The 71,771-nt window shown below is 40.0% G+C and overlaps 3 protein-coding genes across 4 annotated transcripts in view; 1 reads left to right on the forward strand and 2 right to left on the reverse strand.

The window, feature by feature from the left end:
• Positions 1-25,711: 25,711 nt before the first annotated feature.
• CCN6 (cellular communication network factor 6) lies at positions 25,712-31,588 on the forward strand. The gene is made up of 5 exons (XM_042895254.1): positions 25,712-25,752; positions 27,052-27,332; positions 27,699-27,938; positions 30,177-30,370; positions 31,265-31,588. The coding sequence occupies exons 1-5, from the start codon at positions 25,712-25,714 to the stop codon at positions 31,544-31,546; spliced, it is 1,038 nt and encodes a 345-aa protein (XP_042751188.1). The 3' UTR covers positions 31,547-31,588.
• A 605-nt stretch (positions 31,589-32,193) lies between these two features.
• Positions 32,194-45,248, reverse strand: TUBE1 (tubulin epsilon 1). Its single transcript, XM_042895252.1, has 12 exons — positions 45,162-45,248; positions 45,015-45,088; positions 43,515-43,567; positions 40,380-40,437; positions 39,722-39,837; positions 38,575-38,696; positions 37,150-37,337; positions 36,358-36,533; positions 35,471-35,611; positions 34,863-35,003; positions 33,905-34,079; positions 32,194-33,402 (listed from the first exon to the last, which is right to left on the reverse strand). Exons 1-12 carry the CDS (start codon positions 45,184-45,186, stop codon positions 33,244-33,246), a joined length of 1,428 nt encoding a protein of 475 aa, XP_042751186.1. The 5' UTR covers positions 45,187-45,248; the 3' UTR covers positions 32,194-33,243.
• Positions 45,249-49,896: 4,648 nt separating this feature from the next.
• Positions 49,897-71,771, reverse strand: part of LAMA4 (laminin subunit alpha 4) — a 95,784-nt gene continuing 73,909 nt past the window's right edge. For both annotated transcript variants that reach the window (XM_042877712.1, XM_042877701.1), the window contains exons 24-38: positions 70,857-70,988; positions 69,642-69,784; positions 65,613-65,748; positions 64,313-64,450; positions 62,734-62,867; positions 61,248-61,412; positions 60,394-60,547; positions 59,488-59,681; positions 57,839-58,028; positions 56,873-57,028; positions 56,112-56,271; positions 55,011-55,141; positions 53,459-53,552; positions 52,365-52,484; positions 49,897-50,474 (exon numbers count right to left, since the gene is read on the reverse strand). In XM_042877712.1, the coding sequence (XP_042733646.1) occupies positions 50,329-50,474; positions 52,365-52,484; positions 53,459-53,552; positions 55,011-55,141; positions 56,112-56,271; positions 56,873-57,028; positions 57,839-58,028; positions 59,488-59,681; positions 60,394-60,547; positions 61,248-61,412; positions 62,734-62,867; positions 64,313-64,450; positions 65,613-65,748; positions 69,642-69,784; positions 70,857-70,988 (2,193 nt within the window). In that variant the 3' untranslated portion in view covers positions 49,897-50,328. The remainder of the gene's footprint in view (positions 50,475-52,364; positions 52,485-53,458; positions 53,553-55,010; positions 55,142-56,111; positions 56,272-56,872; positions 57,029-57,838; positions 58,029-59,487; positions 59,682-60,393; positions 60,548-61,247; positions 61,413-62,733; positions 62,868-64,312; positions 64,451-65,612; positions 65,749-69,641; positions 69,785-70,856; positions 70,989-71,771) is intronic.

Below are 71,771 nucleotides of genomic sequence, written 5' to 3' on the forward strand. Positions count from 1 at the left end.
ACAGACATCAAATGTTTTAGTTATGTAGCCTGGTTTGAGTTTTTAAATACAGGCAAGGATTAACACTGTCCACCCAAAGTCAAAATGTCAGCCTAATGAGGTTTGCTAAAGTTTATGCTTTGGAAGATTAATGAAAGATTATTGGAAGTAGAAATCTTGACTAAGTAGAGTAAGTAGAAAGTAAAAGAACTTTTTAAGTTGTTATTGGTATCTTGATGTTTCAATGCATTTTTCTAAGTTTTATTATGAGTCAATAATATATTTGGAAAGGAGGTATATGACCTGTGAGATAGTGTTCAATGGGAAACGTTGCATAAGCAGTGGGGAACTGGCTCCATCTCTTCCTCTCTGTGTAGGGTAAATCCAATAACATTTTATTGATCTGGCTCTCTAACTCACTTTGGTTTCCACCGCCCAGCACACATTTGCAGAGCAGCCATGAGGTTGCAGATTTGTGCACTTTCTCTGAAGGGAGAATGAATACTTTTTAAAAATCACACACAAATTCATCCTTCTTTTACATGGAAGTTTGGGAATGAAATCACTGAGGCTGTTGCCAAGCAAGATCATTAAGCCAGATAACCATTTTAACCTCTGAGCTTGAATCGTTTTTCTGAATTTGGGCAACATACTCGTCCTTGCAGAAGCCTCTTCCTCCTGAGGAGCATGCTTCTTGGCTGCAGCCCTATGCTTGCTTTTCTCCATGGAGGTGAGGCCCACTAGGAGAATGATTAGTGCTCTCCTCCCACAGTGCAGCATCTCAGGCAGTGTTAGACTACCAGGGCTGATGATCTGACTATTCTTCTGTTATGGTATATACATTTTTCTGGAGAATGTTCTTTTGGGATGGTCTTTCAAGCTAAGCTGGAAAATGGTCATCTGGCAACTCTGATTTGCAGCAGCATGTACAGTAATACAGTGCAGTTGCTGGGGAAAACTTTGTGAGCTCTGTGCTTCTCTGGACTTGTCACTAGAGACCTGTGGTCTGTGATGAATTTCTTTGCCTTTTTACCAGAACATTTTTGAAAATGAATTTGGTTTTAGATTGCAGGCTATCTGTCTACTTCAGATGCTGTAAAGATCAGCTCTGTTAGCTCCTTCTGTTAGCTCATTTCTCTGCAATGCTTTTCCTGGAAAATCTGTACGTAACATTTCTTGCACTGTTCTGCATGAAATAATTCTTTTTCTTCTGATATGAAAAAATGTTGATTTAGAGTTCACAGGAATGTGAATTCACGCAGAGCAGGTTTATTGGGTGGATTTTCATTAGCAAACTTCTGAACAATTTTCCCTCAACATCTCATCTAAGGTAGAAACATACCTTATTAGTCACCACAACATAATACCTTCTGCCTTGTGTGTCTCTTAAACAACACGTTTAGTTGTCTAGTTGGACATGAATCAAATAAAGAGTGGATACTAATACAGTTAGATTAGATACTGACTGCTACATAGAGCCATAGAACCATAGAATAGTTTAAGTTGGAAGGGACCTTTAAAGGTCACGTGGTCCAACTGTCCTGCAATGGACGGGGACACCTACAGTTACATCAGGGTGCTCAGAGCCTGGTGCCAGCAGGTGTCAGCACCCTGACCTTAGCAGTTACTATCCTAGGAAACACAGGTGCACCATTAACCCTAATTGTGTTTCCTCTGCACTAATTAGAGCACTTGACAATTCCTTATTGCCTCTCTTCTTGTGTATTTGCAATATCTGCTCATAGGCAGGGGCCATGCTGTCAGGCATTCACTCCATTTTGGTGGCAATAGGAGGCCACACAAAGCTCTGTGCTTGCTCATCTCATGCTTACACCAAATGTTGAGGTGGGGGCTGTACTCCCCCTGCCCTTTCCTCTGCAAGTGGAGGCTTCATGCTGATGTACATTATCACCATATATAGCCATGTATCACTGTATATTACAGCCCTTCTTTCTTGACAGGAGGTGGCTTTTTATATCTGATGTGACAACAGGTGTTAGCTCCAGTTGGATGTATATTCAAAATGCATTTGCATTTAATTGCTTCGCACTGCAATAAAGATTTGCTTACCAATTATTCCCCTCCCCACTCTTTCTAAAGATTAACTCTAGTTGTTGGTGCCAGCAGTGTTGTAACATTGGAAGGAGGAGGACACATCTGACCACAGGCCCAGATGTGATCTGAGGTCTAGCCTGTGTTGTAATAGTGGCCAGTGGTCACCCGTCAAGAAAGTGTTGGCAGCCCTGTTCCTCACACATCATGTAATGTGGGTATGTGAAGTAAGCTGGCAGTGGTCACTTTGTGCCATCTCCATAAGTCCTATATCCCTGGGGCCACAGAGACACAGTTCATCAAACTCATCATCTGGACTAGGAAGTGAGCATTCATCTGGGCATCAAAAGCATCAGAAAAAAGAGTCAGCTCTGTTTGCATCAGATCACCTATTAACAGAAGGCTCCCTTGCATGTTTTCTTTAAACTGAGTGCCATTTCCCTTATATTTTGTATTCTACTAAGAGTGAAGGCGTTGTTGATGCAGAAGTAGAAGATAATTACAGGATCATTACTGCAGTCAGAATGTCTTGCAAATAAATTAACGAACTTCACCATTTTCTGAGGCAGAGAGGCTTTGTTATTACCACCCTTTGCAGACAGCTTGCTATTGTTTTGACATGTTTTTCCACATGCAAAAGACAGCAATATGCTTATAATCAGTACACTTTCAATCAGGGAGGGATGGAATAGGAAAAGGAGAATAGCAGGTGAGAGCTAAAGCAAAGTTTTCCTGAGGATACACACAGTTTCCTCTGGGGTACCCCCATCACTTTGCCAAAGGGCAGCAGGCCTGCATGCAGCAGATCCTTAGCAAACGATGGGGAAACCTCCCACTGCAGGAATAGATCAAGGGTGTTCACAGGCTAAGCCTATGCTAACCACCAGCCAGTGAACACAAAATAAAAAGGGTTGTAGAAGTAAGAAAAATTACTGCTCAAAGGATCTCTCTGGTTATTTAAGATCTTTGCAAGGGCTCCATGAAAGCATAACCGCAGTTTCCCTGGAAGATGCCTTGTAAGGCATCTGTCCAGTTAGGACGATGTTAGGCCAGCACATGTGCTCAAATGGGCAGCAATCAGGGGCCATACTAACCCTCCTCACTGTTTTCATACAATAGGGACATACTGGTGTCCTCAGTGGCCCCAAATTATGGAGGGTATAGAAGGAGTTTAGTGCAGGATTATCTGACTGAGAATTAGCTCTATGGTTCCTGGGTCTCCCCATGCATTCCAGTATTAGTGTCTTCATGAACTTTTCAAAATCATGTTTGCAAAAAACAAGTAGAGACCTATGAGTAGGCTGGTGTCAGGCCTTTAGCATTCTCAAAAGTCCACTGGAAATAAACAAGAGCCAAAATCATTCAAACACTTGTGTGGAAGTCTCCACAACCCAGCAGTGCATCACACTAAGTGTTAACAGTGATTCATTTAGCATCCAAAAATTCATCATACACTTCCATCCCAGCACTAAGGAACATTCAGCCAAATGACACAATGAAATTGAGCATACAGTTGTAGTCCTGCTCTTTAACGTCACTTGAAAACAATGACAACCTCTATCCATACAAATACCATGAGAGAGCATGACCTCTCTCAGGGAGAAGTGCAGAGCGTTCAGGCTTACACTGGGGAGGTGGGATAAGGCAGATGTGGAAACCCTGGCCTGGAAAGGACCTCAGGAATTGCAAAGGTCAGAGCCTGTGCTTGCAGGAAGCTGTGACACGAATCTGATTCCAGCTTCATCCTAAAGCCAACCCCACTATTGTTTCAGAGAATTTTAAATCTCACATTAGATTGTTTCCGTTTTTAACTGAGTATCTTCATGATATCCATGTTAATTCTTGATGAGCAATGCACATTGTAATCCATTTCTTCTTTTCTTTTGACATTATTAGTGCAAGTAGGATGCCCAGCAGAGTATTATATAATATATTGAGCTGAAATGTAATGTATCTGGCTTTCAGCCTTATTAGAGTCTTCCAGACCATTCCTGAGCAGGATGAAGTTGCATGAACTTGAAGAATGAATAAAGTTACTGTGCTCTTAGCCTGCTTTTGCTTGATAACTAACTTCAGAAGTACACCTCTTGTGATCTGATGATAAATACTTTCCCCAGATGTCTTGTGCACATTACCAAAAACCTTTCCAGAGGAAAATACAGTGATGCTCATGTGCAAAACATGGCTCAGAGCTTGGGACCCAAGTGCTTGCAAACAGAACAGTAGCAGGGACATAATTTGTGTGTGCATTGAAGTTTGGATCTGTGGGGAAAAACAAAGTCCACACGCTGATTCAGAGTGTGCACAGCAGCCCAGCTTAGGAAAGGAGGCTTCTGGATTTATTTTGTACAACAACATCAAAATACACCTAAGCTTAATGCCTCTACTACTTCTTTTGGCATGTGAGAAAGATCAGTGAGAGCAATCCTTTAAAAAAATAATTTACAATTGCCTAACACACTGATATTAGAACTATTCTTTTCATGAACTTGTTCTTTTCTGGCCTCAAGTGATAGTGTCACTGATATTAATGCATCTGAGCTCATGGCTCCAAGAGAAGGACTGAGGTTGATGGGGCTTGTCTTCATATATAGCAGGGCAGGAAGCATTTGTGTATTTGCTAGAAAAACTATGCAATAATAGGAGAGCTGTGCTAAACATGAACTTCTCCAAATGACAAATGTATTACAGTCTATTTCTTACTTTTTGCAAGGTCTGGAAAATAATTGGTTTTCTTTTCTTTTTAGCCTCTCTGCATTCCAACAGTATCATAGCAAGGTTTGTTTTCAATTACAAATAGGTGTCAGGAAGGCAATGGTCATGAGCAGAAACATTTTGGCAGGAAGCAACATTATGCTATGCAGAAAACACTCCTCATACCCATAGGCCCAGATTGCTCCTTCCCCACGTTTTCTCTAGCACACTGTATGTCTTATATAGAAAATACTACTTGAAATGAAAATTGCTAGACTGAAATAAAATGCAGAGTTTTTTTCTTTTTCTTTTTTTTTTTCCCTCCAGAATTAATTATTGCTTGGATAGGGAGAGAGCCATAACAATGAGATTGATATTGGAAGCAATCCAGCCTTATAGTATCTGGGGTATACTAATTTGAAGTGGATATTCAGAGGTAGAAAGGAAATGATTGTGCTTTAAAAAGACATAGGAGAAATGACACAGGCAAAGAATAAACTAAACCTGAAACTATAATGTGAAGTAGCTTTAGAAAGCCGAACATTAAGTTTCAGGTGCAGATGTAAAGCCTAAAAGGCCTAAAAATATATGAAATGTCAGAAGGAAGAAAATAATTTGCAAATATCTGAACAGCGTCACCACTGGAGATGAAGAAATATTGAAATGTTCTTTGGCTACCTCCAGGTGGGTAAAACAGGCACACACACAGGAAAACTGAGTGTGTCAGAAAGATTCGGGGAGAGGATAGCAAAAGATAGATAGGGGTGCGTAGGGATAGCGAAGATGGTAGCTACAAGAGAAATCTATAGAACTGAGTGTCATGGAGAGTGCTTTGGCAGAAGGCTGTGTAGGGCTGGGGTAACCTGTGCAGGAAGTGGTCAGATCTTAGTTTCTGTTGTGATGGGTTAATCTCTTGGCATGTGACATCTGACCAAGATGAAATGTGACAGAATACACAAGAGGTTAGCATGGAGGTGGGCTGGGACTGTGAGATGAACCGGTCTTGCAGTATCAGGGCTGCCTACCATGAAAATCCCTTCACCTCTCATGTTTCTGCCTCACGTGCCATCTGGCACAAGGAAAGAACACATTTGTGAAAATGAAGTGAATGGGATAAAATAACGCCAGGGATGTGAAATACTGGAACTGAGACTGAATAAGGAGAAACAGCTGACAAAATACATTGTTTACCACTGCGATAAGAAATCCCCTGGACAGGATGTGCCATGTGAAGATGTGCAAAATCATCAGGAACCACAATTCCTATGAAGGAAACAAAACAGGAAGCTTGTCATGAATCATCAGTAAGCAGGCCCTTGACAGGTTACAGGACTCAGTCTGCAATGAAATTAATAGCCTGCCAGGGGGTGGGGAGAAGATATTTAAATAGCATCCTAACAGTATGACAGAAGCTTCCAAAAGGCAGACTGAAAATTCAGACTGGTTGTGTCTGCTTGGCAACAGCATGTGACAGAGAGAAGTTACCACTGCCTGAGTGTGGGAAGCCTTGTTAAATAAACAGTCCCAGGCACTAATTAAGAGCATACATAAACAAAAAGATGTAAAAATGTAAGCATTCCTGGAGATTTAAGAAGCCTTGGGATAAGTTAAGTGGCACACTGTTGGCAGTGACAACCTCTCTACAGGCATCGATTTCATTAGCATCCCACCTGTAAGCCTCAGCTCATCACCCACTGGTTTGCATCTGTGATTTATAACAAAGTGCCCTATGACCATTTATTAGCAGCACTGTTTAGCACTGCTTATCGAGTGGAACTGATGAAAACAAACTGATATTTCAAATTAAATTGTTCCATTCCTCTGTCTTTATCCCTTTCCCAAACATCGGAAGATCTCTTAGTTTTCTTCTGTAACTGAGTAATTCATATTCAGTGATACTTTACATATGATCAAGTACAGTATAACTGAATTAGCTGTTGCTTTTTGTTAAGAGTCACCTTGCAATAAGGTGGGGAACAAAACCCTGCCTTACCTGCCAGCTAGCTCTTTCTGTTATAATAGCAGTGACCTCTAGTGTACAGCTCTCAGTATCCAAGTCTGGCATTTCCAGCGTACAGAGCAAGGCCATTTTCTTCCTCATGGGAAGAAAGCAGCAGTACAAAGTGACTTTTCTGTTTATTTTGGATTCCACTCAAAGAAAATAAAAAGTGGTCCCTTGAGACTTCGATGATTAATAGAAAAGTACCAGCAGTGTTACGTCTGCCATCGCCTAGCCCTCATGTCCACAGCATCCTCTTTTAGGTGTTGCTCTGTGGGAAATTTTGTAGCCTGTAGCACTGACTGCGCTGTTATTTTCTGTTTTGATAATCTAGATTACCTGCAGTGCAGGACAGTAATCTAGTGTCTAGTAGGTGAAATCAACTGGGATTTCTTGAAATGAAAAGTGCTAATTACTTGTAAGAGAGTTATGCTTAAATTGTTTCAGCTGTAGAAATTCCAGGGGAATCACTAGGAGACACAGTAATAATCTTTCTATAGCTGTGAGCTCTGCCTTTGATGTAGGCCAACATTGGATGTTTCCCCACTTGTATTCCTGCAGGAAAATCAAGCACTTCATCATGTAGCGGTTCTTGACATTATCTCCCCAGTCAGTGGGGATGGAAGTTGTCCTGACCAACTGCAGCTGCCCAAAGGGAGGCCTTTCATACAGGCCGGTTATCTGTCCAATGCAGATGGGTGGGATGGCTTGGGAAGGACCGAGATGTGGCCCTGGGTTGCCCATATCACTTTCCATGGACGACTGAGACAGCAAGGATGTCTCCAGGCCCCTCTCATAGCAATAGGGAGGTCCGTATATGGGAAGCAAGCTACGGGGATGGGCATCTGGACATGGGAATTTAATGACTACAAAGCTGGTCTGGGATTTGCCTCTACCACAGAGGCTCATCGTCTGAGATTTTATACTGGATCACCAGATGACTGGTAGGGGAGCTCTTCCAACCACCCTTGAGCCAGTTTACCTGGTTCCATTTTCATGTTCAATGGCTCTTGATAATCTCAGATATTAATTTATCTGTAGGGACATCAGTGATCAATGGAGGATAACAACTTTTCCTAAAAATATGTGATTGTGTTTCAATTTGTCCGTCTTGACAACTATTTCTATTCGGTAGTCACTGATGTTTTAGCATAATTGATAAAAAGAAAACATATTTCAGGTAATGAGGAGGTGAGTGATGGCTACATAAATAAACTGACATCATCAGCAAATTGATCTGTAGTTGGTGAAGTTACAGAAATTCTGTGGGGAAAGGGTCAAGAGCTGGTTGCAAAGGGAAGAAAACATGTTTCAGTATGGTTGGCTTCCTGCTGCAAAACATCCAGTCTTATTGCTGAAGTGTTCCAAAAATAGACAAGCTGGCTCATTAGCCTTGTGAGCACTTAAATAGAAGAAAGATCGTTACCCAAATTACATCCCTTAAAAGGGACTTTCACACTGGGGTAAACTTAAAAGAGAACATTTACGCAAAAAGCAATTTTCTTTGCCTGCAATCTTCTGTATTCCCCTAACTCTCGTTGGAATAAAAAACTTTTTCCCTCTCCAGCCTGATTCTCTTTTTTTTTTTTTTTCTTAATCCAGCTGTGAAATCATAAAGCTCAGTGTTTATGACAATAGTTTGCTGCCATGGCAACAGTTATGTCGTCATAAATTTAGCCATATGATATAACCTCCCTGGCTGCAGGAGCAAGTAGAGAAGGAAGGTATGCTGGAAATGAGGCTTTGTTTAACCAGAAATGTCTATTTGAGAGCCTTTTGCATAGCACACACAGCAGCCCTTTAATAAGAGGACATTTGATGCAAACTGTGTACCTAATTGCATACTGCTTTATTATGCCATCTGAATTGCTTTTGAATGTCACCTTTGAATGCAAGCTCTCTTTATTGCTGAACATTCTGAATTCCCAGCATCCTAGCACAGTGCTGAGATGATTTCTACAACCTCAAATCATCATCCTCCTGGGCAGTTCACTGTGCCCTGTAGCTTTGCTTGTTTTCTTCTTTTTGAGCTGAACAATATTTTGAAAAAGGAAAAGGAAAATCTATTATTGTGCAGATTTTGGAGGCAATCTGCTAGGATTCTGGGACACCTCCTGCCGCCAGACTGTACCTGCAGTCCTCTCATTATCTTTGTACAGACAAAAGGTCTTTTGTGCACTGTGTGGCTAGATGTTTTAAATACGCATGTATGAACATAGCTGTCATGCCCTGCTGCAGCGCCCTCTGCCTCCAAGTGAGATAACCTATATGTATACGTACACACATGCAGTTTCTCATGTGGAAGGTGCTGTCTAGATATAAAAACTAAACAGCAGAGGGCCTGATGAAAGACAAGAGCAGCATGACCTTCTCTATGCAGAAGCAGACATGAGGTTTAGCAGCTAAGTCATACACAGTTAGGTCCTCCTCTGTCCTTGTCACCAAGCCTGTGTGATGTTTCCCTGCTGATCTTCGGCCTTCTGGTGCATGAGCTATCTTTGTCACAGCTCGGGGAGTTGAGGCATGTGGGGTCTGGTGCCTCCTGCTCCCCAGCCTGAGTTGGGTCCCCAGGAATGGGCTGCTGTGTTACATCAGCTTCCCTACTGATAATTAAAAAAAACGGTCAGAAAGCCTGCATTGCAACATTTGGGTGCAGAAAAAGGCCGTGTAGTTAGGAAAAGGATTAAAAATTGACCCTCAGCATTTCTAAATAGCAGTCTGCTGTTTCCACAAGAGATGATGCTCAGCTCAGATGTGGGGCAGAGTGGGCCTGCTGAAGCTGTCAGTGGCAGGAAGGTCCCTGGGCATGTCTCTGAGCTGGTTGGTGTGCTGCTTTAGATTTCCACTCAGAGGGAACTCACAGCATTTTCACATGTAATTCTACCTTCATTTTCTCTACTTGTATCCCCCTATTCTTACTCTCGATAAAAACATAGTAATCTGTGCAGTTGATAGAAATACTCTTCTACACCTCCCTGATCCTCCCTTGGACCCCTGCATGAATATTCTCAGTTTTATGAACTTTCTCAGATGTTTAAATCTTTTTGTCTTTTCATCTCTCTCTTGAACTTCTTCCGAAAGTTCTCTTGTCAGTTCTGAAAAGATGTCCCCACGTGAAAGCTGTGTCTGTACAAAGACCAACCTGTAGCTAGGGAAAAGCTTCCACCTGTTTTACATATAAGCAGTATTTTTGCTTGTGATCCACCTGCCTGTGTCATGGTGCAGCCCAGGAATCATCATGCAAGCTGGAATCCATTAGTCAGCCCAGGATCCATTCTAGGCTGGAATGTGCAGTACAAGCAACATCATACAATCTGTATACATCTGATGTTTCCTATAGACAGCAAGCATTTCACAATATCATTTTAAATCTCAGCTTGACTGCAGTCTATTACTTCAATTTATCTAGCTCATGGTATATTTTAAGTCTCCCCACCAAATCACTCCTCAATTTTCTATCTTCCACAATGCCTACTGTATACATTTCCATATGGTACTTTCATAACATATGAAAGTATCACGTAGAGGTGAACTTGAGGCTTTTATAAGATATATCCCATCATTTTCACTTATTGCAACACTGACTTAACTACTAAAGCTGTCCCCTAGGTTTGTGATTCCAGAGGAATCCCTGCTTCAGGAAAGGCTCTTATTGCTACATGTCCTCCATTCGTCAGACTACCCAAGCATCTTTTGTGCTTAAGTCCTACGGAGCCACTATAGCAGGCAGAAGATGTGCTGTGTGAGTATTCCTACGGCCCTCCTTCGAGGCTTGCACTGATTTTGGGGTGGTTTGTGAGCTGCTGGGGTGTTCTTTTAATGTGTTACTGTTTTCCCCTCTGGTGCTAAGCAAAACATGAAGGGCTCGGTCTTTTTGGTTGCTGGCAGCGACTTGCAAAATGCAGATGTACAGTAAATGACAGCCTTGTGAGGGGTGTTGAAATGAAGCAGTGGTGGGAAACATTTCAGCTTAAGGATAAACAGTGTGGGTGTGGTGCAGTACAGAAAGAAAATTGGATAGAAAATGAAACTGGGGAGTGAAAACATATTTGTATCAGCGCTTTGAAATCTGGTTGTGGCCAGGCTCTGTCTGAGATGATTTAGAGCCATAACTATTTCTTGGGGCTTGCGTTTTCCGTAAGGAAGAACATTTGATAGCAGAGCAAAAGGTTTGTTATTTCTGAACATATCCAGAGAAAGCCTTATCGTTCCTGTGGGAGAAAACAGGACACTTGCTATACCCTGAACATGGCACAGATGTCTGGCTGTTTTCCATGCCATGTGTGATCTTCTGTGCATGCTGGGAAAGTGAGAGCTCAGATGGAGAGAGATGCACCCCTTTTGCAGCAGGGAGGAGACAAGATCTCACCCAGGCAGACATCATATTTGATGAAGAATTGTTAGGAGAAGTAGATGTATGTAGCTTCTGTATCCACTAAATTTGTCACAAAAGTAGGCATTTTTGTTTACAATTTCTGTGCTTGTTCCTTAGAGTTGTTTACTCTGAAAAAATATAATTTAGGAGAAAGATTGCTTACTCGTAAGGGTTATGAGACTGGGAGAGGAGTTTGGCAGGAGTTTAGAGTGAGACTTATACCATGGTAGCCAGAAAACATAAACACAGAGCAATGGTACCACTGTGCCTACTGCTCTCTGCTTCACCTCTTGCAAACTGCACTTTCTCTGTCACTTGAAATACATCCATTGCTCAGCCTCCTGATGTGCAGTGAGCCTTTTCTACAGCCAGATAGAAGAAGGTCTCCAGACTGCTGGGTTCTCTTATTTAGACCAACTCTTGATCATATTTAGCTACATATTTCCTTGCTTCTGCTACAGAACTTTGGATAAGCAATCTAAACAAGTGCATTTCCCCACCTTCTACTTCATAAACTTAAAGTTGCATTGGTAGCAATATTCATGCAGATTCTCTGCTCTTGATTCTCTAGTCTTCTTGGGGAATACAACTTAAGAAGCCTACAGAGTTGACGTAAGTGAAGTGACTCTTTGTATTGGGTAGGAGTAAATCTTTATGCCAATATATCTAATCAACCATCTATCAGTCTCAATATAAAATGTGGGTCTAACTGCAGCATCAAAGGTGCGATATCCACTTGCTGGGCAGTTTGGCAGGCATCTTTGCTTCCTGAGGTGAATGGGAAGCTGGTAGATACAGTTTGCTGATCTCTAGTGCAGCCATTTAACTTTCTCCTTCTTCTTTCTGATTCTATAAAACAAGCTAGGCCTTGGATGTCAGTGCTTTAGGAAAATCTGGGGTTCTCTGTAAAAACAGATTGTCAGCAGGTTTCAGAAAATGGGAAGTGGCCAGCTGGACAATTTACTCATTTGCCCCTTTGGAGTGTAAGATTGTGATGGTCACTGTTGAGCTAAGATACTGCAACAGGATGAGAGACAGCAAACACTGAATTGGGCCTGAAGGCTGTAGAGGGTAGTCAACAGGCCGATGTAACTATGGTGTATGTTTGTAATAGCATCCTCATTTCTTCTTCTTTTTTTGTATTGTTTATCCTCTTTTTCTTTCCACCTGAACAATAGCTACATATGCATTAGAAATACCATGCAGCACATCTGTAGTAGGGTTGTGTGTTATGTATACACATGTAACGCTTGTATTTCTGGTGGAGTAAACATCCTTTAGAAGTGCATCACTTACTACTAACACCTAGTTTTCAGCTGTGACACTGTAAACTCCCTCCTTCCCTCTGAATACACTGAGTTGATGATAATTCAAAGTAAATTCAGAACATGAAAGAAGGAACCTCTCAAGCTGAAGCATATTTCTTATTTCCCCAAACCATGACCTGGGTTTCCTTTGCAGCTCAGAGGGGAAGCCTGGTGGCTTCTACACTTTCGAGCTGGTGGAGGGAGCAGCAGCCACCCAGAGTCACTTGCAGGCAGGCTTCAGGTCCCTGGGTGGTGTGGGGACAACCACCCGTGTTTACCCCCATCAGCCTGCTGTGGTGGTGATATGCTGCAGGAGGGAAAGGCTGGGAGGCTTTGGCTCATCACAAATCATTTCTTGAGGGGAAAGGAGAAGATGGAGAGGTGCTGCAGGACTTTATACTCTAAAACTGGATTTTCCCTGAAGTCTAACTAAAAATAAATTAGCTAATATTATATTCAATTAATTTTGCCAAATTTGAGCAATTCATTTAATTAGGAGGAAAGAACTTAATCTCACAGAAAACAGACAATTTCCAAAGGCTTGCAGAAGAGTATGCCACAAGAGTATGTCCCTATGAATTGCTGTGAGATGAGGGGTGTGCAGGCTTACGGGGGAAATATAATGACATGTGAGAAGCTGAGGCAGCAGTGCAACGTGAGATATTTAACCCTGAGAAGGTGGCATGTGCTTTTGGGAAGACAGGCATTGTGGAACTTCTCATTTCTTTTAGGGGAAGAGAGCAAGAAGCAGAAATATGATGATAACATTTTCATGTTATTAGTAGAGTGAGACACTTCAGTGGAGTGTCTTTATGCACATGCTGGTGAGTGGAAGAGGAACTGCATCTCTTCTTGCCTATTTTAACAATTCAGTTTTCTTGTATACTATGCATTTGTTTCTGTTTTCTGTCTGTCGAGTTGCACAAGTGGTTGGTGCGTATGACTGTACAACTGGAGAAGCCAGTTTAGTATTTATTCCACTCTCATGTTATTTGAGAATCTGTAATAATACAGACAGGGGTCAGAACTTCCAAGATGAATCCAGCTGTCTGAACACAGAACTGCCTCTTTCTGAATGCTCCCTGACATAGCTGACATCTGAAATGCTGAGTATATAAATACCCTAAAAGTGCTTCAGGAACTAAGATCATCCAAAAAAAAAAAAAACCCCAACAACCCAAAATTCAACACATCAACCAAACAAAAGGTGAAATAGAATGCAATACTCAGTTCTCTATGAGTTTTCATAACAACAGGGGAGTGTTTTTGAGGACTTTCAAACCATTCTTCTCTACAGGCTTGCATGACAAATCCTACATGATGAGGAGTCCAGAAAATTATCAGAAGTTTTGTAATCTTTGGTGTTTTTTCTTTAAGTCTCAGTTTCTGTGAGTAAACATAATCTTGGCTTTCATTTCTGGAAAAAAGCTGTAGCCCTTTGGCTGCAGAGCCAAATTCAGAGAATGGCAGTCTAGAGACTGAGTAAGCAGGAAAATAATAAAATTCATTTTTAATTATCATGTGCTTTTCAAAGCAACCTTATATGAGTTTTGATGTTTGTGGCATGATTGCTGAGCATGATAATTTAGTAATATCAAATAGTGTTAGGGAGGATGATGCCGGAGACAAGTGACTGGGGCTCAGATGCTGCTCCAGAGCTCAAATCTGTAACTTTTCCAGGCAAATTGCAAAGTTCCACTGCCCTTTGGTAGAGGAGAGCTGTTGTCCATTTACCCTGAAGGAAAACATGGGCTGGGGCATCTGAAGTGGCTGCTGCATTCATTTTGAAGATAGGTCCCCCTTGGCCCAAAACTATTATCATGTAAATTATTTATTATTATTATGATGATTTTAACAAAAAGACTATAATTTGCAATTTGGCTTTTTTATGCAGTGCTCTAGGATGCTCGAGGGCTCCCCTGAACTCCTGCAGGGACAAGGAGTTCAATGAAATGCTGGAGTTATCACAAATTTGGGAGAAATCAGGACTTTGGGCTGGGGCTGCACTGTTCTTACCAGCTCCAAGAGTGGGCAATACCATTGCCTGTACAAGTGTGAAGAACCCAAAGCATGGACTCTGTCTGCAGCACCAAGTGTGAACATACACTAGATAAAAGAGGTTGTACTGATGAGGCTTTCCATTATTTGTAAGATCTGTTATGAGGGTAAGGGCCAAGGGAGAAAAGGCAGGGAATATGAACAGGTGTTATTACACCATGCAATACTTTGTAAGACTCAAATCTCTTGCTGCAGCTCCTTTTTTTCCTTTTGAAACCACAGCAATGCTCACAGAAGAGACACCTCTGTAGCTTCAGAGGCATGGTACAGCTGAAGCTAAATTAAATGTATTTCTATTCTTAGCAAAATCAGCACCTTGCTGTTTCTTTTCCCAGATTGCCACTGATCAGATGAACAGCCCACTTTACTAACCTATTTCCACGATGAAAACCATCCATACATTATTAATATTTTTCCTAACACATTTAGAACTTACTTTTTCTTTAGTTACTCAGCTCCTGAAGATGTCTGTGTGAATTCTGTGAAGCCAGCTTCCTGCCCACCACAGAACAAAGCATGATGGTTAGACTTGATGATTTTAAAGGTCTCTTCCAACCGTAATGACTCCATGATTCTGTGCCAGACCTGCCTCTAGCTCTGCCCCTGTTCGGGGCTCACTTGACACGGGGTGTGTGAAGTATGGTGATGGTTTGAAATCCTCAGAGAAAGAGCAACCATTTTTGCCCTCCATGCTTGACCGTGTGACTTGACAGCTGCTTAGACATCAGCTCAATGGCTTATCTCTGGGATTGAAAAGTTCAGAAAAGGGTTTCCTGCCTGTGTGAGGAATGATCAGGATTCATGGCACAGTGCAAATATGTCCCTCTGTGAGTCCTGATGCTGAATCTGCAGTGCTTTGGGGTAGGAGGGCAATGTACCCCTTTGTCACTTCTACCTTTTCCTCTCTTACTTGCTGACTCTCGTTTGGCAGCACAATGCAGAGCAGAGCCACTTCTGGAAGAGTCCTTTTTGCGCAAGATCTCCCTTATTCTGATCCAAATTTGTAGTTGCTGTTTGGAGTGATTGATGCTATAAAAAGGAATCTTCAGGGGCTGCTTCTGAGCTGCAGCCATCTGAGAAGAGCACGACAAAGCCACCTTCATGCTTGCTCAGCTTTTTTCTCATGATAATCAGCGCCTGTATCATCCGCAGTGCTGTTTGGCTCTTCCAACCAGCATTAACCAGTCGAGCAGTGAGAACTGTTGGCTGTGATGGACTTGATTGGATGTGGGGCAGTGACTCTCTGCTGTCTCCAACCAGAATCTCTACCTTCTGCCAAAATAACAGTTTGCTATAGAAATAACAGTTTCTGCGGTGTGTGAGATCTTAGCAGGACACAGTGGGAACTGCAAAACATGGCCTCTGCCTCCTAATGCTACATTCAGCCCAAATTACCCTCTTGTTTCACAGCGCTGCCACCATGCCCATGGCCTTGCAGTGTCCTGCCAGCCTCACCAAGGTCATCACCCACAAAAGACTGCACAAAGCCAGGAGACAGTGACAGTAACACTCAAGCCACAATCCTGGTGACCAAGTGGCCAAGGCTAGTGGGAAGCTATCACCACACAGCCTCCCTTTGGCTGGTTCAGTACCTCTCCTTGTTTTTCCTTTGCTAGATGTGCACCACAGGCATCTCCCAGCCCAGCAAAAGAAGATCCCCTCAACCTTTAAAAGTTAAAAACAAACAAACAAAACCCAGAGATACAACAAAAAGCCCCAATTTTTCTTTCATCCTCCAATTTCAAACAAGGGTAGTCTACCTGAAGAACAGTAGCCCTGCAATTCTGAAATATCCAAACCTGTGAAGCAGGTAGTGGCTCCTCTGCAGGTGTGCTGCTGGTGTCAAGGCTCATGGGGATGACAAGAGGGACAAGAGGTAGTGGGGCTGTCCTAAGAGATATTTCAGCAATTAACTGCTGGGAAGCAGGGAACATCTGAAGGAGCTTTTTGTTACTAAGGCTTTTTTGCTATTATGTTTTTGCAACAAATTCCAATAAATAAGTAAATGCCTCACACACCTTCAGAGAGAAGTTAATATGCCAGCGTCAATGGCTCTGGGACTGTCTGGCTCAACAAAAAGGTCTGGGAGAGGCTATGTTCACATGTAGGAGCATCAAGGGTTTTAAGTTATGGCTCATGCTTCATGGCACAGACCAGGAGGGATTGCCCCATTCTTCCCGTGTTCATCACTGCACAGCTGGATGCACATGGAGGGAGCAACACGATGGAGCTGGGAACAGTTACATTCCCTGCACCATCACATCTGACAGGACTCAACCTGTCTGAGCGCTTAACAACTGCTCCTGTGTTTCTCTCTTACCAGGTCAGAAGTTACTGATCATACATGCATTGTGATGCTGCTGCGTGCTTCAGATTCAATTTTATCTAATCAAGGTTGAATTCCTCTGCTATTTGACTACTTTTCTCCAATTTTATGTTCTTGCTAGGTCAGGCTGCAGCCTTGCAGGTACTTAGGATTGGAACTACGTGCATAGCCAACAGCTGCTGTGCACAGCCACTCTGCAGGTGGAAGCTTGTCCTGTAGTGTACAAAGAAGCAAGGCCAGGGGTCCCAGAGGCCAATTCTCCCAGCTGTCCTCTTTATTTCATTCAGACATCAGGTGCTCCTAAGGCATGATGAACACACTAACAACTGGTACACAGCACTGTTTATTCTCCTGAACTCTGTGTGCTTTTTTCCTAGATGTTTCAGAGCAGCACTGACATTCAGAACTGCAATAAAAGCTGTTTTCTTTCCAAGTGCAGCAATTTCTCCTGTCAGAAAGAAAGAAATGAAAGAGAATTATGACCAGGTCATTTTGATGGCAGCAGCGACATCTGTGACAGCCATCTGTAGGAGGGGATAGCTCTAGCCAACAGCAGCTGTGTTCCCTTGGTGGTGGCTTGCTTATGTGTCACACCGAGCTTGCACAAGTTTCTGACCCCAGTGAACCTCTTGCACCATGGTTTTACCCCTTTTCTGAGGTGGTTTTGGGTCTCAAGTTGATGCTTAAAGAGAGTGGGGTGAGTCTGTGTTCAGGAGGAACCATGAGATGCTCCAAAGCATTTGCTGCCTTTAGAAAAGCAAGTGGACATCTCCAGTGGGCCAAGCTCTGTGCTGCCTTGCTGTTTGTAGGATCCCAGCTGGATGTTTTCATGTTATCTGTTTCCATTAGATCTAAAGAAACTTTAGTTGGTAGTTGAGTATTAGCGCTCCACACCCAGTGCACATTCCTGGGATATGTCCAAGGCAATGCCCTTGCCCATGGCAAGAGGCTGGAGTGCACTCTGTGCTTCACTTAATGTCACTATCTTGCTAATGTCATAGCTGGGCACCAGCCAGCATCACTCATCCATGTGTGTGCACCCCAGGCTGTCTCCCTTCATGCTGGACCTTGCCCTGAATCACAGATGTGGCTCAGGGAAGCAGTTTTGCCTGCTTTCTCCATCACTGTTGTCAGGCTCCAGCTGCAGGTAGGGCAGGAGCAGGTTCCCTGCAACATTTCGCATGAGGTCTTCATGGAGACGAACATCTCAAATTAAGAAAACCTTTCCAAGTGCAGACCGGCTGTGAGCTATTCTGATATTTTTATAGAGATAACAGAACACATGGTCAGCCTGCGGTGGCTTCCTTTAGCTGCCTGTTGGCTTCAGATAGGAGATTTGCCTGTGTTCTGACATAGCAAAAAGAGCAGCACTCTGCAAGCCGACAAGCACACTGTAAGAAGAGGACAAGCTCCTCACTTTGAATATACCAGCTTTATCAGAACAATGATAATCCATACATTTCTGAGGCCTGAACATTCCCTTTGATTGACCCTCACACCAACTTAGGAGCTAAAGGCAATCTGCCAGGACACCCAGATGGTGGGATGGCCCCAACCACCCATGTCACAGAAGTGCAGGAAGCAAGGCCAGATGGGAATGGGAAATCACCTGAGGAATCTCTGCTGAGCTGTGCACTGCACTTGGCTACCCACTGCAAAGGTGGCCAGGTGCAGCGTTTGGCCAGTTGTCACCCCAGACAATGAAAGGTGCCCTTCTCTGACCAGATGTTATCCTTTGCTGCCTCTGTGGTCAGCAGAGAGAAAAAGGCATGGAGGTATGCTGAGATGTGATTCATCTCCTCCTGAGGAAGAAGTGTCCTACTGCTCAGAGGAGCTGCACTGAGGAAAAGCCTGCTGCCCCCCCACTGAGATGGATGAGTTCCAGCTCATTGGGAGCTGCCAGTGTTGGAGGACATCCAGGGGAATCTCAACCCAAAAGGCAGAGACCTGCCACCTCCCTCCCTATATTGTGCTGTAGTTCATCCTCTGGTAAATATTTATGTCTCAAGGATGTCTGGATGGGGCTGTGGATTACCCAGACTGCTGAACTACTGTAGCAAAGTAAACAAATATCTGAAACAAAAAAACAAGCAACTGCTGTCACTGTTTTTTTTTGTTTTTTTTTTTTTGGTTGTTTGGTATTTTTTTGTTAATTTTTCCCTTATACTAAATAAGGGTTTAATTAAAAAGTCTGACAGATGGCAGGACAGTACCTAATACAAGATAGAGCACTTCTGTGAATTTAAGGTGGTTCTTTAACAGTCCTTTCTGCAAAGCAGAAGTGAGAGCCATGGGTCTTGGAGGCATTACTCACTGGTTTGTGTGGGCATTTCTGAATCTGAGCTCACTGAGGAGCCTTTTGCCTTCACCATTCCTGCCTCCTCCCTTTTCCCTCTCCCGGAGGGCCGCCCCCAGCTGACCCCGCTGCTGCTTCTCCTCTCTTGGCTCAGTGGTGAGGGGTGGATGGAGCACTGGGTGAAGTGAATGATCACAGCTGTGTGGTGGAGGTGGTGGTTTTCATTTCCCCGATAATTTACAAGGAATTCTGCTGTAGGCTTGAAGAAGAAAGGGCAACTATGAGGCTGAATTGCTGAGGTGGCCATCCCAGCACCATGTGGCAACATTTTCTCGTAAGCCTGGCAAGCTTGCAAGCCCTCTGGAGATGTTAAGCTGGTGTGGAGTTTTGCTTGGACATTTTTGGTTTGATATTCTAAAGGAAACTGAAAATAAGCCAAATGTGGCTGTTTAATCAGAGTTTTCCATGATTTTTTGCACTCTTTCATATGCGCAATCTGTAGTGAGATTCTTAAATGGTAAAATAAAGAAATTCCACACTATTTTCCATACTTCTGCAATAAGGAGGAAAGGAATTTTTTTTCCCTTGGATACTGATCTACAGAGCCTGAGAGACACAGTCTAAGGACCGGGGTGGGAACTCACTTCCTCATGCCCTTTCTTACACCGTCTATGTGAAGCCAGAAGATAGATAGGCTGCTGCCATTTCTGAGAGCCCCTTGCTCAGATTGGATGTGCCTGCCCAGCACTCGCTCTTCATGCTTCCTGCTGCCAACTCCCATGTTTCTGCTGCTTTTGAGAGCCCACTGTGGGGAATTCTCCCCCTTGTGACAGGCACTTGGCATGAAAAAAACCCAACAATTTACAGGTATCTCTGCAGAGGCTTTCAGACACTTTCCCCACAGAATGATGAGCTGAGTTTGTCTTTCAGGTGATTTGGAGCCAAAGTAAATCTGGAGATAGCAGTGGAATACACCAATATTTAGTTGAGATGTTTCTCAAAATAATAATAATACCAACTGGAAATAAAATAGAAAAAAAATCCCCAGTGGGTGTTTTGGGAGAAAATACAGTCCTTTTCCTGTGTCTCTTCCATGCTCTCACCTCAAGGAGGCCTTGAGTAGGATTTTGGCTGGGACCTTGTTTTCGTTTCCATCAGGAATATTTCTAGTTGGCACACAAGCTATGTGTGCAAAGCAGAGGAGCTTGGGAAGCTACTTTACTCTTTCTTCCTATTGCAACCTCCTCTCCCTCCTACAAATTGGAGCAAGACACCTATATCTGACAGTGGAAACTCTCTGAGAGTTACCTAGGCTCTGCAACAGCTCACACATCTCCTGGTATGTGAGGTTGGCCACCATGTCCCAACACGCATGGTGACAACACTTCTCCCCCAGCACATAGCAGGGAATGCTCTGCACAGTGCTGGGGACTGGATCACGCAATTTCAGTTCATCCATGTTTATTCTGGCACCAATAATTCAATATCAAATTAAAAAGAGAAAGCAGAGCCACTACTCCATAGGTAGAACCAGCCAATTTCAGCACGTAACGGGTTAGTGCAGTGTGGTTACACTTCTTTGCTTTGTCTGGTAGGTCCCCAGTTGATCTTCATTTTTACTCCATTTGCTCTCCCTGAGCTGTGTTTTGTAGCCTGTGGCTCACCAGATGGGCTGCGCAGAATCAGCCCACAGCTGGGCTGAGCGTAGGACAATCTTGCTCAATGTGCACAGTATTTTTGAAAGGTCAGCTAATGGGAGAGCTAAGCCTGCGTTTGCTGACAGATATTAAACTTAAGCAGTTCAGAGAATTTCTGTTTTTCACACGGTCAATAGCCTTGGAAAGAAAAAACTTTTCAGAGATGCATCTGTAGGAAAAGATACACTTTACTGCATCATTTCTTAATCTGAGGCTCATTAGAAGGCAACAGGATAAAGACACCCATCTGCATAAGCCAGTTTTGAAAATGGGCTGTAGACATCTTAAATCAACGGCTAAATATTTTGATCAATTGGGTCCCATGTTTTGGCTCTGAGAAGCGCAATAAATCATTTTGGAAGTGGATGAGAGCTGAAGTAGGAACACACAGCAAGGAACATATCAGAGCTACCCTTGCGTAGAGCATTTCCATTCCTCTGCAGGGGATCCCAGTGTTGCACACAGAACGGGCACAGTCTCACTGCCAGGAGGGAGGTGTGTGCAGTGCAGCCCCACTGCCACAAGGACAGCTCTCAGGAGGCATGGCACTGCCTGCACAGCTGTTTTGGAGGAGGCAGCATTTCCAAACTACATGTAAGAAAATGCTTCAGGTGACCCAAGGGCAATATGCTGTCATACAATGTGCTTGTTTCTTTTTACTCATCTGTCTTTGAACAGACACAGCAGGTTGTACTGAGTGAAACAGAAGAGTCTTTTTGTAGCACTGGTACATGACAAATGGACTCCAGGACTGGCACCCATTTATGTGAAACAGCCAAGCCCAGCCTTGGTTTTGCTGGGTGCTGTCACAAGGGCTCTACTGAGCCCCAGAGAAGCAGTGAAAATCCCAGCCTATAGCAATATCAGCAGTGAACGTATATGGCATTTTGTCTGAGATGGCATTTTGCTATAGAAAACAGTTATAATCATTTATGGGTTTGAATTCCTTCCTTTTCCATCTCTGCCTCTTAAGACAATGGATTTACATGGCATATTTCACAACGCATGCTATATGCAGAGATTACTGAATATAAAATCAAATTACATTTTCCATCAGGGTAGTACTAGAATGGCACCAGACAAAAGAGCAGGTTTATTTCAGAAAATGAATGATGCTTTGTGTAATCAGATCTGCAAGGGAGGTTTGGCAAGCAGGATGCATACAGATAAACCTCTGCTGGGTCTGGACTCAGCCTTGAGGACATTAAATCTGAAGTTGTGGGAGATTGCTGAAGATCTGCAGGAGAGCAAAAGGGCACAAAAACCTTATTTATTTAAACCAGAGCCAGGACTAAGGGAGACACAGACCCAGTGCTAAGCAAAGCGCTGGCGTGTTTTTGATGCAAAGGGGTCAGTGCTGCTGTCTGCGCGTGGCTCCTTGTCATCCACAATTCGTGCTGCACGTCCTGCAGGCTTGGGCAGCCCAGCCTGATTGATGTGGCTGCTCTGGGAAGAGGCAAGGAGGGCATGGCGCTCCTCAGAGAGCTTGGTGCTGCTAGCAGGAGTGCTGCCCTTCCAGCCAGCCCTGCCTGGGCTGAAGCAGCATGCAGGTTGCTTTGCACACAAGTGGGAAGCCACCCAGATGCTTACAGTCACATTTTAATACCATCCCACTTTCCCCAGTGTGGAATCTTCCTCCTACCCCTCTCAAACCCAGCAGGTTCTCTCAGCTTATTTACACTAATAAAGGAAAACATGAATCTCAAATTCAAAAAGATCAATCTTAGTCTCACTCTTATCTTAAAGGTACTGCACTCCAAGTGAATTCCAGCCTCATAAACCAGAAAAAAAAAAAAAAAAAAACAAATGGGTAATCCTATATGAATATATCTCTTGCTTACCAAGACATTCCCATTCTGCAGATATTCCCAGCTCAGCACTGGCCAAGTGTTTCATTCCTGGATGCAACAAGGAACAACACATTCCCAATGAATGCTGTGCTCCCCTGTGGTCCTGGCAGGATAACGCACAACCCAACACTTCCCACTTCTCCCAAGCTGGAAAGTGGGAAGAGTGTCCTCAGAGCTCACGCTGCTGGAGCACAGGCTAGACAAGATGCCTGATGACTCCTGGGTCCCCTCCCACCTCAGCTATCCACCAGTCCTATAAAATAAGATGTGCTCTGAAATGCTACAGTGGCACTAAGGAACATGGTTTGGTGATGAGGTTCAGTAGGTCAGCTTGATGACTGAACTTGGTCTTGAAGGTCTTTTCCAATCTAGATAACACTACAAAACAGTACAGAAGAGATTTCTGAGAGCAAGAGAAACCTAGGTTCTACATATATAAGCATTGCATGGAAAGCACAAACGATGAACTGAGCTGTTAGCATAAAAGTCAAGTACATCAATTCAGCAGCACTGAGGAGAGGAAAGCTGGGGAGCTAGAAGGTCTAGCAGGGTGTTCCAGCAGGGTGCCATGGCAGTAGGACAGGTTGTGCGCTTCAAGGAGAAAACAGTAGGAAAGAAGCAGTATGAAGTGTGTACCAGCACTATAACATACCATAGCATCTCTCTTTTCCTATTTGGAAAGCTTGTATCAAGAGTGTTAATTTTTATGTTATGATTCTGCTAGGCACAACACACTAGAGAAACACTGAGAAACATTGCTTTCTTCACCTCGACAAATACAGGTATTTTGGGCTCTGCCCTTCAAATTTCAGAAATTCCTGCAACATGGTCTTGAATACAAGTCAAAAATAACACTACATCTCCAGCAGGAAGGTTTTAAGAATCAGCTGTCACCCCACCCGACCTCAGTTTAGTCAGGAAGGATCTGCTGTAGCAGCTGGATGGCAACAAGCAGGGTGTGAAAAGCTGGACCCCAGCATGGGACGGAGGAAAGAAGATAGGTTGGAAGATTTAGTGTGAAGCTGGATCTGCGTGAAGTGGAGAATTCCAAGTGTGAATGTGTCTATGTGTTCGTGCATGTGCTGAGGAAAGCCGGGCTGGCAAGGGAGACAGAGGAGAGCTTTGTGCACAGTGCTCGCTCTGACACAGCCCAGCCTGCTCCCTATCTCCCAGTTCCACTTCTGAGTGTGCGGGAACATGCGGTGGCTCCTTTTTCCCACTATCTTCATCATCCCCTGCACCCAGCAGGTAAGTTCATTAAATAGGAGAAAAAGATTTCTCCATTCCTCACCCTGTCTGAGTTTAAAGGTTTTATTTGCTTAACAACAAAATAAATTTCAGAGAAGCAAATTACTCCTAAGGAATAAGGAGACATTCCCTACTCCTGAAAAAATTTTGTGTGCAGCTTATTTATGGCATCTGTCCTGATCTTGGTATTTTTTTCTCTCTATCCTGTATATTAATATGACTCTTTCAGAAAATGAAGTGTTAGGGAAGCTCAAATTGCCAGTGACCATGCATTTTTTTCCCCCTTTCTTTTCTTTTTTCACAATGTAAGCACAAATGGTTATTTGATACAGTGTAGGGAAGTAAACATCTTGTCCATGCTCATGTTCCACATACATCTATGTATACACATCCAGTAAGTTGTTTTCAGATAGTTCTGCATTTTAGAAAGTCATCTAGGCTGGGTTATGTTGTGTCTGTTATGAGAAAATATTAAATGATAACTATTGCTGAAGAGATCTGTGTCAAGGGCCAATTTCATTATTTACTTCATTTTGAAAATACACGTTACCTGTACTCAGCGTATTTCTCCTCTATGATCAAGATGACTTCCAAATGGAAAATTTCCAAGAGACTGACTGACTCTGCTAACTTTCGGAATACTTAAAGCTAGCTTGATATAACTGAACATTAATAATAAAATGTCGCCTACTTTTGCTATTTATTTATGCCATACACACCTTGTTCAATCCTTAAAACACACAAAAACAAGCAACAGCATATGAAGGGCTGCTATACAATGGTCTCATTTTCTGATCTGTGCATAGGATCAGTAAAAATACGCAGCGGGCTTGTGTGATGTGGATAGCTTTGTAGAGAAGCTTTTGGATACAAGAATTAGAAAATATCAGGCCTATAAATTTGATAAGCAGAATTTCCATCATCACATAACATTTTTGAAGATTGTTCAGGCAGACCGAGCTATTCTCTAATTCTGAAGTTAAAATGTACAGGTTCTTACCCAGTGCTGTTTTCTTATGGGGCAACTCTGAAGTCTTACACCTCTCAGCTGACATCTGTTCCTAAAAAGGGAAAGAGAAAACACTTGCTTAGATAGAATTCCGTAGGTGTTAAGCACATTGTAATTTGTAGTACAAATTAAACTTACTGGATGAAGCACACAGATCATTTCCTGCTACACGTACCCATTTTGAAATGAGATGCCTGATTTAAACCACATACGCTCATATTGTTGGCACAGGGCCAAACTCATAATAATAATACTTTGCTTAAAAAGAAGAAAAACCCATTGAGCAGCAAGAAAGTGAATTTCCTAAAGCAACCAGACCTTCCTGAATACTGTGAAATTTATGGGAACACCTTTTTTTTCCATGTAGTGTTCCCAGAACAAGCCCTTAATAGCCTTTAACGCTCCTATGCACGCGTTCATCAAATTAATGCTATGCTTTAGAGAAAAGGTTAGGTGCTTGAAAAACAGTAAACTGAAATTACTTGTTTCTGTATTATTGCTGCACTTAGAGAAAAAAGGCTAGAAGAAATCCTTTATCAGCAAATGATTAATGGTTAGCAAAATACTACATTTATGGAACTATCTTCTGCCTTCTCAGTGGAATGCAAGATGAGAGATCATTATTCATTTAATGTATGAACTGCATTTCTGAATTAATATGTATCTTAAAAATCAGACAGCTAAAGGGACTTGAAAACTACTACTTCGGAGTTTCATTAGTAAGTGTGGATTAAGATAGCATAAGTATAATTTCAAATGACCATAAAAAATGGAAACTAATGGTAGAAAAAAGAGCCTTTTAAAAGGTCATTTAATGCGCCATGCAATTAGGCCAGCTCAATTATGCTGCAAAAGCTTTCATGTGATATGTCACATGTAATGTTGAGTTCTGCAGAGGTTGAGAGCAGACCTGAAAGCCCAACCAGCACCGCAGCCCCTCCCTTCTGCCAGGGGTGCCCTACAGCTAGAGGGATGGAGAGAAATGGATAGCTGGGACTGTGCGTGCCCTGAAAAATACAAAACATCCTCCTTTTCTTTACCATAGAATTGCTTAGATTAGAAGGGACCTTAAAGATCATCTGATTTCAACCCCCTGCAGGGTTGGATGGTGGTACAGGTAGGTGATGAGGGCCTAGGTCTCATCTTTCTCTCCTGCTTTTTGGGCAGCATGAGCTGCTAGGCCAGAGCAGCTCCTAGGTTTACACTCCACTTACATGCCGGCACTGCCTATGCCTCCATTCCCTACATGTCCTTCCTTGCTGAACAGCAGTGTCACAGCCTGCATTTCTGCTGAAACTCAGCATGGAAATACCTGCTGCTAAGATCTAAACTGGCATGTTTGAGATGTAATCCTCCATAAAAACGTACAGAATACCTGTCTCAAATACATCCTTTCATACTGTGCAGACTTAATCTTCCCCAGTGCCTCAGAAAGATAAATAAATGAGTCAAGAACTACTAAGGACATATTTAGATGCAAACTCTTGAGACAGAATGCGGAAACTGCAAATTCTGACTAGATCTTAACTTCCTGCTGCTTAGGTAAACCTCTTTCAGAGCTCCATTTTTGCAGAGTAAGCTCTAGGCCTAAGGAACACTTATTAATCCAAGTAGTTATTCGTTTAGAAAGTTACCTGTTAAGCTCAGTACAATTACCAGCCTCCCTTAATTAGTCACAGGATGCAGTTGTTGCAGCTAGCACAAAAGAACTTGAAAGTAATATGATAGTCCTTTCAAAGCACCTGAAGTGTTGCTTTGAGCCAAAGTAACCCTCTGAATGTTCCCTATTTCCAAAAGCTTTGGCCATCAGAAGTGTCACAAGAGGTTGGCTGCTGAGCAGCGGGGTGAGTTGGAAGGTAGTTAATTTGATATAAGGCTTGTAGGAAGGACTAATTAAAATAGATCTACCTTTGGTTTTAAAATGCTTTTTCCTTACTTTATCTGCTGTGGGCTTTGTCCTAACGAAGAAATGACCAACGAGCAGTGTTCCAAACCTGCAGTAGGCCACGCTCACTGTTGGAACTGGTTCCCCCTACCAAAGTCTTGTAGCTTCTCACTTTTCTGGATCCTGTGACCCTAGGAGCTTTATTTTATGCTGTACCAGCCATGCAGAGAACACGCAGCTCTCAAACCATCCCACTGTATGTAAGTTTCTCTGCAGGGCGCAAGCCCACCGCTCACAGCCGAGGCCTGGTGAAAAACGTCCAGAGAGCAGCGAGGCTCAGCCACGCACCGAGCTGTGCCACTGGCCCTGCCAGTGCCCACCAGTGCCCACCTGCAGCCCCGGGGTGAGCCTGCTGAAGGACGGCTGTGGTTGCTGCAAGGCCTGCGCCAAGCAGGCTGGAGAAGTCTGCAATGAGGTGGACATCTGTGATCCCCACAAGGGTCTCTACTGCGACTACTCGCAGGATGAGCCTAGGTATGAAACAGGCGTGTGTGCATGTAAGTCGTTCTTTCACGTTCTATTCTGCAAATCCAGGAGGGTGGGAGCCCGGCTTGGCGGAGCCATGCAGCTCTGTGCTGTGTGATTTGTACAAATGCACACTGGTTGGGGAATCTGAGAACAGGGCAGGGACTGTATGCTTTCTGCCTACCAGCTCACTGTGCATAAATTTGCTATTTGCTGATATGTTACAAGGCTAATTTAAAGCAGGACAGCTGTAGTTATCATTGAGGTCAAACAAAATTGTGCATGGGCTGGGAAGAATTTGAAGCTAAGAATGCAGGAAAGGATGATTGCATCAAGCACTTAGTGAGCAAGAACCCAGTGCTCCCACTGTGTTAGTAACTTCTGTTTACCATTTGCAGATCTGGTTGCTGTAGGGTGTGAGCTCAATGGCATTTACTATCTCAATGGGCAGACTTTCCAGCCTAACCCGCTTTACAAGTGCCTGTGTATCAGTGGTGCGATCGGATGTACTCCTGTATTCACACCAAAATTAGCATCAAGTCCCTGCTCCAGTGGCACTGGTAGGAAGAAGACTGGACAGAGGGTATGTGGCCCAGGACAGAAGCACCTTCAATCAATCAACTACAGGCGGATGTCAGGTGTGCCCTGCTATGTTGGTAACAAATCTGTGCACGAGCCTTGCCTGCTTCAGTGTCCTTGCTGCAGCAGCCAGGATGACTGCATGCTGGCTACTCCTGTTCTCCATCATGGCCATTGCCAGGGTGTCTGCTCTGTCCCAATTGCCCCTTTTACTCTCAAGTCACAGATTCTTTTCTCTAAACTCAGTGCATATGAAAAGCAAAAAGCCTTTTTTCTTCTGTTGATAGGGAATACCCACTGCTACCTTTAGCCCATCTTTCTGCAGAATTTCACTGCTTGTCAGATCTGCCTTATTAGGGCTGCTGATGGACAGCCATTTAGCAGCCCAGGAGCTTTCCTGTTTTCTCTCCCTTTGTGGTGGTAGAGAATCTTGGTTTTCAAGACACAGATTAAAACACTGCAGGCTCCATTTTCAAATGGAAAGCAGGAAATTATAGACTGCCTTAGCAGCTTTCCTCAACTCACAAAACTTCACTCACTGTGAGGACAACCTTCCCTCCAATTTCTTCCCTATGCAGTGTGATCAAAACCACACATTTTATCCACGCAGTTCTGCTATGGTCAGCTGATCCTCCCTTCAACCTTGTTCCTGTTCTGCTGCAGTACTCTCATTTACTTTGGGAAAGGACCACTGACAGAAGCAGCTTTCCCGGCCCTTCCCTATGTCTGGATCCTCCCCTCAGGCCTTCTGTTCTCTCCTTCCCTTTGCATGTGCATATTTACATTACAAAATACATCTTCATTTCAACTAATATGGATATCAGAAAGCCGAGCTGCTTCTTTCGTGGCAACTTAAATTATGGGGAAATTATGGCCTGAATCATCAACATGGATCAATACAATAAAAAGGGATCACAAAGCTTACCAAAAAAGCTTATAAAAAAAATCCCCAAATACTGCAGGAGCACATGAGCCAATCTGCAGATAAACAGACTGAAGATACAATCTGAAGTTCAGTTTGGACAATTTCTAAAACGTTAACAGCGGTTATACAAGTTTGCAAAAATGAAAAATGAAGCACATCTTTGTTGCGAAATTATAATACCTAGTGTCAGAGACCTTTTAGAGAAATCTATTTGATGCAGTGAGTAAAACCACACTCAGTAAAAGCAACCAAGTTCAAATGTAGTGCATTTCTAGAGAGTGTTACTAATCCGACCAGAGAGGGACACGCATTGACAACAATGGTAATCAAAACATCTGACCCACATTAGGTAGGTGCATGGGGAGCCAATGCCCAGTGACACTTTGGGCCAGTGAGAGTATTTGGAAATGGCAAATGTGCAAAAAAAACCCAAAATAAGTGTTTATAATAAACTTCTTCCTCACCCTATCTTCCTCTGAAGAAATCTCCTTGAAATTTTGCTTCAAAATGAGGTCTTCCCCCTTCCCTTTCCCAGTACAGCAAAGCAAATTACCATGCAAATTTGTGCATCAACTGCATCAATGGCTCAATGGGCTAATATCTACATGGAGGTACATATATATATATATATTTTTAATTTATTTATTTATTTATTCCCTTGCTAGCATGGATAACAAGTGCTAGATTTCTCTTCATTGCTCTTGATGTTTTCTGGATTTCCTTGTCCAACTTTGACCTAACTTAGATATTTAGGGATGTACAGAGGTTATACTTTGAAAATGTATGAAGTATACGCAAACATTAAACTTCCCTTTATTTACTGCAGATCTGGGACAGGCTTTTAATCTGCTTATTGCAAAGAGATCTTAAAATTGATGTCTACTTTAAAGGTATCCTTGTAATTCTGCCAGTCATCTAACATGCAGATGTCATCTAAATGCAGATTCCACAGACACCAAGAATTTCTACACAATTTTTTTTTTTCTTAAACAAAACCTGGTCTTCACAGTGTCTAGCAGGAATTGGTACTAATGGTTACATCACTCTCCCATTTGAACTGTATTTAGCCTTAAATAATCAATGTTTCTTCCACTCTGACCATTTTATAAAAATTCCACAGGTAACTTTTCACACACTATTTTCTTCATATTAAACAGAAGGGCCATACAGCACATGCAGTTTTATAGCCTTTGCTAGGATACGAGTGTCAATAAATTTTAAAGGCAGCTCAGTGCTAAGACGTCTAAATAACTTTTTAAGGCCTCATCTTTAGATTTACTTGCATGAGCAGAAGCCTAATGCTTATCCTTTTTATATTCAGTTAATCCTTTTGGGGTTATTCTGCTGCGTAAGTAATATATTGCTGCTTTAGCTTACAGAAACTTACCACTAGTTTTAAAGAAGAAGTGCCTGGTGCAGGCAACTCCTTGGACACCGTGTTCCAGAACCTGTGGCATTGGTATATCCAGCAGAGTGACCAATGAAAACAAGAAGTGTGAAATGAAAAAAGAGAAGAGATTATGCTTCATCCAGCCTTGTCTGACCAATATCCTGAAGACAATAAAGGTATCTTCTCATAAATGAGGGCTGCTCCAAAATTAACACTTCCAATTTGATTATGTTGGCCCACAACATCAGAGAAAGATGTTGGTGGTATGGGAGTAGAAGTTGAACCTTCCCATCAATATTCCATTACATTTTGTTGCTGTATGACTGAAGGCTGCAGAGGGGCAGTCTGAAACAAAGGCATCTGATACATAAGTGCACATGAAGCAAAGGTGTGTGTCACTGAATTCCTCCATGGGGAGAAGTGGCACCCACTGACATTCATCAATGCTTGCTGAACACTTATGGAAACCAAACAGGGGAAGTGAGAGCAGTGAGGCATCAGCAGCGCGGGTGGTATGTGGGTAACTGTGGGCCACCTCCACAGGCTGCAGGTTTTTATGAGCGTGGCATGCAGGCTCTTCTTCATTACTGGTAAAAATGCATGGCTAATGGTGCTGACTATGCTGGAAAACACTGTTTCGTAGCTGAGAATTTCCTGTTGTATAGTGTTATTTTACTCCTTGCATCTCCTGCAATTTCCAAGGAAATAAATAGGAGGCATTACTGTCAGAGCAACCTACGTAAAATGACTTGGTAGTAGAAAACAAAAATGTCAGAAGTAATGGAAAAATGGATGTATCAGTAAATACTTTTAAGTCATAAAACAACACTTCTCCTTTTTCTACCTTGAGTTGCCAACTCTTAATAGTAAGCTACAGATGTATAATTTCCAAGTGCTGTCACGCTGCTTGGCCAACCAAAATATTTTTATTTGTTTACTGAAAGAAAAATAAGACAGCTTTTAGTAGGCGTAATTTTCAACATATTTCTATGTAAACATCACAAGTTTTTTTTCATGGTCTGTTTTCCATGTGTAAAAACATAAGCTTTTTTTTTGTTGTTGTTTTACAGATTCCAAAAGGAAAAACATGCCAACCAACATTCCAGTTCCCTAGAGCAGAGAAACTATTTTTCTCTGGATGTTCAACTACACAAAGCTACAAATTAACTTTCTGTGGGGTATGTATGGACAAGAGGTGCTGCGTACCTAATAAGTCCAAAATGATCACTCTCCAGTTTGAGTGCCCCAATGAAGGCTTCTTCAAGTGGAAGATGATGTGGATAACATCTTGTGTATGCCAGAGGATTTGCAGTGATCCAGGAGATATATTTTCTGAACTCAAAATTTTATGAATTAACACCACTGACTGTAACATGCTGCAAGGGTGACAAGCACATTCACATCCTGAAGAACCAGCATTATCTGTCACCCCAGCAATGTTTGTAGTCAAACTATAAATGTAAATATTCATTTAAAAAAACACATTTGAAAAATCCACGTAGGAAGGTATCCTTTTAAACTTAACTGTTTCAGTATATGGAAATACATTCTCAAGAATTGTGTGTGTAACACTACTGTCAAAAGGAAAACTCTTTGTAATTCAAGAAAGCACAGTGAGACTGCTTGGTAACCTACCATAACACCTTGTCCAACAAGACAAATACATTTAGATTCACAGATGCTCTGACTAATCTATACAAAAGCAAACAAACAAACAAAAAAACAAAACAAAACTGACCCTGTAACATCATGTATTATTCTTGATTCTCAAACTAACATCTTCTACCATGCATCTTCAAAGGCAAAACACATGAATGCTGTTGTAAACAGGATAAATTAATTGTAAGACCCAAATGCTCTTTACAGCAGATAATCTCTCTACTGCTGTGAATATAAACAATGTCCTTTGTAAAGGAAGACGTAAGACAGCTACAGATAATAGAACTGCAAAATTTGAAGGAAATGCATATTTGGAATGCTTAAAGAAACCCCAAAAAAGTGTTATTACAAGGTTTTATGGATGATTTCTGGACTCATACACTGAAAATTGTGCTTACTTATACACCCATTCAAACTCTGCTAAAAGGATTTCAAGGTTTAGATCATTGCATTGGCCCACTCTGATTTGTAACAGTTCACCAGTCCTTGCGTTCTGAAGAAGTCAAGGTTGGAAAGTAAACAGGAAATAGCTGTACATTCTGCAAAAGTTCTTAATATAATGTAATATAGAAATCTACCGACCTTGGTAATTATAAATAGTAAAACATCTATTTTACTTGCATTCTTTAAACATATAAACTTTGTTTACCTAACAGTCTTTACTGTGTGTTTTTCACTCAGAGGTATGCTATATCATCTCATTATCAAGTGCAATTCACCATTTATAAACATGAATCATTAAAATAACATGTTAATTAATGCTCCAAATATAAAATGTCAAAGAAAATGCATTTTGGTAAATCCCCCCTGAAACCATCAACTTTACTATCAGCTCAGAATACTCTAATACAGCTAGGTACAACAATGAAGTGAAAAAATTTTAAATTATGAACATAGCTTAGAGCATTCCAAAATGACTGCTTGTCTGCAAATTTTCAGAAACAAGTTCCATTAGAGGATTGCTTTCATCTTGGAAGAGTATGCAGTTTTTCTTCTCTTCGTTGCTTTTTAAAAACAACTAAAGAAAAAAGCTAGCAATAGTGATCTTTCTTCGAACCAAGGCTTGCTTTCAGTTCACTGTAAGCACAAAGTCTGGGAAAAGCATTACCTTTTGGCTGCTAGTACTTCTCTTTCTTCTCTTTGCAGCATATGGCATGTCAGTTTACTCTACAGTTTGGAAGAACGTTACTGATATTTGCCATAATTAGGTGCCTTCAAACCTTTCCTACAGGCTGGGCCTGTCACTTCATGTGACACTTCAGAGAGCTGAGAAAGCAGCTTCCCAGCCTCGCTTTAGAATGACAATAGGTAGGCGCTCTGCAATTCATTTGGGTTAACTGAAGTGGTTGGATGCTTGGGGATTTTATTTTTTTTAAATCAAAGTTCTTCTTTACACAGCTATCTTCAATCTTGATGGGGCTGTTCTAAAGCCACCTTTTGTGGCATCCAGTTCGTTATACTCTTCTATTAGGTCAGACAAGGATGATATGGCTTCAGAAAAACAGCCTTGCTCCATCCCGTCTACTTGCAGATAATGGTGAAGATGAGCCTATGAGAATAATGAATTCAGTGTTACTCCCTTTACTGGCATATAACGTAATCTATTTGCCTCACTAAGTATTATTTGGCCTGCACTGAAGAACTGTATAAAAGTATAAGCAGATTTGAAGACATGCCTTGACAACCCCTGCTTACATAATTAACAACTTCAGTAACAATCTGTGGAATCACAGTCGGTATTACGGATTTCTTACATATTAACCTGTTCATATTTTGTCTTTGGTAGACCTCAACAAACTGGTAGGCACATCCACTGGATACTGGCTCATGGCTGAAGAAGTAAATATATCCCCTAGTAGGGTATGGGTTAATAAGGGATTTGTTCTTTTTAAGCAGCAGCTGTTAGAATGATTCCTTGATAGATATCACAGTTAAAAAATCTTGGAATATTACTTTTAAGCAGTCCCTCTATGATTCTAAGATTTGTTTCCCTGTAATCCAAGATGCTATGATTGGTGGCTGTGGATGACATACTTACGACAGAGCCATACCTTTTTCTTGTAGAGCTTCATGAATCTGTCTTTGAGTTCCATAAAAGTTGGTTTCACACAGGTGTTGTTTGCTAAAGCTAGAAGGGAATGGGTTTGGCCCACAGGAGGTACAGAACACAAACTAGTTTTCCAGCCCTCCTGATTCCACGATACAAAGTGCAGAGAAGGCTTCAACCTGTGATAAGAAAGAGTACAGTTACTTATGAAATATAAAGAGAACAGAGCCAAAGTTTCCTTTGCTAACAGTTAGCAAAGGTTAATTCTGAAGCTTTCACAACTAAGTAAACCAGTCAGAATTAGCATTTTGAATAAGGCATTTTAGATCCCAGACTGAAACAGCACGTATTTAAAATTCACACAGTAAACACCAATTTTGTTAATTTAACATATCAGGGTTTGAAAAGTAAAGTTACAAGCATGTATGTCTATAAAAGCAACTGCAAACACATAGATTTATGAGAGAGGTAAATGTGTGGGGATGAGTCTACCTGATATAGGTAAAATTATTTTGATGCTCAGAACTTTTCCTTATGCACCCATCTGCTTCCATTCTGCACTCTGTTCCACCTCTCCTGTTGCAACTACATAGGTCACAATAGTGTAAAAGGTAGAAACTGAGTGTGAACTACAGCAGAGAGCCTATTCCTTCAAAATCCCATAGCAGCAGGAGACCTCTGGAAGCCTTCATCTTTTTAAATTATTAAGAATGGAGGGGAGGAGAACAGGCACACCTAGTCAGCTCCCTTTATTTGGAAATCAAAGAATGCCACGACTTACTCTAACTTGTTAAGAAAGCTATTTACATTTTCTTTCTTTCTATCTTTCTTCAATTACTTTACATTACAAAAAGTACTTAATTGGTACTGAAATTCCTCAGATGAAAAACTGAGAATTCCCTGGACAACTGAAAAATATTTATATGAAAAATAACACGATTACTTTGTGTGCTATTACAAACCTTTCAATGTTTCTGCGAAGGTCTGAGATCTGCACATTCCCTCGAACAAGAAGTGCACAAGCAAGGTAGAGGCTATGCTTTGGATCTGCTTGAATTAATTGATGATCTCTACTAAAAGCGTCTGAAAACATTTGATCCAACCTAGGTGAAGATAAAAACAGTTATCTACTCTATTAAAGCAGGCTACAGAAGTTCAAAATACCCACCCTTCAGGGTTTCAAATTTCCTGAAATCTTGGAAATAAAGGTACATTTAATCTTGGACCACATAAGGACAGCAAAATCAAAATAACTTAATGGTGTGGGTTCTATTTAATATCTAGAAATACGTGGCTCCCAGCAGAATTGTTTCCCAATAGACATAGTAAAAACATTTTAAGTCTGCTGGCTCAACCATTAATGAGAACAGGGACAAATAGTGCTCTCCAAATGAGTAGGATGAATTTTCCAGTGTGGCAGGCTTTAAAACCCTTTTGGACTTCTGCCTTTATTTTTGCTATAGAATTCTTTTTTTTTTTTTTTTTTTTTTTTAATTAAATGGAAACTATGGATAAAATTAAGAAATTAAGCTTCAACTGTAAAGTCTCCACAACAAAGTTTTCTTCTTACCTTCTAGAGGGTATATTAACATCAGCCAGTGTATACAGAGGAGTCAAACTTGAAACCAAGTAATGAAGCCGAGGAAATGGAACCAAATTCATACTGATTTCATTAAGATCCATGTTAAGGGAACCTTCGAACCTAGCAGAGCTGAAAAGTTAACAGATGTTACAAAATAGTTATAAACTAAGCAAGTCACTTTTATAATGTAAACATTCATTAAATATACACTTCAACTGTTCCCTGCAATAAAACAGTAAAACAATATCTATAGATAAAACAGTTATCTATAATTATTAAACTTCCACATTTGGCAGTAACACTGCTCTTCTTATTTCTTTACACTTTTCATTGTAGAACAACTAATGATCAAAAATGAGACCTTAATGTTCCTGATTGTAGTTCTTAGCATTCTTCTTTAATGTGCAGACATAACTGGTTGATACCAATTTAAATAAATAGGATAGTACATAATGAAACACGTATGACTTAGCAGCCCTGAAAAGCTGTTCAGACCACAGCTTTAAAAATGCTTTCTCAGCAAGAATTCCTTACAGCAATAGACAGTTTAGGAACAACTGTCAAATGGTATTTATAAAATAATAACATTGGCCTAGAAATTCTAACTTCCTTGGGCACTATTAGGCACTAATGGAAGACAATATCCTGCCCCAAAACCTTCTCCTACTTCAGTTCTAAGACTATCACAGCTACAGCAACACCACTGCAATACGAATAGTTTCAAACACTTCAGATTTTCATTACTTTAAGAAATGATTCTTAACAAGACTAATATCAAATAGAAAACAATACTGAGTTGATGCAGGCACACATATTTGCAGCACACACTGCCTCTAGCAATATTACTTGTACAGAGGAGTGATCTGTGACTTTACCTTGTCAGGTTCAGCAGCAAGTTGGCTACAATGTTGTTCATTGCATCAAATGGCTTCTCCTGCACAGTTCTTGTAGTACCTGCACTTGATGTTACCAAGCTGTTTGGCTTCACAGTTGACCCCACCTTCCCAGAACTGACCATCTGATGAATTTTATTAACTATATCAAACAGAGACTTTGAAAGGAAAAAGAAACACGGACAAAAATAATAACAGAAAGCATACAAACCTCATCCCCAGAACACCCAAATTCCATACCCCTATTTTTCCACTTCATTTAATCTTAAAGAAAAAAACTAAGATATGGTACTGACAGTTCAAACATTACAACTTTGATTCAAACATGTTCAACTTTTGACCAGTTCCAACTGGCTGAAGCGTTCCTGAACATCCTTTCCTTCCTTGTCACAAACATAGATAGTTTGACTCAGAACTTTGACTTCAAATTGAAGTCAGTTTGAATTTGAAATCATTAGTCATTCCTCTTGTAAGCACTTAAACAATACTGCACACAAAACGATGCTAAAAGATTTGAGGCTCAGCGTCAGTAAACAAGAGCATCTCACTTTTTACCTTTGAATAAGACACAAAAAGAAAAATCACTCCAGACTACTTTGCACGTGGAAACAAAGTATAGAGCATCTTTTAAGTGATTTCACTTCAAAAGTCTGCAAGTTACCGAGGAGCGCAATTATGATTAAATAAACAAAGACTCTCTTTTTAAGACTTGGCATTCAAATCAATGCAATCTAATAAGAAAGAAAAGGACAGAAATAGTATGTAATTTCTTACTTCATTCTCTATTGGTAGCACACAGTCTGCATGTTCATTAAGCTCCTTCATAGCCAGAACACTGTTATATGGAGAAGTAATAACATCATCCTCACCGGAGGGATAAACTGAAGTAACAAATCTATACACTTCTGGGAATTCATCCTCAAGCAAATTCAGTACAAAAGTTCCAAGACCAGATCCTGTCCCTAAAAATAAGTAGGAACAACGATGGAATGAAAGAAGATTAAAAAAATCCTCCAAGTTCTTACAAGCATTAAGTCTCATATGTTGGAAACATACTAGTTTTCAATTTTATGTATATTCCAGCATTTTGAAGGCAGCAGGAGCTATCTGAATGAAAGAAAGAAGCAAGCTTTTTCAAAGACAAGTAAATAACTAAATGATATTTCTCATATTTTATTAGACAGGATGAAGTGAATAGTCTTAAGCATTTATGCAACGAGTCCTGATATGTAACCAGAATTTCTCTGCTCTTTCCTAGCATTTTAAAATCTTTAATTTGAATCTTGAAATATTTGTTTAAAAAATATTGAGCCAATCCAAATTATTCAAATTTTTTTTTTTTGAGGATTTTTTTATAAAACTCTCTTGTTCTCCAGTTAAAACAGTTAAAACAATAACCCCTTTGCCCCAGTACAAATACTTTTTTCCTCATAGCATTAAGTTCAAATCAGAGAATTAGGTTGCTTTTTTTTTTTTTTCCCTGTCACATACAGTTAACATTTTCAGCAGCAGACAATGAACAACACAGCTATTTTCTGTAATAATGGAAATTCCTTCTCAAATTAAGCAAATGACCATAAAAAAGGCCTTTGATAAAACTCTTGCACCATATTTAGAGCTATTTTCAGAGTCTATTTCCATATCATAGCTGTTTATAATACCTGCTACCCTCAAGTTTCTGGGAGAGGATTGCTCAGTGGCAACACAGAAAGGATGTGAGTGATTCTCCCTTCAGATTTATTAACAAAATAGGTGGAGTGAATGCAAAAAGAATTGTGTGGAAGGAAATGTAAAAACAAACAAACAAACAACAAAACTAAAGTAGAACAGAAGCTAAGCAACATCAGAAGTCTACAAAACCTTTCTGAAAACACTTCCCCACAATTAAAAACTTGATCACTACAATGATGTCACTGTTTTGAGGCAACTGCCCCTTCTGATCAGTATTACTCAGCTTTTTCTTGTATTCGCCACCTATTTTGATCCATCCACTGTCTTTTCTTGTCTCTAAGATTTAAGCTGTACTTCTAGGTAGCACTGAGCAAAGTAAAAGTTCATGATTAGGGCTCCTCAGGGACTGTGTTATTTCATATTCTTCATGATTAGATGATTACAGCAATCTTTGTTTCAAGACTTAGGCTTTCATTTTTATTTACCTGTGGCAGATACAACCATACTAACAAAGAAAGATATACTTACCACCTCCCATAGAATGAATTATAAAAAAACACTGCAGACAGTCACAGTGTTCTGCAGTTTTCCTCAGCTTTTCCATGATGTTCTCCCGGTACTGGCAGCCATACACCTTGTAACCTACAGCCCTGAGGATAAGAAAAGTACTTTAAAAACAGAAAAACAAAATAAAACACTCTAACAACCAATCTTCAGTTTTCATTGTATTTAACTCCCTCTCTTTGATGTTTCGTATAGTATTGCTTAATAATTCAGAGTCCACAGCTGGATGTAACCCCCAACTTGTTAGCTGCAAAACTTGACTACATCACAGAAACATGGGAGTTGAGATGTGGTTTTAAATTTGAGAATGCAAGTAGCAATCAGTTCACAGCTTTTGAGCCTGCATTACCATTTTACATCAGTAAGAAAATAAATATCCATGAATGATCAAATTTTAACTATGATCTGAAAGTTACATCTGTTACCAATGAGGATACCCTTGTATAATAGAGTTCTGATCTTCATTTGAGTTCTAGGTGAGTCATTTGCTACCAGTGACAAAGAAACCAAACAGATCATTCTCAGCACACTTGCCTGCTGTTAGGTGGTGAGCCTATTCCCAATATACCTTCAGTATATTTGTTAATCATTTGATTCTCAGCCTGTGCTGGACTGAATGTTACCAGAGGTACATTAGCATATCAGTGAAAATGTGAAATTTATTATGTTAATGAATCTTCTTCTGAATTTCTCTTTTTGATAATGTAATTTATCTGCACTATGCCAGCAACCACGATGCTTAGAAATCTGAACATCTTATTTCCATGGTAGATGCACAGTCCCAAACTAGATTATGACTCTGACAGAGAAATGGAAGCAACTGAATTCCAAAGAAACAAAAATATAAAACCTGTTCTTCTGGAAAAAATAATCAAGCAGCACCAGCAAAAAAAAAAAAAAAAAAAGAAAAACAAAAAAAAAAAAAAAAAGCATACAAAATGATTTATCAGCAGAATTATCTTTCTGTAAAATGGTTTTCAAAGCCCTCCTCCAGGTGACAGTGACTCCAAAGTTCACTGGTAATATGCTGCAGCAGAATGAACCAGAATGCTACCGTTATCATTCCCCTTTTCAAAAGCTATCCAATTAGTTGCTCTGAAGAGAATCTCACCAATTGTTTCCTGAACCAGAAACATCTGTGATAAGCTGCTTACTATCAAAAACATCTCTCAACGGTCCCTGCAGAATTTCATTCACCACACCCTCCTCCATGTCAATCAACAGTGCCTGTGAGAAAGAAAAGCATTGAAATTCAGTCAGTAAGCAAGCTGATCTTTGAAATAATTACAAAGTAAGGAAAAACATCTACAGCAGTAAAGGTACAGTTGTTACTGTTGTGCTTCAGAGAGTTGCTGCTAAACAACTTGTCAAGTTCACCCTGACTGCTTTGTTAGCTAATCCATAAATAGCACAGCATTTCAGATCCTGCAACTGTTAACATTGTAAAAATACTTTTCCCAAATACTTGGGAGCAAAGGAATTAAAACAGGTGCATTTCAGGTTTTGTTCCTTCTTAATCACTTTAAGTGGCTCAAAAAAACCCACATCTCTTAGTTTTGTTTTGTTTAAATAAATAATTGGTACTATTTGCAATTGTTTTATTAAAATTGTACTTTAAAAAACAAGCAAAACTCCCCCAAACCATAAAGTTACTATTAGAAATTTTGCTATTCAAAATACTTAAAAACATACGAAGTATTAGGAAAATCCCTATGCAATCAGACATAAATAAGTGGTGTAAAAATAATAGTCTTCATAAATTGCCTTACTCGTGCTTTTAAAGAACAAATTTTTCCTTTGTAAATATCAGGACCATTACCAGCACTTCTGAAAAACAAAAACAACATTCCAAGTTTAGAACTGTAACAGAAAATAAGGCAATACATATTGGAATTCCCTCCTTAATTTTTTATTGTTCAGAGTAACAAACACCTTGAAATGTACCTTGCTACAACATGCCTCATATTTTCCCCAAAGAACAAAGTTACAGAATACAATCTCAATAAGAAATATCCTAAGCAGTACTTCAGGAGAATGAAAAAGGAAAGCACAGGAAGTTTCCTCTCCCATAGAGCCTCTGCTCTAATTCTACAAGCACTGCCAAAACTGAAAGCAACAACCTTTTTCCTAGCATGTGGTACATTACATCACATAGCGGAACACACTGCACCAGATAACGCTGCTACACTTTCAATGGGGGAAGCACAGCACTGTTCTACTGCTCCAGGCTTGAAAGCAGTACAACTGCACTAGGACAGAGCTGTGCTTGACTTATTTTGCCACTAAGATCTACTAACTCAGAAACCATGCTGTGTTGACACAGGCTTTATCAGCCTTTTTTCCAGGATTGGTTGCACTGAATCAGCCCACAGGGCTGTGCATTGCATAAAATCATATTTCTTCCCCATAATAAATGCTGGTGCTTTGCACTCAAACGATGAGATAGTCTATTCTGGTCCAACTGCATTCAAGGCTGTAAAAACAAAAAACAAACAAACAAAAAAAAAACCCAAAACAGAAAAGAAAAAGGATGCTGGAAGATAGTTCAATCCACCTAGTTTAGGGGGCAATCAGCCTTAGGTTTAAACAAATCAAAGTACGTCTTATCGTGTTCTACACTCAATAGCAATAACATTCTAAAACAACAGTGGAAAGCACTAAATGTTTTGACTGTGCTCATTCCCATCACAAACAAGTGAAAAAAGGGAGGATGGGCCTGCAAGGGATTCCCCAGGGAGCTCCTATGCTCTCACCCAAAGCAGTTTTCCAAACACTTCTCCTTAGCTGAGCGGCTCACAGCAGCCTACAGGACTCACACTGATTACTCCAGCCTATGCGTTTCAATGTACGAGTCCACAGCCAGAGTAAGTTCTATTTCTCTTCAGGGACTAACAAAACCTGGAGAGAAAATAAACAATAGCAAGAAAAGCCCACCTTTATCTCTCTCTTACCAGTCCTTGTGGTCTTTCATGACTGCCTGTACTTTCAATCACTCGCATTCAGCTGCTCATAAAAATCCCTGTATTCCTTACAGTCTCCCTGGATTATCTAAGACATCTTTTCTGCATATAAAGCCATACATTTTTTATTGAGCTCATCCTATAACCACTAGTTCTTGCTGATTGAATAAAATACACATGATCTTTGGAGTAAGACATCATCTTCTATATTTAATAATGTTTGGGTGCCTCAATTTACCACTAGAACACTCAAACATGAAAACTGTGTTATACAATCAGCCCATTAGCACACGTTGTCATCTCATACGTTCACTGTATATCTGGGTAATTATTTTGCCTGATCTAAGATGCTTCTAATAGCTATTGTTATACAGCCATCTTATACAGCCAATCTTCTTGCCATTGCTGACATGAATACAGCAGGCTGTTCTCTTTGCTGAATACTCTGACATCTGGTTTCTAGAAAATGAATACCAGCAGCAGCCTCTACTGTAGAAGGTGTGTGTTCTTGAAGCACGAGATGAGCAATCATCATGTCGATGAATTTTTGCAGACTGAACCAAAAAGCTTTTAAACTCAAAAACCACATCCCTCCACAACGTATGCCAATAGCTTCAGTTGCCAGCTGTGATTTGTATTCCCTGGGAAAGGAAAAGGAAGGGCAAAAGAATTTGTAATATAGTGACTGAAGTATGAAAATAAGTGATTTCAGGCAGTAATTCTATCCCAGATGAAAACACATTTTTTACTTGAAAAATAAACAAATAAAACTTTCTTTCCATTGTGCAGTTCACTGGCAACCAAAGCATCTTCCTACTGCAGTCGACAGCAGAGTTAGGAGTGCAGATGTTCAGATCCCTCATTATTTCAGCACTAGTGGTAAAATGCTCTGTAGACAAGTCACAAATCAGAGAATTTACATAAAGCCACTTCCAATCCTACACCATTTAATCAGTAAAAAAAGAGCGAGTCTGTCTAGATCTGCCAGTGTTTTTACAGACTTTCCTTACATGATAATCCACCTACATTAATTACTCAGAGAAGTGATACAACGTAGCATAGAAAACTGAAATTTGTCATTTTTCTAACACAGGGTTTTAAGACTGCAGTGACATGGGACTTCTACAGGGCTCAACAAGGTAAATCCTTCTCCTTTACAGAGAAATTGCACTCAACCTGTTGAAAGTTCAGTGGTTCCATCTGGCACATATAAAAACACAGACACTGCTTACAACTAGATCTTCTGGATTAAAAAAAAAAAAGAAAAGAATATTCTAAGCAAATACTCTTCTAAGAAAAGAATTGAGATAAAACACTACTTCAATGCCATTTTAGTTAAAATGGCATGCTGTGCTTCCGCTGTGTAATGGAAGGAAACAAAGGCTGGTCTAATGCTTTTTTTCTAATTGGAATGTAACAGTAATACCTAGGTGTCCAATTGTTCCATTCTTATCAGCAAACTGGAAGAGCTTTTGTAACTGGACAGACATACAATGAAATGCTCCTAAGGTATGAACTGGGCAACTTAAATCACAGCCACCGCTCTGTGTAGCAAATTACAGATAAAAGTCAAATAAAATAGATTTAAAAATTGACACAGCCATTTCTGACCACCTTATAAATAATTCCATTTACAAGTCTTCAGTGAATGCTGCTAAGTTAGTATTCAGACAGCTTGCAGACTCATCCTGAGCAAAAGATCTTAACTATCCATTTTTTCCGATGTAAGGAAAGGAAAGCAAAACCAAACACCTGCAACACATTTAACTACTGCAATAAATATAATGAAAAGGTAGTGCCTTGAGAAGACAAAAAAGCAAAACCTTTTTCTAATGCAAACTACATCTGGTGTGAAAAAAAGGAGTTTTAATTTAGGTTAAGATGATATGCTAGCATTGTTAATCTGCTGTGTTAAATCCACAGTTTCCTGATAAGAAGACTTACCTTGTATCTACGTTCCTAAAGAAACTGCTCAGTGCTTCATCATAAATTCCTTTCTGGAAATAGACAATTTAAGATAAGATGGTGTGTCAGAAGTACTCAGTGCTTTTTCACAGAATAACTTAGGTTACAGTGAATTCCTAGAGGTCACCAGCCAAACTTCCCACTCTCCAAACAGGGTGAACCATCTATGTCCAATCCAGATAGCTCCAGCCAGCATTAAAAAGAAAATTTCATAGAACCCAAGAATATCCTGAGTTGGAAGAGACCATCAGAGACCATACAGTTCAAATCCTGGCTTTACACAAGACCACCCAAAGTTCAAATCCTATGTTCAAGAGCATTGTCCAGACACTTCTTGAACTCTGGCAAGCTCAGTGCCATGGCCAATGCCCTGCAGTCTGTGCCAGTGCCTGACCACCCTCTGGTGAAGAACCTTTTCCTGATCTCCAACCTGAACACCCCTGTTGCAGCTTAGTTGAATTTCACTCAAGCATCAGTTGATATTAAAAACTGTCAGGAGGATGTAACCAGGATTTCTCTTCCTTTTTTCAGCAGAGGATTAAACAAATACTTTTACTTCATTTTTAAATATTTCGGATTTTACTGAAGATCCCAATGAAACTATTAAATCACAAAGCTGCTGTTTAGCTAATTCAGCTTAGTGATGTGACATGGAGACAGTCACGCCCACCATGCTCTGTAGAAGTGAAAGCAGACTGCTCCATTGGTGAACTCCCTGCTGAGGGCTGCTGTGCAAATTACTTTTCCCAGCATAAAGCTAAAGATATTTGTCAACTTAACACACAGTCACATTTTTTTTTTTTTTTTCTGAAGACCTGATGATACAGTGTTTGGAAAATCTGTAACACGTAAACTAAGAGACTCTCAATACACACAGGAACTCCACCTGTTGCCTTTTTACAACTACTTCAGCAAAAGGCGTTCAGGACTGCCCACTATCACCTCTGTTAACTGAAGGTATCTGCTAGGAGCAGTATTTCTATAATAATACCAAGAAGGATGTGTTTTTGTTGAAAGCACTCAGCATAATCCCGTGCCCTCTTTACAGCACAGTGACTCTGACGGCACTGCATGCATGAGCATGGGGTAGGAAAGATGAGCTTATCATTGAATGGCCTGGATTGAAAAGGATCACGATGATCACAGAGTTTCAACCCCCCTGCTACGTGCAGGGTCACCAACCACCAGACCAGGCTGCCCAGAGCCACATCCAGCCTGGTCTTGAATGCTTCCAGGGATGGGGCATCCACAGCTTCCTTGGGCAACCTGTTCCAGTGCGTCACCACCCTCTGTGTTAAAAACTTCCTCCAAAGCACGGCTGCTTTGTTTGCTATACTGCCAGGGCACCAGGTGGCGAGTTAACCCTGGTAACGAAGGCCTTCAGAGACTCAGTCTGCGCTCCTCCAGGCGGAAAGCCTCGAGAAAGCTGACCAGACCGGAGCAGGTAACAGGCAGCGGGCGCCACTCGGGCGGCGTTACCTTGTTGACGGCCGCGTGCTCCCGCAACGCCAGGTCCCAGAAGCGGCAGCCCACCTGGTTCCCGCACTGGCCCACTGCAAAGAGGAGAGACAAGGCTCAGGCAGGGCCGGGGGCGGCGGGAAAGCTCCGCGCTTTACAGCCCCTTACCCTGGACCACCACTGACTGCGTCATGACGGCATCGGCAGACCGCCACCACCTCCACTTCCGACCGTTTTCCAACTCGGCGCCCGGAAGCCGCCCTCCCGTCACGGCGGCGGCGGGGGGCGGGCCCTGACAGCGGCACGCCTTAAGCACCGCCCGGCGCTGCTGTGTGGGGACTCTGCCTTTGTGAGCAGCTCGGCGGTGGGGCCGGATGGCTCCTGTCTGAGCATACAGAAGCCGATTCGCTATTATTATTGTTATTGCTAAAAGTGTTTGTTAAAATACGTTTTTTGCCCCGATATGTTGTTAAGCTTGGTGGTGTCAAATTGAACGAGACTGTAGTAAAAGAATAAAAAGAAAAAAAGGAAAATGAAAAAAAAAAAACTCAAGCAGAAATGACATACCCATCAAGCCTGCAAATTAGGTTTATCTTCAAGTGCGTTTTCATGATTCTCGAGCAAATAATCGCCCACGTTACCATTAGAAGGAGGCTTCTGTGTTGAACGCAGCAACTTCAGGGCTCTGTGTGAGAAGCAAGAAGTGCAGCGGTGTCCTGTTGCAGTACTGCAGCATGGCTGCTGCAAAATGGTGTGAGGAGCACGTGCTCTCTGCAATCCACAGTTCCTTGCAGAGGGCTCTCGTGGGCTTAAGATGGCACCCAGGCTTCCTGTGGGAGAACTGAAGCAGTTCCATGCAGTCTGGTTCATTAGCTGGTGTGGCTACACAAAATATAACAAATCAGGCTTTTTCCAAATGCACTGGTTCTGGTGTGCAAGGAAAATTCGTTGGATGAAATTCTTAATAGAAATCTTGACTTTATGCCCCAATTTTCGTGATATGGAATACTGATCAAACCAGTTTAGTATACCCTAAATCTTTCTTTACTTTGGAGAAGCCACAGTGCTGACTCATGGACATGACATAGGATCCATCAGAGATCAATTAGAAGCCCCCAACAAATCATGAATGTGAGGCTGCATCATGGGGTTCCACGCTTTGTCTTCCCATGTACTGTTAAGCCTGCGATGAAAAACATACACTGTTTCTTCTCTCTCAGCTGGGAAATGTTCTGAATCAGAAAAGAAGATTCAGAACACAAGATTCATATTCACAGTTTATCTTGTTAGTCTCCAAAAGGGGTCCAAGGGCAGAAAGTGGTTGTGTAATTACCAGTTTGGCTTGTTGCATGCACTTAGAGGTTTAATGGAACAGGCAGTTCATCATTGTAAAAGAAATAGCCGCACACTGACTTGTTTCATTGCAGATGAAGCTCCTGGTTAGGGTAGTGTAAATGGATGAGTCTGGTCACGTTCCCTCAGACTTTTCGTCTATGGGAATTAATCACCTGTCTTACGCTGCTTTGTGTTTCTCACCCTTTATTTTTTTCTCAGTAAATACTGTTGTTAAACACCCATTGCATGCCATAGATTTGGAACCCGAGTCAAAATGTAGGAGTAACACACAGTGAGAGGAAATGAGTTTGCATGGGCCGCTGCGAATCAGCAAATAATCCTTAAATCCGAAATGTGTACCATAACTTAAATATATATGCTATGCTCTCAGTATCTTAACAGACATTTAACTGTGTGGGTCACATGCTGCTGTAGGAAGAACATACTGGACTTTGAACTAATGTTATTCCTAGAATTTTGTCAGGATGTAGTTCACACACACATATGTACATATAATTGGTGTTGTTGGCATTTGAGGACTTACTGTCAGACCTTCATCTTTCGTATTTCTTTTCAGGCTATTGTCTGTACTCTTCATCCCTGAGGATAGAGAAAGGTTGATAGGAACCTTTGTCTGTGGGAGATTTCTACAGATTTTCAGAAATAAGAAACAGGGGGTCAAAGATCCTAATTAAATATTCTGTTTTGAATCGGTTGAGTATTTCAGCTTGAACTTCGATTCTTTCTGACATAGCCATGCAAATTTCAAATTTCAGAACGTTTCACTTTATAATAACACTGTTATTAAAAACTTGAAGGTGGCAGAGGAAAAGTATAATCTCCTTAAGGTCTTTTTTTTTTTTTTTTAAACAGCCTTTCTGCAGAATTGAGTTACTTATATTCATATTGAAATTGCAAATGAATAACCTAACAGTGCACGTTGGAACTTGGAGCTTTTTCTCAGATCTTTGAAGATGAAATATGAATTTTCAGGTAGATACAGAAGACTGTTTGAATTCTGGGAAGGTTTCTGCTTAGGCAGTCTCCCTCTCCTAAACACCACAAGCTTCAAAATGAATGCAGGGGTGTATGTGATGTAATTCGTCAGATAGAGAGCTTTTTTTGGTGCATGTGGAATGGCAATTTCAAGGTCCATGAGGGTGCTGGGAGGAGAGAAACTCAATTTATTCTCTACTTTCTCCTGCCTATGCAAGAATCCTCCGGTTTATAGTATTTTTTCTTTCTGCAGAGAAAAAAAACCCTGCATCTCTGAGGCCTACACTGGAAATTTGCCACTGTTGTGCTTGATTAGCTGGGGATGCATTAAAGAGAAGTAAAAGGAATTGTAGTAGTTTATGAATTTTAATGTATTTTTTATTCATTTACTATTTTGCTCTATTTTTGTTTTCCATATATAAAATATGCAAAGGACGGATTAATCAGAAAAATCATTTTATTTATTTTTTTTAATATATAAAACTACTGAATGAAACTAAACCTAATTGCAGCAAATATGTCTTAAGAAAAATACTGTTTATTCCCAGAGCTTGGGTATGGGTATGAGAAAAAAAGCTTTAGGTTGATGTAGATCTAAGATGGACAATTTTTCTGAGTACATGTACCAGTTAACATATAATGCTCCAGTTAATGCTAGCACTCAGTAAACTGTGATGCTCTTAGGGGGCAGCATATGCTATTCTTGGCTATCTCTGCTTAGCAGCTGCAGACAACCTTGAAAAGAATTTCAGTAATCCTTGTAAAAAATCTATCTAAACTGGGAATCTGCTGTCCTTTTCTCTCCAGCAATAGCATTCTGGAGACCAGGGCCAGAGGAAGTTTAGCTGAAGCTGTGGCATCTTGAGACAGATTAGGGCAATCTGTCAACTGTCTGCCAGTGAATAGAGAGAGACTTCTGATTCCCTTCTTACTCCTGGTGCCAGTTTGCACAGCCTTGACACTGTACCAACTGGTAACAACTGGGAGACCAGCTCACTGATCTGAGAACTTTACTCCAACCCCCAAAATAAGATCTCAGTACGGAAGCCCTAAAAGTTTTCTACTTGCATTCTACGTGGTGGCTGGGAGCAGGAAATTGTTGAGTAGCCATATTATTTTTGATATCTGAGAAAAATACATTTGAAGGCAGCTGGATTTGGGGACCCCACAGTGTGCTTGGTAAAGAGTGGGACTCATTGCTTCCTTCTGAATGATGAACAGTGGGCTTTGGAGTGATGAAGAGAGAGGGCTCAGCATCATTGCCAGAATAGAAGCCATTGGAGTGTTTTGGCTTATAGTTGCAGGGAGTGGAATGGGAGATTTGTCCAGGAGAACACATGGGGCTGAAAGCATGTGCAAACTGACAAGACTGGTGAAAAGAAAGGCTGTGGTTGCTGGAGTCATGCTGTCTTCCCTTGTTCATTCATCACTGTAATTGTCTGGTAACAGTGGGCTCTAAAGACAAGCAGAGAGGCAGTGATGCCATCCCACCTGCCAAGCAGTCCATGTGCCAGTCTATCCAGAGCTTGTTGTTCCTCACCCACAGTGAGCCAAGAACACTTCAGTCTGTTGAAATCCTTTCCTTACTGAAAGTGAGGAAGGTACTGAGTGGTATCTTCTTGGTGTGCTTCTTCCAACTGTCCATCACTTCAAGACTGTTGGAGACGGTTGTCTCTTCTGTGTTTTCCAGATGAGTTCCTTTACATTTTTAGTCTGGGTGGTGATGTCCTTTATGCTTTTTTCTTTTTACTACTTTTCCTACTCTGCAACTGGCCAAATTTTGAGTTGGTTCCACCAGTAATTTGCCCAATCATTATAAAAGTTGCTGACAACAGTAGTTCTTTCTTCAAAGAAAATATATCAAAATGTCTTTGATGTCTTATAGCTTATCACAGAAGAGACCAAGTTTTGCAGGGGATTTATGTGTATTTGATGTTAAAACATACTGCAAAGGCCTACAGTTTTACTTCCATTCACCTTCTATGAAGACACAGGCTCACACAGCTCACATCTGCAGCCCTTTGCCTCTTGTTTGCATCTTCCTTTTTCACTCCCAGTTCCTCCTCAGCAGTCTGTCTTTCAGGGCACGTTCTGTAGGAATGTCTGTCTAGTTTGAAGACTAGTTCTGTAAACTGGAGTCTTGCAGTATTTTCACAAGGAAGTGACAATTTATGAGATAAGGATTTGTCTGAAACAGTGACTATGATTCTCCTTTCTATACTTTGTGCTTACTTATGTTATGCTAGTGCAAATAAGTAAGTATACTTAACACTGTAGAGAAAAAGCTTGAAATTCCGAATTTTCTCTCTCCCCTCCCTTCCTCCATAAGTCAAGTATAATTCTAAAATTACTGACTTAGAAAGAGGTCAGTTCTGTATCTGTTCTAAATAATACACCTCCTTTCTCCACACTCTGCTAGACCACCTCCAAAAATCTAGAAGTGGGATAAAAACATTATAATCTTTCACTGTTTATTAGCTTACATAATTAAGTATACTCTCTGCTGCCAATATAAATGAGGAATACTTAAATGAGTTGAATAGAAAATTATGAAATAAATCCTTGAACACAGTTATTTGCAATGTAAGTCTATTAATTGGCTTTATTCTTTAATATGCAGTAGCAGATCTTTTCCTGGTAAACAAGTTGGGACCCAAGATACGGAACAAAATGATGTACAGGATTTATTTTGGAAGAAACATTTTTAGTATAATTTTATTTCTTTTATAATTCCACATTTTCATGTAGCAGATTGGCTGCACATATAGTATAAGAAATGGTAAAGCTCACTCTTGTGGCATAATAAGAGAACTGCAGAAGCAACAGCTCTTTATTCTTCAGTGATTTTTGTTTCGCGCAGAAATATTAGAAGTGATTTTTGTAAATTGATCCTTGATGTTTTCATATTTTTCTCAGCATTGGTGATGAATAGAACATGGTTTCTTTTGCTCTATAATTCCTTCTTGTGGTCTAAGACACTTCACAGGATTGATGCAGCGTGCTGTCAGGCTGCAGGACACGTATTGATGCTTACAGCACCGCTGACCAAGGCTGCTTTACTAAAACTCACTGTTTTTTCATCAATCATGAAATTACGAATGCAGCCAACGAAGGAGTTGCGTGTAGTCAGGCTGGATGTTAGCAGAGACTCTGTAAGAAACAAATTTTAAGGAAAACAAGTTAGAGCTTGTGAAAACCAGAATAATCAGGTTGGTAGAATAATCTGTAATGGAACTTAAATCTTCTTAATTGCAGCTCAGTGCTCTGTTCCAAAGCCCATAGCATAATCGATACTATCCACGATCCAACCACCAAGAAAACCAGATAGTGTAGAAAAATTAATTAGATGCTGGAGTAGAGTAGCCAGCTTTTGGAAGAGTCAGAGTATATGAAAAATGGTTTTGTTCCACTGAACATCTTGCATGGATGAAAGGAAGGTTGGTGCCTGCAGACTAGTAAGATGCTGGAGTAAATACGGGGATTTATCTACATTTATGTAAAAGTTTCAATAATATATTATCCATAGAGGCTCAATCTTGCATTTTTCTAAAGCTGCACTTTATTTAAATAACAGAGTAGATGAATCTCAGGCAATGAATGTGTTTGTAATTTCTTCTAACATTATATGTGTTGTCATCCATGCCTGATTTGTTAGGCTGCATTTAGTTTACTATATTTACAGGTTATCAGTACTACATCTTTTTTTGTTGTTGTGAAGTTCATTATAAGAATCTTCTATGCCAGAATGATAATAATATTATAGAGCCAATGTATGGCATTTCTTTAGCATTCTATAATTTATGTAGAAGGAGAAAGCTCTATTATGAGGCAGAACACCGTTTGCAATTACCACTTTATATTACCTCTCTGGGAAGAATTCTGTCCTAATAAAACTCCAGTTTGGATTTAAAGAGTGAACAGGCCTGTGTGCATAGATTTTATGATTCCCTTTAGGCTCATTTTTCCTCCTGCTAGTGTCAGATGGATTTGAACACTGTGCACTCAAGACACTAATCCAAGATAAGCAATATAATAAATGGTGTAGTTAGAGATGTTTCTGATTGACATGCAAGGCACAGAAAAATAATGCTGCAAGTTTTCAATGGGAGATGTACAGGAGATGGTTTAAAAATTGGATCACGTAGTGTTGATTACAGTTTGCATAAGAACCCCAACAGAGTAGCTCTGTCTGTTGAATAAGGGAAGTAAATGTAGTAATCTTGGCCCACGCTACACAGATGGTCTGTGAGTCACAAATTCACGTTAGCAGACATCTGTGCAATAGGACTGCAGTAGTCAGAATAAGAATCTTCATGTTTTATGTTGTGTTCAAAGATGCTATTGCTTGAAGCAGAGGAAAGCATCCTACCAGCAAAAAATCCATAAGGCTACAGTCACAGTGAATTTCCAGTTTCATAAATGAGAACGAGTAAATAAATAACTTCTTAAAAAAAAAAAAAAAAGTAAACCCTTACTGGAAAGTGTATAATAAGATTCTTTTTTTTTCTTGTTAGCAGACTAGAGAACTGAGTCCATACCCAACTCTCCAGAAACAGTGAATGTATTAAATTAAGTGAAAGAAGACATTTTTCTTTTGAGATGTGAGACACAGCATTTCTGATTAGTTTTTGAGACTTTGAATTTTACCAGATTGTTCACATGGGTATCTTTTGTTCTTTTTTGAAATTAAAATTAATCTTAAAATGATAGGATGGTTTGGGTTGGAAGGGACCTTAGCAACTATTTTGTTCCAACCCCCTGCCTAAACATGGTTGGACAAAGCTCCATCCAGCCTGGCTTTGAACACATCCAGGGATGAGACATCCACAGCTCCTCTGGGCTACCCGTTTCTGTGCACCACCATCATAGTAAAGAATTTCTTCCTTGTATCTAATATAAATCTACCTTTAGTTTGAAACTGTTGCCCCATGTCTTTTCACTACATCCCCTGATGAAAAGTCTACAGTCTCTATAGTCCCTCTTCTGTGCTTCCTGTGGAAACTGCATTGAAATTTGAGAACAAAGCTGCCACATACTCACCTGGTACACCTCCAATAAACACTGGCTCTCTGTGGTCAGCTGCCTTTGGGTTTAGTGGCCCTACTACGTGGTTGACTTCTGAGTCTACATCCAGCTGCACCACGTTAGCATCTCTAATAACTGAAGGGAGAAGGAACAGATATCAAAAAGATTTTCAAAAGAAGCATTTGAAGTCTTTATGACAGAGAGACGTATTTGCTTGATCTAAGTTGTTTGATTTAGTCTTTGCTAAGCTATGAGCTATGGTTACTGTCAGTGCTAGTGTGTGGGCAGATACTGGCACAGGGTCAAAGCAAGATAAGAGAGTGGAAGCAAGGGTATTTCTGAGTGAGGTTCTTGATTGCTGGTGCTTATGTCTAGACTGTAGGGCATGTGCATGCAATGGTGGGCTGCTGAATAAAACTGGTTGCCAAATCATTCCCAGTAAGGTACCAATTTGAATGCAGTGAGTTTTTCTCCTTGCTTGTTCCTTCAAAAGGAAACTAGAATGCATAGGGAAAGGGCATATACTCAGGTTTCTTCTGTATGCAACGCAGTGAGCATTCACACAGAAAAATAAGGGAGTCCAAAGTACCTGAGGTTTAGGTGTACTTTTTGACTTTCAAACCCAAGAATGAAGGATGCCTATCTGGCACAGGGGTAAAATCCTGACTGTAAACCTCTCTCCGTGTGAGGCAGGGGTTCCTCAAATCTGTCCCGCTGACCTCTTAAGGGCAGCATACTTGTGCTCAGTACTGACTTCTACCACTTTATTTAACCTCTAATTGGGAAAAATGGAAAAAGAAGAATATAATCTGGTTTACATCTCGGAAAAGGTTGCCAGCATTTCCATGAGGCAGTCATGTGTTCCTTGAACAACAAGCATTCATCTTTCTTTGTATTTGGTAGGAACTTGGTCTTGCTCTCCCAGGACACTACAATTCCTGTGTCTGAGGGAGGAAAAGGACTGCCACTTTTATACAGACTGCATCTTGACAAAGAGAAAGGGAAGACCTGAAAATATGTCCAGTGCACTGGCCCATGGAAATAGATAGCTAGGAAGGGAAGTTTTGGCACTGTTACCTTTCTTAAAGGTATGATCATGCTTTACTGACCTGCAATTCGGTGCCACCTGCCATCGCAGAGACTCTGTTTCAATGTCACTGAAGTTGAAAAATCCCTGATTCCATTATTCAGTTTCACAGTAACCTGGAAGAAAATAATGTACTTGTTGCTGTAAAACCTTTTTTTCCCCTCTTTTGGGATAATGCAGTATTTTCCACTCAGAAGCAAAATAAATAAATAAATAAATAAAATTAATATTCTAAATAATGAAATTATTTAGAATAAAGTATCAAATTCACAATTTTTTTTTTAAGATTCAATAGTGCTAAACATTTCTGATTTGAACTCAGAGTAGAATTCAAAAAAAGATTCAAAAATAACAGCTAATTTTACTCAGATTTTCTAGTACTGCTGCTCTGTAATTTCCTGTGTGTTAAATTAGTGTTTAGATGATGTTTTGGCATCTTGATAGCCACTTAATAAGAAAAACAGTCATGAAAAATCTAAACAAACAGACATGATCTGAGAAACACGGATAGGGGACTTCAAGAATGACTTTTAGGTTGCTTTCAGTTTTACCAGGAAACCACTGGCAGAACTAGAAAGCGTACCTAATTTTGAATTTTGTACCTCTGCTTTAATCATTTGGATGAGTACCTCCCTGCATGGTAACACCGCTGTAGCAGCAGAGCAATACTGCAGCCCTTTTGCAGGGCACAAGACTCCCAGTGGTGGCTGCTGGTAAGTCATACACTGAGCCTAGCCACTCAGGGTTGGAAATAGATGAGCTTTAAGTTTCCTTCCAACCCAAGTCAGCCTCCTTCTCTTTGGCTGGCAGATTTTTTTTTATATATCCTTCTCTTGGGCTGGCAGTTAGATACTGGGACAGTTAGATACTGCAATGCAATGGTTATGGAATATCCACACTGCCCAGACTCTTAACTATGCTGAGTTTCTGTATTGCGAAAAGTTTAAATCAATCAATCAATCAATCACTGCTCTAAACCTTTGCTTTTTTGTCTATTTATACTGCAACTTATTGTTGCGTGTGTATAGTGGAGGGACCCGGAGTATACTGATGAACATAACAAAAGATAGCACTGGCAACAACTATCTGATGTTTATTTCAAACTTTCCTCATTCAACTAGTAGCCTTAGAAAAATCCAGGAATTTTAGAAAATGATCACCAGACAATCAGAACCTTGTCCTTTCCTCATCTTTCCCCACTATACACATTTACTAAAGCAAGAAGAGAATGTGCTTAACCCAGACTTCTCTTTTAACATACAAGAAATAAAAATCATCTTACTTACTATACATCTTTAGTATGTGGATGAAAAAACAGTACCAAAGCATCAGTGCTCTGGTAATCAAGTATTTATTGTTGGCACAAGTAAAGCGATCTGATTTTGTCTTCAGCGTTATTTTTTTTGTATGTTAAAAGAAGTATCTGAGCTGCCTAATCTAAGCAGTTAACTTATCTAGGAGAGAAATAAGAATCAAATAATGCCAAATTTGTAAAACAAAAGCTGCGTATAGCAGAGCCCAACTAGGCAGTAGAGGAACCAGTCAGAGAAGTGTAGGAAATGTGACCATTATACCTGTCCATTTCTCATGTGCATATTCAGGTACTCTCCATTCACGCTGTGGCCATGCAGTAAGATTCCTGAGCTACTTCGGGGACGTATTTCAAAAACAACTTCAAATTTCAGACCTAGACTGAAGGATTCGTCTGTGAGGAAGAAAGAATACATTATCTTTGCACTGAGTTAATGGTGAGCCTGGACATCTACTCAGAGTCCCAGGGTAGAACCTATTTGTTCTGTCTTCAGAAGTACTAGAACCTGTTTCAATACACATACTTGAAGAGATAGCATGGTTTGCCACCCATTTACACTTCTGTTTGATTTTGTTTGAACTACTAATAATAGTTTGCTTGTGTTTTTCATTATTCAAGAAGAAAAAAGATATTTTCTTTAAAAATATTAGCAGTGAAATGGACAGCAGAAAATAGGTTCTATGTGGGTTTTTGGCAGTTTCTTATTGTGCAATTTCCTAGGTACTCAGCAGTTTTTATACAGTGAGTGGGAGTTCACTTGAGCTTTGATGATTCAATAGCAGAAAGTCCCTTTTTCAATTTGCTGGCAGGCCAGGGAGCAAATTAGAAACACCATGTAGTTCTTCTTGGTGTTGCAAGAATGTGACCCAAAAAAAATCCTTCTTAGAACATTTCCTGGAACACAGGACCATATCAATGAGGACCATTGATAGAAAAGATGCATCTGTCATGCTGTTCATTATCAATTTGTTCAGAAATTCTTTTCATAGAATTTTTGAATTACGTGTTATTTTATTAAGAAAAAAATAAGGAATGTTGGTGTTCTTGGTTTTAGCCAAATTGACTTTTGTGTCTATAATAATTGTTACCATATTAGAATCTGTTCTCTTGTGAAATTATTCTAATTATTTTAAATATATGCATTCATACACCCATACAGATATATTTATGTAGCAACTTGTTAATTTTCATGGGGACATTCTTATCTGTCAACATCAGTTGCCTACCACAATAATGATCTGTATCTAATAATCTTTGCAGCTCACAGCCTTGGAAATTATCACATTCTTTAGTGAAATGTACTGTTTTGAAGTACAGTGAAAAGTATGGTTTCATTAGTGAATATATTTCAGCAGCGTGTTACCAAGGACGACGTATCCTCCTTCTGATGAAAAGTACGTTCCTGCTTCTGATGGGCCTTCAAAGCAAGGTGTTACACTAAACGTTTGTGAAGCTGAAGTGATTGATCTTCCATTGAGCTGTAAATTGCTGAGACAGCCACTAAAACTGTAGACTGAATTAATCTGGGGGAAGAAAGAACATGATTGATAGAACCGCTGGAAACAATGTGCGTAGAGCAAGGCAGTATTGTACATACCACGTAACCTCAAGGCAAGACAGTGGTCAGTTTTTCCTGAAGTGTGTAGCTATCTTGTCAGGCACATATCACCAAAGATTACCTTGAAGGAGTCTTTAATGATGTTGATTTTTCCTTTAACATTCCTTTCTATATACTTTAATATCAAAGATACAGAGCAGAATACTGATCTCTAGGTACTGTCTCAGAGCTACTGAGACAACAATAAAACTTATATATCTCAGATCTTAGGGTGAAATTGATCTCAACTAATTTTACCTCACTCATCTAAGCTTGAATGTTGCTAAGACTTCTCTCTTCCTCAGGGACCATTAGCTTTCCAGATGCTGCTACAAGTCTACTGAAATCTATCCCAGCTACTAAGCTATCCCAGCTCTGTGGGATCTTTGCTATCACATGAACTGAGCTGTGAGCTCCTCAATGTGCTGAGGACTGGGAACATACCTTTTTTTGGACTCATCCCTAGAGGCAGCTTTTGCTCTAGCTGTACATAAACATAAGGGTGATATAATAGCTGTCTGATTTACCTGGATATTTTTCACAGCTTTTCCTGGAGCTACACCCCCAATATACAGTGGTTCAGTGACTTGCCAGGTATTAGCATTACCAATGAAAGGTTCTTCTAGTACTCGGAGACCATCAATTATCAAGCGACCAATATTTTTCCCTCTAATAAATATCACCTAGAAAGGGAGGAAAAAAATTTGGAAGATTACTTTCATATGTTGAGGGAATATTCCAGTGCAGTGGAAGAAAGTAAGAAGTTGAGAAGCTTGTGAGTCATAATTTGCAAATCAATTTTATTAACTGCCAGTATTCTTTGCTGGGCAACCTTCTCTCTTCATATCCGTATAAAGGTTGGATTGTAAAACTGCAGTCTTACCATTCTGGTGTATAAAGTGTCACAGGGTCTACTGAGATCCGCTCATCTTATAGTTGCACATATGATTTATTGCTACAGTACTATCACTATTAGTATTTTCATGGCTATCTCCAGTTTTATGGTCTGGATTTATCCAACCAGATTTAAAGACCTAAGCACCCAAGTTAGGAGCTTAGTGACTATAGAGTCCCTCTGTATGTACAGTAGGAAATTCACCTTGCCCCTAAAATTGTCTTTTATTTTCATGGACTACAAAGGGTGCCTTAGGCACTTCAAAAAATTTGCTGAACAAAACTATCCTAGTCCTTTCTTTCCTAGCTTTTTTTTTTTCCCCCCTCACTATTCTGCATTTCTGCACACTTCTCATATTTCTACTCACATGATAGTTTTGTGAGTTCCTGGACTTTTACAGCTGATTCACTTTCCTATCCCTACTTAAGGACTTTATAAAATACACTGTGAAAATTTAAAAAGTACTGGCAGAAGCTTCTCCACATATAGGTGTGGTTATGTAAATGTGAATGAAACCTCTATGAGTTATCAGATCAGCAGTGTCTTTACTGCAGCATTATAGCATGTATCATCATGCTGATTACTTTCTTTTACTTACATTGTGCCAAAGGCCATCATTGTATTTCTCTTGGCTCTTAATCCTTATCTTCTGATGACCAGCATTAAACATAAAAATGAGTCGTCCGTGAGCAACAAAAAGGGTCATGAAGTTGGTCTCCTTTTGGTCTGAGACATAGAAGATCATTCCGTGAGACGAGTGAGTCTTCAGACTGATAGAGAACTGAGCTCTGGCAAACAAAAATGCATTATTAGTATTAAAGCAGATTTTACTGACTGAAATCAAACTGCAGGCAGAAGATGACTGAAATTTTTGTCTCTTTGTATGGAATATTTATCTCCTTTATGGAAGACATGTTTCTGATAAACTTTCTAGTAGTTTTGAAGTAGAAGTTGGAGAAGAAGCTTCTTTACAAGGCAGATTTTCAAAAACCAAAATTTATTGAGTGAATAAAATCAATACCACCAGACCACCAGAAAATGACAGTATATACATTTTTGTTCACAGCAGTGTTGGAGGACTTTCACATTTTTCCAGTGGTGGCTCTGTTCATGATCATTTAATGTTACTCTACACTTGCTGCTAAATTTCTTCATCCTTGTAGGTCCTCATGACGTCTAAGACAACATGGCAAATTATGCTAACTCAGTTCAACACAGTGAGCAGTGAACGTTATTTCAATGTTTAGTATTAGGTTTATTATTTAGGTCTAAAAAATGGCAAAGCTATATTAGTGTAGCACAAAGAGAACAGATTAGTTCTGCTTCTCATGTTAGATGAACTAGCTTAGCTGCTGTTTCTCACATTCCATGCATGCTTAGGGCCTTGCCAGTATGAGTTGTTGTAAAACATCACGAGTCATTGGTTTTTTAAAATGCACATTACAATAAAAAGTCTGTAATAACAGTTGTAACAGGGACATGTCTTGTAAGGATGAGTAGAAATGTTAGTTTGGGTTTTCCTTGTTCTGTCTCACATGGGCACCATCAGGACTGCCCTAAGTAAAACACTGTTGATTTAAAACCAATGCTTTTGTTTTCTAAGTCAGGAAACAGCACTCTTCTTTTCTGAATTAGTGGTCTGGTATGCTTCCAGGAAGCCCTGTGTTGTCGCATTTATTGTCTTTCATGGGAAGTATTAAACCAAAATCCTGTGCTGGTCAAAACATATCATATGGAATATTCTGTGGGAGCCTGAGAGTTTAATATCCACAATACTTGGACTCATTATAAATTATTTATATTTATGTTATGGCATGAACTGGACATGGTTTTCATAGCTTTATGTCCTACTGCATGATGTAGATTCCTGAGCACTGAACAGATGCTAACATCCACTCAACACATAACTATGCTTCATTTCTGGGTGAACGATCATGTTTTCCAGCTCCCATCTAATGCCATTACTTCTTGCACAGAGACTGACGGTGTATTGCTTGTATATAACTAACATTCTTGAAGTCTTCATGCAAATGGGCAAAGAAACTTCTTTAAAAAATATATAATATAGATGAAGGCTCCACAAAAAGAATGTAGTTGAAAACACATTGCAAAAATTTACCTAAGATAAAATAAAAAACCCCAATAACACAGTAACAGCAAAAATATGCCCTTTTTCTTCTTTCGGTTTTCATATACATCTCTTGCTTCCTCAGTAATTATAATTTTTATTTCTAAAAGTCTCATTACCTTTCACTGAAATCCTTTGGTATGTGATCAAATTCTTGCCGACTGTTTGCTGTACCTCCAAACTGGTATGCATGTTCAGTTGCCTTGGGATTCATAGGCAAGTGGCATTGAGGGTCTTTTTGCATATTCACTTCTTGATACAGTTTTTTGAGGCCAGTTGAAGGCTGTGAGACCTTGTCCTTATCTCTTCCCACCTTCACAGAAAGAAAACCATTAACCTGAAATTTTAACTTAGGCTGGACATTAAAAAAGAGGATTATTGACATATAAGTTAATAATATGCTGTGTTTTTTTTTTTTTTTTTCTTACAGAAATACAAGGAATGGTTCCAAGTCAGATCTTCCTTACAGAGATCTACTATAGATGCTAATTTAGAGCAGAAGGGATAAACAGAATGCCTGTATGTAATTATAATCCACTCTCTTGCAGTTTTCCTGATAGACTCCTCCTCTATGCTTTTGACGATATAAGCAATAGCACAAGTATAAAACAACATGCTTGGACCAAAAGTGCTGCATGCTGGAAGAGGGATTTTTTTTCTCATTTATGCATATTAATGTGTGCTTACTGCACCCAGTAGAGTGAGCCAAATTGAAATAGCTGAAGAAAGCTTATTGCCTTTAGGCTGTAGAAGAAACCAAAAAGAGCTTTTATGCAAGACATTTAAAAACGTCAAATATTTTGTTTTACAGTTCCAGTACAAGAAAATGGTGTGAGTGTAGGCCAGATAGACCCGGTTAGGGCAGGCATTTACAGTGATTCAGCGTGTAAAGGAATGGAATCCTTTCCTTTTCTACACACAAAGTATTCCTTAAGTATTACATTTTTGGATCCATAACTTTGTACAGAATTTAAAGTTACAACACAGTATGTATCAACTCTGTACTGATACTATTTGTAGCAAACCTTTTTATTACGGTTTCCTTTGGCTTTTGATGAGTTTCTTCCTTTCTTATGAAGCAGAGCTACTGGTGGGGATTCAACAGGGCATCCATAAAAGGAAGTCTGAACTTTCTCTGAGTACCGCTGGAAATCTTCCACTTCAACCTCCCGATCCAATCTATGTTTCAAGGAGAGGATGACAAAATCAGCTTTTTTTCCCCCAGTGATGTAATTTTTTAAATAACAAGAATCACAGTAATTTACATTTGTATTTTAAATGCTGTTTTGATGGATTTTTTTCATTCTTGGATTGTGAATAAAAGTACAGATGTATCAGTCAGTGTTTGGGTATTGTGGGCAGCCTATACTGCTTTTCTATGTTCTATCCATGCTTTCAAAAACAGAGAGGCTGAATCTGCAACACCAACTTCCCTTTAACATCTTCTATATAAGAACAGTTCCTAAAATGATTAAGGCCAACAAATATGGACCATTTTCACATGACTAAACTCCTAATTTCAGCAGTGTTCATGAGATGCCTTAGCATCATTTTGTTTCAAAGGCAGGGATGAAAGCTACATCATATAAATGCAAATGAAAGCTATGCAAATTCCACATTGCACAAACAGCATTAGCAGGTGCAACAGTAAAAACTGATTTACATCAAATTATTCCCACTTCAACAATATCACAACCTACCAAGTCTGTGCCAACAGATTCCATAGAAAATAAGGTGAGAAACTTATTCACACATACTGTCTAGCCTCACAAAATGAGAGAGGGATTTTTATTGTTAAAATAAATCAGTTCTCTGGAGCTATAACCCGAGCTGTCAGGCAGCAATTGCCTGGTAATGTGTTTGGGAGGATGCCACACACCTAGTGAAGTACGCATTGCTTATGCACCCAGTGAAGTTAGCTTGCTGTGTTTTGAGGGGAGAGCCACCAAAATAGAACTTTTTGATGCTGTCAGGGCTTTTCCCTGCTTTGTCCTTCACTGGATTCTTCTTGCTTTGTTTCTTGTCATCAACACTCAGCTCATATCTGCAAAGACAAAGCATCCACTTTGTAGGCTCATTTTGGAAAAGCCTATGTTGGTCATTAGATGGCATATTACACACATCTAAAATGTTCTGCTTGATGTATAAAATAATGGAATAGCAGCACTCTGTAGTCATGAAGAGACCTTCCTGCTTCCAGCTGTGCAACAAGCATAAGAGCAATTAGCCCACTGGCAACCAGTGTCCAAAGGCACAGGGATATGAAGTCCAAAAAAATACAGCCCACCCAGTGGAGATACATAAATCAAGGGATTGCTAATAAATAGACGGAGCCAGTGTTTGGGAAATAGAAGACCTAAGCACATACTATTTCTTCTTTATGTCCCTATCTCTTTTTCCTTCTCTTTCATCACAATACATTGATGTTTGACCTCATACAATGTTCTATACCTAATATCAATTTGCAATTAACACTTAATTTCTGCAAGTATCAGGAAGAGTGCTACTGCTTTAAAGAGGAACTGAGTATAGCTAAAACATTCAACACAGATTTTGTTTGTCAAGTTCAGAATTCAGTGCACTCAGTGAAACATATGAGACAGCTCTCAGCACTGGGGAGACCTCAGAACTCAGTTCTGGGGCACCTCTTTTTCACTTGCATCTTTTTGAACCGTGTTTTTCGGATGTAAGAAACCATAGGTGCAAACATTCCTTTCAGATTAGAAAGCTGAGAATGACCTGGTTGTATCTGCATAGGCAAGATTCTTGACGAAAGATTGTTTGAGTATTGGACAGTCTTAAGAAAATTCTAAACACAGAAAACAACAGTAAAATTCACACTAACAAAACAATGCTTTCAAATTTTCTGATAAGCGTGTACATAGATTTATTCCCCACTGCCATATCTAATCTAACATTTGCATCTGTCAGTACTAAAAACAATTTAAATATGTTCCACTCTGTATATCCCAAATGAATGCTTTTTCAGAAGATGCTTCAACTATTTCAGGGTCAATTTGGGATTGCTTTAACAAATCAGAATAATCAATCCTAGTGAAGAATGAATCTCATGCTACTTTTTAATTATATTAAACTGCTTTCATACCTAAGGACAAGAAAGGACTAAGCTTTTAAAACCACAATTATTTTCTTTTAGTTTTAATAACATTTCCCAGCACATATTCAGGTCACAGGGCAAATTTCAGTCAGAGATTTTGTCTTTGATTTTTTTTTAAACTGAATTAATCAGTTAAAAATATAAATGAAAAGCCCACTTTGAAAGAAAATATTACATGTTAACATGTTCTTTACATGAAATATTTATATTCTGTAGGTAGGGATTAAAAGGTGCTGGACAGCTTTACCTTTCTGGTGTGAGAGAAGTAATGATAAAGTGAGTTTTTCCATCGTTGTAATTTCTGTCTGGTGATTGAATTTTGATTCCACTTGCATTTAAAACAACAGCACCTCTGTCCATGAAGATGGATAATACATCTGACTGAAATACAGACAAAAACATCTTCATAAGTGAGTACAGTATGAGAAAGATAACAGTTCTGTACATTTTCCTGTTGGATTTACTTTCTCCAGCTGAGGAGATTTCTTATCACTATCTTCCCTATTTTTTACTGTCTTTTGCACAAACTGAGAACCAAAACAGGAGATTATCTCAAATTGATATTCTTGTGCTTTTTGAAGCCTGAATTCTGGGAATTCTGTTTCTGATTATGTTTCATATATCTGTCACAGGAGCTTCTTCTACCTAGAATGGAAGTATGATGTTTACATTTCCTTTGTGCTTCTGGCACCACTGTGGTACTATACAGAGCAGCTTAGCTTTTAGCAAGATTACTGCTGTCATAAGGCCAATGCATTTTTTCTTTTCTTAATTCCCTCTAATCAGACATGTTCAGTCACTCAAAATTATCTTAGAGATATGATCCTTTATCTGGGTCAGGCATACAGGATCAGAGTGCCACATAGCTTGAATATTATCTGTTTCATTAGCACAAGCACTGCCACTGTGCACTCAGAGGAATCATGCTGTCTCATTCTGTCAAGTACTAAATTGCTGAACTTCCATTTCTTAAACAGGGCATTTGGCATCTCATAGGATTAGAGCTTTTGAGTTAAAAACAGAAGTGGTGTACAGAGTCTCATTTATGCAAGCAGCATGGATAACCAACATGGTTTCAATTTAAGGCAATATTCCATGCTGTAAAAAGTGGTTATAGGTGTCATACAGCCTTCCTTGCTGCACTGCTCATGATCTTCTGCAAGTATGCCAGAGAAGACTTTTGAGATGGCTGCAGATGTTCTGTCATATGAGCTTGTGGGTGCTGCTGATACAGGTCTGAAACTGCAGAATTCTGGAATCACTCTGGTTCATTCAACATTTTGGGAGTGCAAGTCCATATTTCTGCCCATGGCACTTCTTCAAGGGAATATTTGGAGTGACTTGGCTTCCCATAGCTGCTAGGAGCCATTCTCAGGTTCAGCTTTTCCTGGTCACACATGGAGGTCTAAGTACAGGGAATATAGGCAGTTTTTTGACTGGTTTTCTGTAAACTCTGCAATACTCAGAATAACGTTCTATTAATCCAAACAAACATTCTGTCTTTGCTTGTAGGGAGTTGCCTCTGAAAGGAAAATTTCAGGTCCTTAGAATTATTTGTACTTTAGTAGCATCTACAGGTCCAAATAGGGATTGCAGTGCAGTAAGATCTACCTTCTATCAAAATAATGTCTAGGCATTGCAGGGTTTCATCAGTGAATCAAATGTGAACTGTGAAAATGAGTACATTGAGGAATGCTTCTATACTGCAGACTGCTTTCTCTATCGTTAAAAGATGAAGTGAGAAATTCTATTATACCCATAATATTCTCCTGGATAACAATCCAAAGGAAAAAAATAAAACAAACAGTAAAGAAAGATGTACTCACTCCTTCAGAGTAGTAGAACAGCAGCCCATTGGGCTGCAATGTCCGGAAATTAAAGCCTCCTTCAAATTCACTTAAGAGGGATACTTTTTGGCTTGATGCAATGAAGCTCTCTCCATTGAAATATGCTTTGCGAGATATCTGTGTATTAAATAAAACAAATTTACATGTAAACTTCATAAAACATTCAAATAATAAAAAGAACGAGGCTGTTTTGTTTTTCCTTTTAAAGACTAAGCCAGTTCAGTTCTTCTATAACAGTTCCTTTTTTGTGTGTATTTCTTAAGCTAACTTTGGAGGCTCTCCCTGGCATGCTGTGAAAATCATAAGGAAGTATACATATTTTAGACAGTGTAAGCTAAATTGCTTTTAGTTTCCTGGGATTCTTGGCCTCATCCTAAGTCTGTTGATGCTAAAAATGAGCAAGAAGCCTAGAAGCAGAGGATGCTTAAGCCTCTATCCGTGTTGTATGGTATTGAGAACTACCCCAGCATGCTAGCATGTTGCACTGAATGCTGGTGTGGGGGACTGATTGGATATGACAGTCTACAGCCCTCTGAGAGAGAAGGAAAACTGGGTCTGAGATAGGTCAAATTGCAGCTGGCCAAATTGCATTCCTCCTTTATAGAACGTGAGATTGAGCAATGAATTATACTAGTGGTGGGCTCCTTCATCTTTATGCATTCTCAATGTGGTTTTAGATAGTCATGGCCATAGTATAAAGACCACAGACACTGTTTAGATTTTCCAGTCTTGCACTGTAATGAACAAATGATGAATGATGGAAAGGATCAGAAAGTAAAAGACAATTTTCTTGGTATTAAAGCTTATGCAGTTGGCACGTGTATGACAGAGCTGGATTGACGTAAGAGTATTTTTTGTAACTCATTAGAAGGGTGAATATCTTGCTGTTTTTTTCATCCCAAACACCTGCAGTAGGACACATTTGAGAACAATTCTCCTTGTTTCTTTAATAAAAACTAATTTACCTGAGAATATTTCCATTCAGAATGCACCATACAATATATTTCAAATCCAGCCTTCATATTACAATCTCACATATAATAACGGTATCAAGTAAAATACCTTCTGCTGCAATTCTCTGTGAAAACTGGATTGCACGTCAGCAGACTTAGCATGCGTGCATACACATGCACACACACACAAACACACACAGTGAATGAATTAGTTTTCACTTCCTTTTTTTAAGTGTTACCTTCCATTGTTTGGAGTGAAAGACAAGCTCATGACTGTAACCATTGCCAAAATTTTGTTGTTACCTCACAAATTAAGTTATGCTTACCAGTGAATCCTCAGGGCACCCGTAACTGATTCCCAGGGTTCCTGGTTCTTCCAGCAAGTTGAAATCCTTCTTTTGGAACTGAAAACCCTTCATGCAGCCTTTAAAGCCAATAATTCCTGCCAGATGTGAACTAATGCTGTTGGAAAACAATGTCAAACAAGCTGCAATTACATATTTTTTGCCTTCCAGAATATATATTTATTGCCAAGGTGTTCTTAAAAATTTGGAAGAGTTTCAGTCATTTGCCTCACTTGTGCCCAATTCCTACATCTTTATGTAAAACAGCTATTTAACCACATTAGAGGTTTTGAAAAGTCAAGATGCACCAGCTGTAACAAACATTACTGGGAGAAGTGTATGAGAATTCAGAGAGAAAACATTTACAAAGTAACTTAAAAAGATAAAAATGGTTGCTGAAACAAAAGGACACATTTCTAAATGGATTTGTACCTACTTACGGTAAAAATAAACTGAGTTATGTCTTCATTTATCATTTTAGAAAAGTTCTGTTTTAATTTTCCTTTCTTGCTTTTACTGGCAAGCTCCTTTCTTATTCTGGGAAGCAAATGGATCCATATTTCTTAACAAGAATTAATAACAAAGGTCAAGGAAGTAAGAGTAAATACTGATTGCTGGTGAATAGGTTTATGTAGGTTTAAATTAGAGCAGTAGGTAGGCTTTCAGGATACTTTCTATGCTGGATTTGAGGTGCATAGCACAGCATTGTATCCTAGCTGCTGTTGCTCACCGCTCAGTTTTTCTACTCCACTCCTCACTGAGATAAAACAGCATTACAGCACAGGACAAATGTCACTGAATTTATCCTCACAATATTCAAGCTGTATGAAGAAGAAGAAATTTGCCAAAAACTGCAGAGGTTCTGTGACAGAGCAGGGAAATGACATGGGGCTTACTTGGTACCAATCCAGGAGATAATCAGGGAACAAATACACTGAAGGAATGAATGTGAAATTCAGAGTTTTGACTTGACAAGCATGTAGACAGTCTTTGTGCCTTCCACAAGACTTCCTAGTGGCTAGGTTCTCACCTCACATAGATAATACTGACTGTCCTGACATCTGCTTCTGCGATAGTTTTCTATGCTTTATATCATTGTAAGGTAGGCACTGGAAACATGAAAAACAAATCAAGCTCTGGAAATACTTGCTTTTCTACACTGGCTAAAATGGACCATCAAGTGGAATAGTTCAGATGCACATGTCTGAAATAAGGAGAGAGGGGGAGCAGGTCGGGGCTTAATCTGCTGCTCAGTAAATCAGCATGAAGGCTAAATGAACAGGAAGGCTCCAGTCATTTTCACTGGGATTTGGATCACGGTGTGTGGATCAAAGTGTGGTGTGTCAGTCAGTCAGTTAAGCCTCTACTCTGACTGATCATGCAGAAGCTGCAAACAGGCCATTAACTTAATAACATTTTCTAGATGCAAACAGAACTGAAGAAGATAGGTTTAAAGACAAAGAAAAATGTCTTCTGAATTTGTTCTCACATTTCCCAGCCCTCAGAACTCCTAGCTCCATGTAAGCATTTGCTTTATGAAGTGAGTGAAGTGGGAGAAAAATAGTGCTGTTGAAATGAAGGAAAATATACTGCTTTGAAGAAAAATTAAACTTCTCCTTTAACTCTACAGCTACTTCTGCCCTGCTGCTGTACCCCAGTGTCAGTCAAACGTCAATCTGCCTAAAAAAAGGAAACACAGGTATCAATAGTAGCTAGCTCGATATTTGCATTTCTTCAGTGTCATAATTCTAAAAGCAAACTATGCACCCATTGGAAAAGTTGTCACCACATTTGAATCATACTTTTTGCTGTGTAGCCTTGTCTTGAGAACAAAGGTGGGTATGATATAAAAAGCAAAGCTGTAGCTCTGTGTAAATAATTTCAATATACCTTTCCAATTTTTATAACATTTTTACCATATTTTTATAATGCCTATTGTTATTTTTCTGTGATACCACTTGTTCTTTTTCTTTTTTCCTTTACATTATCTTCCACATGTTTTGTAGAATGACCACAATACATTTGGAAAACCACGGACATAACTCATGTGATTCATCTTGTATCCTACATTTGTGAACAAGTTTAACTTGCTATGGGGCTACTTAACTGCATAGATTTCTGCATCTTTCTGATTTTTTCAGTGTTCTCTAGGCTTGAGTAATGAAAGCATTTTTGACCATCCTTTTACCTTTTTATTCCTCTAAATCATTGATGTATTCAATATTGACCCTAAGAGAGATCCTTTGGGCATGTGCTGTAGAACTTCTATTGTGTGAAAATGGAGGAGTTACTACTATGTTCTATTTTCTCTTTCCAGGCATTTTATAATCCAATGCAGCCTTTCCTTCCTCCAATCCACCAGTTTTTTCAGTAGCCCTAGTGATAAATCTTTATGAAGAGCAATGAATATTGCACAGGCTACTTCTCCCTTATCCCCCATTTTATTTTCATGTTCAGTTAATTACATGGGATCAAAAGGCATCATTTTCTTTTACAGGGTTTTGTCCCTATCGTTAAGTGTATATCATTACATCTCATTATTTATCAATTCCAACAAAAGGGTCTCCTGGAAACAAAACAAGGTTTCAGGAGACTTACCAGTAATTCCTACTTATTCTGCAACATTTGCTATCCTCTCTTTTTTAAAAACATCAAGGTTATTTTAAAGAGAACCTGTATTTCTGTTAGCAGTTGTGACTCTTTAGTTAGCAGCTAAAGCCCTTTGGAATCTCGGAGCTGTAGGGAATGTGTATTTCCTGCCACATCCTTCTTCAAGCATCTAGAGCCCTGATCTCCCAGAGTATGACACTGCCCTGGTGGATTACCATTACAGTAAATTGGAGTATTATGGTTCTCTAGGATCAAGCTTGGCTTCTATCAAATGATAGAATATAGGATAGGTATGATAGGAAAATGAGACTTTTGTTTTCTTCCCACACCTACTCAGAGCCAGCTGACTTGAGTTTAAAGAGAAAATAAGATTCAACAGAACTGATGTACACAGTAGGAAAGATATCTTTAGATTTGAAAATGTTGTTGGTGAAGAGTTTTGATCCTTCAGCTAATGCATTTTCATTTCACAAAGATATTTTTGCACAGTGAGAAGAGATAATGATTCTACATATTCATGCATGTCCCTTACAAAGACAGGCTGAGGGAGATGGGCTTGTTCAGAGAAAAGAATGCTGTGGGGTGACCTCATTGCAGCCTTTCAGTACCTAAAGGGAGCCTATAAACAGGAGGGGAGTCAATACTGTGAAAGGGTAGATAACATCAGGACAAGGGGAAATGGTTTTAAGTTGAGGGAGGGAAGATTTGGGTTGGATGTCAGGGGGAAGTTCTTTACAGAGAGAGTGGTGAGGTGCTGGAACAGGCTGCCCAGCGAGGCTGTGGATGCCCCATCCCTGTGCTTAAACAGATTGGATGGGGCCCTGGGCAGCCTGGTCTAGTATTAAATGTGGAGGCTGGTGGCCCTGCATGTGGCAAGGGGTTGGAGATTCATGATCTTTGAGGTCCTTCCAACCCGGGCCATTCTGTGATTCTATGTGTTTAGAATTGCCTTTTTATCTTAAGAAGATCATGGTTTCTGTTAACCTCAATGAAACAGAACCAGTTTCAGCAGAATTTAGCAGAATCCATCCTAATCTTTGGTACTGTAGAACTCTGAAAAAAACAAAAAGAAGTTTGTCCTAAGGGTTGTTTTACATAAGGTGTTGAAGCTAGGAAAAACACAGAATCACAGAAGGGATGAAGTTAGAAGAGATCTCTGGTCCAATCCCTGCTCAGGCACAGACACCTAGAGATGCTTCCCCAGGACCATGTCTGGGAGGCTTTCAAGTCTTTTCAAGGAGAGAGACTCCGTAAGCGATCTGGGCATCCTGTGCCAGTGCTCAGTCACCTGCACGTTAAGGAAGTGCTTCCTGAGAAACTACAGTGATACACTGTAAGCCTTTCAGCACATGTAACTTAAATTACACCAAGATAATGACTAAATCCCAGCTGTAAACCAACCTGGACTGTAAGATCTCAGCAGGTGCTCCTCCAATGTAGATGTCTGTGAATGGCATTGCTGTTCTTTCATTGTCAACACTTTTTATATGTCGTCTGTCTACTACCAAGATCATCTTCTTAGAATTATGATATATTATAGAAATCTGAAAAGAAAAACATGTTCTTAAAAGTTTCTAAAATGCCATCTTTGTTAAGTTGTCGTGGTGATTTTGCAAGATCAATAGTATCATTATGTCTTTTTGTTTGAACAGTTATTCTCATTTATCAAAAAAGTTGTTTGTAAAATAGGATAGGCTGTCAATTCTAATAGGGAACTTGTTTTGATGTCATCTAGTTCTCTAATTCTTGAAGAAACAGGATACTTTGCTTAAATTCATACAAAACTACCCCCATACCAAATTCTACTCTGCACAAAGCAGATAAACTCCATCAGCTTTGCAGTGCTTTCTTGATTTCTACAAGAAATTAGGGCAGATTTCTACAAACCTCACTGCACTGTCAAAGCATAAAAGGCATATATTTTCCCTGCTTAAAAAGTTTGAGCAGAACAGTAGCTGTTGCTATAGTTTGAATTTACATTGAATCACATTTACAACAAGCCACTAGGGGGAATTTGCTATTGCTGCTGCCACTGTCACAGTTACAGTGGCTTAAAGCAAAATCTCTTAAAACTAGTACACCTTGGTGTTTATGATCTGCCTAAATCCCTAAAATACTATCCGTATATAAAAGATTGTTACCTGAATAATTCTTACTTTGAATGAAATGGAAAATACAATACCTCTTGTAACACAATGCATAACAACTAAGGCAGTCAAGTTAACAACATGCCATGTTTTTAGTTCAGGAGCACTGTATATTTGAAGTATGCAATTATCACTGCAATAATTTCAATCTGAATTCTAATACTTTCTTCTTCTTCTTCTTTTTTTTCCACATGAAAAGTCCTGTTCTTGTCTATCAGTATGCAGAATATATTCATAAGCACTGTTTTACCAGGACCCTTGGAGAGACCCTCACGAACTGGCTCAGTGCTGGCAGGAATGATGTGCTCTTTCGCATGTGAGGTATGTGTCTACTCTTCTCTTCTGCCCGCTTGTGCATCACTACCTGCCTTCTCATCCTTTTCCTCTTCTAATTGGAGCAAATTGTGCCTGCTTTGGAGCTGCTGGGATAGTTAATTACATGGCTGTGACTGTAACCCCATATCTCTACCTCATGAAATTTAGCATCATTAATCTGAGCCTTCTTCATGGAGTCCTCTAGCAGCACTGGGCCGGTGCTGAAGCCAAAGTCATAGCGGAGGTACAGGAATCCATTGTGCATCTCTAGACTGAAGAACATACTCTATATAAAACAAACAAACAAACAAAAAGAAAACAGTCAGGAAAACAGTATGATTGTGTCAGGAATTAAAAAAAATGAACAGTGTAATGAGACCAACTGACATTGTGAACATCAGACTACTCAGAAAAGGTCGTATCTTTCCAAAACTAGAGCAGAGCTTCTGGATTAATTCATAATATATGCATATGTAGACACATAATTGCTTGATAAACACCACGTATTTGAAGGCTTGGTGAAATGCTTTTCTGGAGAAACTGAATTTAGTAGAACAGGTATGTCAATATTCTTCACCAGCAAAGTATTTGTAATGTGGACACATCTATTTTCTGTCAAAGTAATAGCACATGCCCCAAGGAAAGATACCATCTTGGTAAAAACAATGATGTGCTAGAATAGTTGGGGCTGCATCAGCAGCTTCTGTCAAGATGCCTAAAATAGCACAGCATTATATCTTTTCACAGCCCTGATCACTGTATTTGCTGAAGGCTGAGCAATAGGTGGAGTGTATTTACTGTATACTTGGTTTCTAGATTTCCTGACTATTCCTACTTCCTGGTTTGGATTCTCTTTAGTGGTTGAGTGTCCTAGATTTTATAAACAGAAACTCTACTCCAGCAAACCTCTGGGGAGGGCTTGAAATGAAGATCTATAGTACAGACTTTGTCTCCTTCTGAATCTTAACATAAGAAAGCAGAGAGTTTACAGAACTGTGGATCTGGGTTAATGCTTTTAATGCTACTGTTTGTATTCTCTTTAGTGTGCATGCTGTTCCCATACTTAATG

Source organism: Lagopus leucura, unplaced genomic scaffold (assembly GCF_019238085.1).
Source record: "Lagopus leucura isolate 7727_CA_CO unplaced genomic scaffold, USGS_WTPT01 Super-Scaffold_73, whole genome shotgun sequence".
Classification (NCBI taxonomy): Eukaryota; Metazoa; Chordata; class Aves; order Galliformes; family Phasianidae; genus Lagopus; species Lagopus leucura.

Coding starts and splice junctions, on each gene's coding strand:
- CCN6 (XM_042895254.1), top strand. CDS start 25,712: ATGCAATTAGGCCAGCTCAATTATGCTGCAAAAGCTTTCAT. Junction 25,753..27,051: donor TATGCTGCAAAAGCTTTCAT/GTGATATGTCAC, acceptor GTTTCTCTGCAG/GGCGCAAGCCCACCGCTCAC. Junction 27,333..27,698: donor TGAAACAGGCGTGTGTGCAT/GTAAGTCGTTCT, acceptor TACCATTTGCAG/ATCTGGTTGCTGTAGGGTGT.
- TUBE1 (XM_042895252.1), bottom strand. CDS start 45,186: ATGACGCAGTCAGTGGTGGTCCAGG. Junction 40,438..43,514: donor TTTAGGAACGTAGATACAAG/GTAAGTCTTCTT, acceptor TTTGTTTTTCAG/AAGTGCTGGTAATGGTCCTG. Junction 36,534..37,149: donor TGCTACCAATAGAGAATGAA/GTAAGAAATTAC, acceptor TTCCTTTCAAAG/TCTCTGTTTGATATAGTTAA.